This window comes from Polyodon spathula, chromosome 48 (assembly GCF_017654505.1).
Source record: "Polyodon spathula isolate WHYD16114869_AA chromosome 48, ASM1765450v1, whole genome shotgun sequence".
Classification (NCBI taxonomy): domain Eukaryota; kingdom Metazoa; phylum Chordata; class Actinopteri; order Acipenseriformes; family Polyodontidae; genus Polyodon; species Polyodon spathula.
In genome coordinates, this window is record NC_054581.1 from 1,309,164 (window position 1) to 1,371,663 (window position 62,500).

Genomic DNA, 62,500 nt, shown 5'->3' on the forward strand with positions numbered 1-62,500 from the left:
ACTAGATCTAAACTGGGTGGGTGGGGGGGGACGGGGGACGACCCCCAAGGCCCTGGCTGTAGCTCCATTCACACCTCTGCAAAGTTAATATTGAATATAAAACCAGCCCGTTTCCTCGTAACAGGACCGTTAAGAGATCGGTCACACCTAGCAGGTAACAGATTTAGCAGAATATTTCGTTAGCTCACACTTGAAGGTCAAACTGCTTCCTACCTGAAGGTCAAAAGTCACGGGGTGGTTCCAGGAAGCCCGCTCCTCCTTCGCTGCAGGGGGTGATGGGTAATAGTGATCTCCTGACACGGGGGAGAGGGGGTGGAACCCACCTGTCCCAGAATCCTCTGCATGGACATGTGGCGACGGCATTCCACCTGGAATGGGAGAATCTCGCTTCAGAACAAGGTGAGGAGAGACAAAAAGCTTAAAATATACACTGCCCAGCCACTTCATTAGGACCTGTGTGTGTCTCCCCTCTCCGATCGGGTTGGGCGTGGCCCTGGTGGGGGGGCATGCTCTCCTGGTATACCCCCGGGGGGGCCCTTGATAACTCCGAATCAGTAGTTGACTGAAGCATCAAGTCTGCCCAGCAATGCTGAGCCCTGACGGCTGCTTTCAATAATGCAGCCTCCACTGAGCCAGAATGGAGTGAGGAGCAGGGCAGAGACTTCTTCCACGGAAGCCACAATGACCTCAAACCAAAAATCGAGCAGGGTTAGTCTCCGCGCCTCAAGCCTGCCCTGGAGGCGACGGGTTAGTGTACTAATCCACACCCAGGCTTGTTTTACCTGTAGGCCCTGTTGCCTGGTATCTGGTTGCCATGCCAACGCCAGGTCCCCCGTTCTGGTCGTAGGCCCCGTACTTCTTGGGAGGTTTGTAGGCGGGTGGGCCAGAGGCGGAGACTGAGACACCTGACCGTTCAGGACTACCCAGAGTCCTCGGAGGCAACCAGGTGGGACCAGACATCTTTCAGAACTAAAATTCATAAAAAAAAAAAAATAAACAAACGACACGGTGAGTGCTATCAATCAGAGCGGCTCTGGTTTCTGTGGCTCTCACACAGAGTTATTGTTCCCTACATCTTAGGTAACCAGCTCAGCTGTGTCTTATTAAACTCCTAGTGAAACCAGGAATGGATCGAACTGCTCTGCCAAGGGAGCCTTATTCCCCACCCCTGTAACCCTGCCCTTGACTTTGTTAATTTCGACAGCAACGAACAGGTTAAAAACTCGATTCTTTGCCTTTTGGTTGCTTGGGAACTGTTCACTTTGGGTTTCCCGTGGCAACAGGACCAGCAAACAATGAGTAGTTATAAAAGCAGGAAGGTAATTTCTCATGGGGGCTTCACAATAAAACAGGAATTTTGCATGTGGGTTAACATTATCTCTCTACACAGCTGCAGGTTCAGCAAAGCTCCGTTAACCCTGGAAATGCCTAAATATCCAGCCACATTTCTAACTGCACCTGACCACGGCTTTTAAAAACGTGTGTGTCCAACCCGGCCTTCGCTCAAAACGGTTGGTCTCTTTAGCACTCGCTTTTTTTCAACATCGTGCTTCCGCGCAGCACAGTTTTGGCCCTGTTGGGTAGGGGATACCACACTGTACAGTCCGAGGCGCTGCTGAGGCATAGCGTCGGTTGAAACACCCTCCAGCAACACCGTGCCCAGAACGGCCAGCTCAGCTATACCCCGGGGACCAGACGGTGGAAACCAGGCGTTGAAGAAGTTCTGACCCGGGCCTGGACCCTGCTGCTTCGACTACCTGTGATCACATCCCGGCACGAACAGGAAATACAGCCGGTACACCACAGTCCCCCAAAACACTCTACCCACATTGTGAGGGAACACGAAGCCACTTTTTTCAGGAGCAGCGGCTTGAAACCTGGTTCCAGGAGACCTAGTTTGAGGTTTGCTGTATCAAACCCCAGACTCTCTCCCCTGGTCGTGTCCTGAAACCCAGTCTCCTGAAACCAAGTTCCAAGCTGCAAAGGGGCTCTGTGTTCCCTCAGCTTAAATGCCAGCGGCATCCACAACATTATCAGGGAACTATGTCAGCCAGCTTCTTTTATTTCTGGAATTACACTGCTGTTAACTAGACGGACTAGCTTCATCTTTTAACTACAGTTCGACCGTCCTTTGAACATTTATATGTATGTCCCGCAGGCAGCTAAAACTAGACTTAGCAAACAACTGAAAGCACAGGGTTTGTGTCACGGGGTAAACAGAACTATTGTGTTTTAAAGAAAGCGCTTGGGAAAAAAAAAAAAAAAGGTGGGTCGTGTTTCAAAGCCATATTACCATTCAAACTGGGTCGTTGTACAAATACAATCAAAATGGATCCACCAAAAAAAAAAAAAAAAAAACCAAAACGATGTCTTTGGTGGGCGTGTCGTGTCCCATTTTGGGGGACAATGTCTCTCAATCACGAAAATCCCCCCCCCCCCCCTCTAACGTAAAGCTTTCCCTTCCTCGCTTTCACCTAAACGGGCGCACCGACTGATCTACGTGTAACATCGGCCACTAAGGAATACTCGAGTCCGGGGATTACAGGGCCTCAACAATATACATGTTGTTAAAACAGACACAATGTAAAAATAAATAAATAAATAATAAATAAAATGAGTGCGTGTGTGAGTGTGACAGGAATTACGCTATACTTTTATTTGTTTTAATATTAACAGGATGGACAAACGAATTATTGTAATGCCTTTTTGCTGCATCGTTCTACGGAAAAATTTTTATGCAGATCCGTTTCAAAATCCCTTAGGCAATCTAAACATTTTTGATAGATGTTTAAACTAGTAAAAAATTGCCTTTTTTCACGCAAAATTACACTTTTCGTATTTTAAAGGTTGAATTTTTGCTTAAAATATATATATATATATATATATATAATATATATATATATATATAATATACATTTTGTATTATTAATTATTATTATACTTATGAAGCCAACAATATATCCAATGGTATAATAGGTTTTTTGTTCCAAAAACAAAATAAAATTTTAAATGCTTACCTTGGCTTCGGTGTTCCTTCTCGTCTTTTTTTTTTTTTCCGTGCAGGTTTTTTTAATTATTTTGTAAATTATATAATGATTTCCAACGATAGTTTTCTCCGCCTAATTTTTGGATTAACAATTATGCGTGTGTTTAAACAACGTATCCCCCCATTACTAAAAAAAAAAAAAATTATATATATATTGCACTATAAATTTTAGAAAAAAGTCAGCGAACCGTGGTGAGATTTTTTCATATGATCCTAATTCACGGAATTATGTGTAATCAAGACAAATGAATCACGGCAGCTGCGAGTTGAAACTCATTCTAAAACTTTTTTTTTTTTTTTTTTTTTTTTTTTTTTTCTCCTTAAAAAAAAGTTTTTCGCTTGTTATTAACACGTCTTTCCCCCCTGTTGGGGTACCTAGCGCTTGCATGCCACCGCTTTCACACGGGGGTTTTTTTTTTTTTTTTGGTTTTGTTTTTTTTCAAATAACTAACAACAAAAAGGTTTTGTTTTACTTTCACCCGAAGTTATAAAAAAACATACATTAAAAACTTCAAGTTTTTTTTTTTTTTTTTTTTCCCGTCGTCACCACATTCCCAAAGGAATGACGACGAAGGGGGGGGGGGGAGGGTTAAGGTTTTTCCTCAGTAAAGGATCAGATCAGATGATAACAAACTATTTTGTACAGCAGCATATAATTCTCATCAAAGCCAGTCTGTATCTTAGACCTGAAAGATTTCACGCGTGTTTACAGTATAATCGTAAATCTCGAAAAACTACTCACTTCTAAATCTTTTGTGGTCATTTTTGTATTACTTTAGTATAAATACATGTTAATTTGGATTCATATGTTGTTGTTTTTTTTCTGACTTTATGTGAACGAAAAGACACACATTTGCTCGTTTTCCCATTGGAAATAGTGATATTTTGAAATATCACTGTCCTGGTCACAAAAGCAAAGTTTGTGGGGAATAATAGCCATTTTCTATACTTTTGAGGCATAAGCAATTAGGAAATAACACTTACTACCCAGGAACATAAATTGTGTTACACAGTGTTATTGATTCAGAGTTCAGCCTAATTAGCTTTGAAGGCTAGGGGTCTGTCTGTGTGGAGTTTGCATGTTCTCCCATGGTTTGACATGCTGTTACACATTCTCATTGATGCCTTGGAAAGAGTAGAGCTGTGGAAATAGACACTGTACCATCTGTGGCTATAGCTTGAGAACTTGGCTATAGCTTGAGAACTTGCCCATAGCCTGCCCTGGACTGGAGGGGAGCACCCAAAACGGTACAACACACAGTAACAGTATTATGAATGCGTTTAAGGTGTGTCTGAAAGAAGAGACTGCAATTTCCCATTTCAGCATGTTAGGTTTGCACGGTATTCATGGAAACTATATGCTGAAACGTAAAAGACAACAACCGAGTTTTCCCTGAAGCAAACTCCCGCACCCTGCTAACAGTGAAACCTGCTTCACCAGGCCAGCGACTTCAACATGAAAGAAAGCGAGGCAGACAGAATACAAGCCATTGCATAAGCAGAAGACACTCCCTCCCCCCGTCCCCGTCCCCCTCCCCCGGGCAGAGATTTCTCAGAAACGGATCTGTCATCGTATTTACATAAAACATGTGACTTTCATATGACCGATCAAACCAAACTAAAGGGGGGGTAGATTTCATATTGGACCCCCCACCTAAAAAAACAAACGCAACGTTGGGTATGGGTTCCCAGACGCGCCTGTGTTCTTCTTGCGCGCACCAGCAGCACCGGTGTCTAAACGCGCCCCCCCGTCCCCCCCAGCCCGGGTTTGGCTGTCTTCCTCCCAGCTTGTGTTGATGGTCCAAGCCACCGCCTGGCTTCCCAGAATTGGGTGCCAGGCTTCACGGAATTTTGTTTCCTTGAACGCCGCGGACGGAGCTGTTTCTAGGAAAGTCCGGCGCACTGTCAGGTGACTATCTCTTGTGTGTGTGCAAAACCTCCTGAGCGCACTGCTGTCTGCAAGCAAGGACTGCTAACAGCTACATTTTATGTTATTTTACAGCTGTATTACTTGTATATATGCGTAATATCATTATAGAAATGTATAAGTTGACTGTTTATTTGCTTGTTACAATGTATTTCATTTATTAATGCGAAATCTTGTCATTTTAAATATGATGCACTGTACGTGCTTTCTACTTATGAAGCGATATAAGGAACCTAAAATATGAATTATAATTAATATCCTGTCAAGATAATTATTTGCCTGTAAACTGTACTATTACAGAAAGTGTCTTTTTTGTAATGGATTACCGATAGGTAACGTAGCATTTGTAAAAAAGTCATACTACTATTATAATTATTCAACCGGATCTCGTTTATTATTATTATTATTATTATTATTATTATTATTATTATTATTATTAGGTTATTCGTGTTTTTATTAAGGGTACTATTATGATCAACCATATGAAATTAGTTTTGGCCGCTTCAAAAACTTTCAAATCCAAGACGTGCTGAGAACGAAGCTCTACAGCCCCGTCGCTCCTGTGGGTCTGTCAGCGGCGCCTTTGTTTTACGTTAGATTGCATAGTGCGCACTTTGTCTGTCTCTATCCACAGAATAAGGTAAAAATACAGAAGTAGGCTCCTTTTTTAAATTATTTTTTTTAAGAGGAAATGAATGAATACTTGTCTCCGTGTATATCGATCGATCTCTCAACCTTTCTATATGAATTCAGCCTTGGCCACGTTTAGCTGCTCAGTATGAATGGGGAAGTCTTCCTTTTTCTGTCTCTTCCTCTTCTCTTTGAAACAATGCTTTCTCCTTCCCTGTTTCTCTCTCTCTCTCTCTCTCTCTCTCTCTCTCTCTCTCTCTCTCTCTCTCTCTCTCTCTCTCTCTACTTCTCTACCTCCACTCTGTCACTTTTTCTACTCTTCTCTTTCTCCCTCTCTCTCTCTCTCTCTCTCTCCCCCTCTCCTGCTCTGTCCCTTCCTCCCCCTGTCTGGGATGCTTTCAGGCTGGTTTGGGAAAGTGCCTGTCCTAATTTGCATTGGCTCCTATAAATGCTTTTCTGGGTGTCTGCCAAGGAGGCCAGTTCCACATAGCCTTATCAAAGACTGGCATTTGCATAGAGATAAATGTACACAGCAGTCCAGTATCTGTTCATTAGCCATTGAGCAAAGTTCCACCCAGCGCTTTCTTTCTTTCTTTCTTTCTTTCTGTACCTCCTCAGCTCTAACCACTAGAGCCACACTGCTTCCCTCCCTCCCAGTCCCTCCTCAGCTCCGCTAGAGCCACACTGCTTCCCTCCCTCCCAGTCCCTCCTCAGCTCCACTAGAGCCACACTGCCTCCCTCCCTCCCAGTCCCTCCTCAGCTCCACTAGAGCCACACTGCCTCCCTCCCTCCCAGTCCCTCCTCAGCTCCACTAGAGCCACACTGCTTCCCTCCCTCCCAGTCCCTCCTCAGCTCCACTAGAGCCACACTGCTTCCCTCCCTCCCAGTCCCTCCTCAGCTCCACTAGAGCCACACTGCTTCCCTCCCTCCCAGTCCCTCCTCAGCTCCACTAGAGCCACACTGCTTCCCTCTCCAGTCCCTCCTCAGCTCCACTAGAGCCACACTGCTTCCCTCCCTCCCAGTCCCTCCTCAGCTCCACTAGAGCCACACTGCTTCCCTCCCTCCCAGTCCCTCCTCAGCTCCACTAGAGCCACGCTGCTTCCCTCCCTCCCAGTCCCTCCTCAGCTCCACTAGATCCACACTGCTTCCCTCCCTCCCAGTCCCTCCTCAGCTCTAACCACTAGAGCCACACTGCTTCCCTCCCTCCCAGTCCCTCCTCAGTTCTAACCACTAGAGCCACACTGTTTCCCTCCCTCCCAGACTTTTCTGTGTGTTCTTCGTCTGCTTTCAGAACCCTATCCCTCCCTCCCTATGTGACGTCTAGCCCTGACTCAGTGACACGCAAATAAAAGCCGAACAGAGACCCCTCTTCCTTCCTGCTGGCTTCCCGGTGTTGCTGCTCCATCACAAAGCCCGGGAATCAATAAGGAGTTGGCAGGGCTGCTTCAAAACACCGCTCCGCTGTGCAGACACAGGCTTCCTGTTTGCTCACACAGCGACCACGCTGCCCGGCATCCGAAACCTACACTCGTTCTGCTGCACCCAGTCCAGGGGATCACAGCTATTGAGGGTCATCACTGACCAGGTACCAAAGCAATCCGGCCTCTGGTCAATCTGAACTGACCACACTTCTCATCACAGCACGAATACCTCTCATAGTCTTGTATCTTGGGGGGGGGGGGGGGGGTCACAATTTCCGGTTCGGAAAATGATCTGGAGCCAGGATGTTAAATAAAGCGTTCCTCCCTTCTAGCTGCATGAGCAACTCTTATTAGTTGCCCTGCAGACTGAGAAATGTGATTTGTTAATTCAAACTCCTGGCACCTGAACCAGGGCAGTTATGAACCCCAGGACTGGGTGGAGCAGCAGCAGCAGCAGGGCTAGTGTGAGTTTGTAACCCTGCTCAAACTCCTGGCTCCTGATCATTTCAATATTAATAATAATAACAGACTTCATTGAGGGGAGCTCTGAACCCCAGGACTGGGTGCAGCAGCAGCAGCAGGGCTAGTGTGAGTTTGTAACCCTGCTCAAACTCCTGGCTCCTGATCATTTCAATATTAATAATAATAGACTTCATTGAGGGGAGCTCTGAACCCCAGGACTGGGTGCAGCAGCAGCAGGGCTAGTGTGAGTTTGTAACCCTGCTCAAACTCCTGGCTCCTGATCATTGCAATATTAATAATAATAACAGACTTCATTGAGGGGAGCTCTGAACCCCAGGACTGGGTGCAGCAGCAGCAGGGCTAGTGTGAGTTTGTAACCCTGCTCAAACTCCTGGCTCCTGATCATTGCAATATTAATAATAATAACAGACTTCATTGAGGGGAGCTCTGAACCCCAGGACTGGGTGCAGCAGCAGCAGGGCTAGTGTGAGTTTGTAACCCTGCTCAAACTCCTGGCTCCTGATCATTGCAATATTAATAATAACTAGACTTCATTGAGGGGAGCTCTGAACCCCAGGACTGGGTGCAGCAGCAGCAGGGCTAGTGTGAGTTTGTAACCCTGCTCAAACTCCTGGCTCCTGATCATTGCAATATTAATAATAATAACAGACTTCATTGAGGGATCATTTCAATATTAATAATAATAACAGACTTCATTGAGGGGAGCTCTGAGCCCCAGGACTGGGTGCAGCAGCAGCAGGGCTAGTGTGAGTTTGTAACCCTGCTCAAACTCCTGGCTCCTGATCATTGCAATATTAATAATAATATCAGACTTCACTGATGGGAAGATGTAATGATTCAGTAAATGGTTATTGATGATGACGACGCATTGGTTATTTCCACTTGTGATCTATAACAATGTGTTCCCGTTACAGATCATTTGGGAAGGGTATAGCATACTCTGGTTCCATTCTACCAATGGTGCCCCATTGGTGCTTCTCTATACTTGTGCTACCATTGCCCCTTGGTATAATACAGAATCCTTGCAGTGCCACTGTCTAGCTGCACTGCCATGGAAAATCCTCAGTGTGATACAGTGCCAATGCCTTGGTTGGAAGGGATTCTGTGTCCTGCTGTCAGGTCAGGTGTTCAGACTCTTGGCTTGCGTTCTGTTTTCAGATCCCTGATTTTTCTTGGCCGGGTTTATTTCCTGGCGTGAGCGAAGCGCCGGGATATTTTTCGAAAGAAAAACACGAACGCTTTCCTGCCATTACTAAAAATACAGGCCGTTTCCCCTGGCGTTCCTGGCTGCTTCCTGTCCCTACAGGGGCCCGAAACAGGAAGCCAGCGTTCTGGAACCGTCTCGCTCTTCCCGTGCGACGTTATAAAGGGTCCCTCCCTGGCCGGGGAGCGGGGAGAAGGCAGAGGGACGGACGGTCGAGGCAGGCACTCGATCCCACAGTCCGTGGGAATAATATTCCTAAGCGCTGGTTCGCTCCATCCTGGAAAAAAAAAATTGAAAAAAAAAAAAAATTAAATTGTCATCCCTGCAGGTCAGGGTAAGTGAGTTTATAATTTATTTATTGATCTGTTTATTTATTTATTAAATTCAGACATTGTTTTTGGAATACAACTAGTACCCTGTCTAAAGGAGTTATCAGTTCTGAATGAGAGAACTGAATGTATTTAGCCTGGAACAAAGAAAATCTAATCTTGATTGACGTTGTTAAAATTTTAAAATAAGTTGACAGACATAACCTGAACTAGTAGGGTACAGTGCAGCACAGAAACCAGGACCAGAGGACACAGCTAGAAAGTGGAGGTAGACTCAGGACAGAGGGAAGGAGACCCTTCTTCACACAGAGAGTGGTGAGGGGATGGAATGGGTTACCTAGTCATGTTGCTGAAGGAGACTCTTCTTCACACAGAGAGTGGTGAGGGGATGGAATGGGTTACCTAGTCATGTTGCTGAAGGAGACTCTTCTTCACACAGAGAGTGGGGAGGGGATGGAATGGGTTACCTAGTCATGTTGCTGAAGGAGACTCTTCTTCACACAGAGAGTGGTGAGGGGATGGAATGGGTTACCTAGTCATGTTGTTGAAGGAGACTCTTCTTCACACAGAGAGTGGTGAGGGGGTGGAATGGGTTGCCTAGTCATGTTGCTGAAGGAGACTCTTCTTCACACAGAGAGTGGTGAGGGGATGGAATGGGTTACCTAGTCATGTTGCTGAAGGAGACTCTTCTTCACACAGAGAGTGGTGAGGGGATGGAATGGGTTACCTAGTCATGTTGCTGAAGGAGACTCTTCTTCACACAGAGAGTGGTGAGGGGATGGAATGGGTTACCTAGTCATGTTGTTGAAGGAGACTCTTCTTCACACAGAGAGTGGTGAGGGGGTGGAATGGGTTGCCTAGTCATGTTGTTGAAGGAGACTCTTCTTCACACAGAGAGTGGTGAGGGGATGGAATGGGTTCCCTAGTCATGTTGCTGAAGGAGACTCTTCTTCACACAGAGAGTGGTGAGGGGATGGAATGGGTTCCCTAGTCATGTTGTTGAAGGAGACTCTTCTTCACACAGAGAGTGGTGAGGGGATGGAATGGGTTCCCTAGTCATGTTGCTGATGCTGAATCACTGGGATCCTTTAAGACCCGAATTGACAAAGTTCTGAGATCAATCAGCTGCTCGGAACCGGACCAGCGCTGACGGGCTGAACTGCTTCCTCTCATTCATAAATGCCCTAAATAATTCACTGTTTTAATCCTGTAGAACAGGGCTTCTCAAACCCGGTCCTGGGGACCCCCTGCGTCTGCTGGTTTTCATTTCAAACCGAGCTCTCAGTTACTGAACTAGATTCTTCATTGAACTGATTGTTTGCTTAATTAGGCCTTTTTACTTGCTTTCAGCTCTTAAACAGCTGCAGATTTCAAGCTAGCTGTAACATTTTATAAGTAACTTGAACTCTACAACCATTTAAGAGCTGAAAACAAGTAAAACCAGAGGAGGTACTGCTAGGCTTTTGATGCCGTGGTAACCACACTCGCTTCTATTGAAATGTGTTAATGTGTTTGTGATTTGCTGCCTAGTTAACGATTTATCAAACTGCCGCGGCTTTCTGTTTAAACCCACAGGCATCGTGGTGCCGAGTCTGCTGGTCCATTGAGATTCGCCTGTATTGCACATTGTCGCTGAATTGATTCTAAAGCAAAGTGGAGGTCGTTCATCTTTGCGTTGAACTCTTGGTTCGTTTCTTATCTGACAGGCGATTCTGTATTCTTACACAGAACGCTCTACCCGTCTCGCCTGCACGTGGCATTCGATCTGCTCAATTTCCACAAACAAGGCTGTCAGTTTTGCATGGCATGTTTCTGAAGAGTCAATATTTCTTTTCTGTGTTTGCGAGTTATCGTTTCCAAATCTATGTATGTATGTATTGCTGCTATCTGCCCTTGATATTTAAGGGCGCTGCAGTAAGAGACTCTTGGTGGGTGGCATGGAACACCTTCGTTATGAAAATTACCTCGTTAGCAAGGCTGGGTATTCACACTGGCACATTTCTGACTGCAATGATGCAATCAGTTTGACCTCAATTTTGTTTCTACCGTTGGCGAAGACTCTGGACTGTCTCTCATGGTTATTATTATTAATAATAATAATAATAAATAATAATAATAATAATAATAATAATAATAATAACACAGAAGAGGTATTTTGAAGACTCCTGGACTGTCTCTCACTGTCTTTTGGTCGCTATGAAGGTATGGATTGTGAGCTGGCCTTGTCTCACGGATGTGTTGGTAGCCCCGCCTACTCCAGCGCTGTCATCACAGGAAGGAACCACAACTCTAGGTGAGAGAGCGACTTCCTGTCTGAGGGCTGAGCCGCCATTCATTGCCTCCCGCCCTTTCATAGCCTGAGAAACCCCCCGGTACTCGTCCTGAACTGTATACAACACATGCTGTTCCCACAGTCTGCCATGCAGTGCCATGCTTTACCACACCTCTCTGTGCTTTACCATGCTTTCCTATGCTTTACCAGACCTCTCAGTGCTTTACAATGCTTCCCTATGCTTTACCAGACCTCTCTGTGCTTTACAATGCTTCCCTATGCTTTACCAGACCTCTCTGTGCTTTACAATGCTTCCCTGTGCTTTACCAGACCTCTCTGTGCTTTACAATGCTTCCCTGTGCTTTACCAGTCCTCTCTGTGCTTTACAATGCTTCCCTATGCTTTACCAGACCTCTCTGTGCTTTACAATGCTTCCCTGTGCTTTACCAGACCTCTCTGTGCTTTACAATGCTTCCCTATGTCTTTCTTTCAATTTCAATTCAGTGACAATTTGACAGCCTTGCCTTTGTCAACATCATCCATGAAGAGAAAGACTTCTAGTTGAAACGTTTCTCAGTGAATTTTATGATTTTATATATATTATTATTATTATTTTTTTTTTTTTTTACTTAAAACACCACCATTGAGAATTGTTATAGTTCCGGTTCATTTTCAGTTTAAAATAAGCTTTTATTTCAGGCATTGCTTTCCTGTGCATCTTTTTGTCTTTACAAATTCTGCTGTAGGAATGAATATGACCATGCATTTGAAACGACACAGAGGAATATTTCTAGCTACTAACCATCTCTCTCTCTCTGCTCTCTCTCTCTCTCTGTCTCTCTCTCACTATCTCTCTGTCTTTCTCTCGATATCTCTCTCTCTCGCTCTCTCTCTGTCTCTCTCTCTGCTCTCTCTCTCTCTCTCTCTCTCTCTCTCTCTCTCTCTCTCTCTCTCTCTCTCTCTCTCTCTCTCTCTCTCTCTCTCTCTCTCTCTCAGATTCGTCATGGGTTCGTCCTGCCCTGCAGGGGCGGAGGGATACGGGAAGGAGTTCCATGTCAGCGCGAGCATAGTGCCGGCAGAGGGATACGTGAAGGAGTTCACCCGACACTCGAGCGCCGTGCTTAGGAACCTGAACGAATTGCGACTCCGCGAGATCCTGACCGACGCCACGCTGCTGGTGCGGGGAGCGAGACTGCGCGCCCACCGGGCCGTGCTCATCGCCTGCAGGTACAGAGCCTGGCGAGACTGCGCGCTCACCGGGCCGAGCTCATCACCTGCAGGTACAGAGCCTGCCCAGAATCACTGTACCAGCCAGCCCAGAATCACTGTACCAGTCAGCCCAGAATCACTGTACCAGCCAGCCCAGAATCACTGTACCAGTCAGCCCAGAACCACTGTACCAGCCAGCCCAGAATATCATTGAACCAGCCAGCCCAGAATCACTGCACCAGCCCAGCCAGCCATTTTGAATTTAGTATGTTGTGCTTTGTTAATACACAATACTTAAAGTTGCTGCGGCTATCCTGTGTGCCCCTGACTCCCTCTCTCTCCGCCTCCCCCTAGTGGCTTCTTCTACTCCCTGTTCTCTCGCTGTGGCCCCGGGGCCCTGGGTGTCCTCTCTTTGCCGGAGCCCCTGGACCCCGAGGGGGTGTCCCTGCTGCTGGACTTCATGTACTCGTCCCGCCTGCCCCTGTCCCCGCGCAGCGTGGGCGGGGTGCTCGCTGCCGCCACCTACCTCCAGATGGAGCATGTCGCAGACGCCTGCCGCTCCTTCATCCAGGGCAGGTACGCCTCCTGCACAAACAGAGCCTGCATGTTGTCTAGCACCTGCATTACAACTACAGCTACGGACAAAAAAAAGTTTTGCATCGCCCTAAGTATATTATTATATGTTGGATTTGCTTTATAGTGGCAATGAGAACCGCTTTGAACACATGCAGATAGCAACTGATGTCCAGATTTTGTTTTCTGCAGTGGGGAGCGAGCAACCTTTCACCCCGGACCAGGCGTGGATTTCCCCTCTGCTGGGGTCTCTCTACCGCCCCCTGCAGTCCTGCTGAGCGGAGGAGTGCTCCCCCTGATCCCTGCTCTCACCCCGCAGCCTGGCAGTGCTGGAGCTGTACCTGTCAATGTGCTCCGCGCTCCGGTAGCACGCACGGCTGTCTCCATACCACACGGGGGCGCTGTCCAGGACTCCCACAGATCGCAGGGAGAAATGACCAGGTGAGAAGGGCTCAGGGAGATGACTGATGGAATAGAGACTTCATCAGCGTTCTTGAAACTAAACTGAGTCAAGCAGAGCAGCGTTTGGGCTCTACAGCCTTCTTCAGTGTTACTGAAACTAAACTGAGTCAAGCAGCCCAGCGTTTGGGCTCTAGTGCCTTCATCAGTGTTACTGAAACTAAACTGAGTCAAGCAGAGCAGCGTTTGGGCTCTAGTGCCTTCATCAGTGTTACTGAAACTAAACTGAGTCAAGCAGACCAGCGTTTGGGTTCTAGTGCCTTCATCAGTGTTATTGAAACTAAACTGAGTCAAGCAGAGCAGCGTTTGGGCTCTAGTGCCTTCATCAGTGTTACTGAAACTAAACTGAGTCAAGCAGAGCAGCGTTTGGGCTCTAGTGCCTTCATCAGTGTTACTGAAACTAAACTGAGTCAAGCAGAGCAGCGTTTGGGCTCTAGTGCCTTCATCAGTGTTACTGAAACTAAACTGAGTCAAGCAGACCAGCGTTTGGGCTCTAGTGCCTTCATCAGTGTTACTGAAACTAAACTGAGTCAAGCAGACCAGCGTTTGGGCTCTAGTGCCTTGCTGAGTTAACTTCATCGCTGTTAATAATCTGTCCAGCGTCTCTTTTGTGACTCACTCACCTCCTCTCCCCCCCCCCCAGCTTCGGATTCTGTAGCCTGGGGCTAGATTTGGAGGCTGACCCACCGGGAGCAGCTCAGGATGGGGTGAAGATGGAGGTGGATGAGAAGGGCCAGGGGCAGCTTTCGATGGCAAGGCAGCGCGCTGTGTCCCCCCTCCCTACCCCAGACAGCCCCTCCCGCTCCAGCTGTCACCCCAACTCCCCCTCGGAGGCCAGCGGCTGCGGGAACCAGCCGCCCCACGACCCCACAAGCACTGTGAGTCCGACAGCCTTCTGTAACTGTGTAGAAACAAATAATAATATATACAGCTCTGGCCAAAAGTGTTGCACCCCCACTATAGAATTAACTAATCCTGCTTCATAATGTCGAATGAAACCTGCTAAATAATGTTATGTTAACATATTGAATTACATACATAATTCTAGGTGATACAGTCATTGTGAGCAGGGTTAGCTGTATAGTCCAGTCACAGTGAGCAGGGTTAGCTGTATAGTGCAGCAGTATTAATATGTTAAACCCTCCTTGCTTCCCCTTGGATAGACTGTCACTGAGCCCAGTCTGAATCGAGACCCTAAGGCTTGCAATTGGAAGAAGTACAAATACATTGTCCTGAACCCGCTGTGCAGAAGAGCTTCCATAAAAGGAGAGGAAGGGGAGGGGCTGGAGGAGGGGCCAGAACCCTGCAACCACACCCCCACTGACATGGACAGGAGGGGCTCCCCTGCCAGCCCCGCCCAGGAGGCGGAGCATGAGGCAGAGAGGGGCCAATCGAACAGGTGAGTGGACCAACTGGCATTTGTGAAGTACAAAAAACCACTAAAGCCACACTGCTTCCCTCCCTCCCCGCCAGTCCCTCCTCAGCTCCACTAGAGCCACACTGCTTCCCTCCCTCCCAGTCCCTCCTCAGCTCCACTAGAGCCACACTGCTTCCCTCCCTCCCAGTCCCTCCTCAGCTCCACTAGAGCCACACTGCTTCCCTCCCTCCCAGTCCCTCCTCAGCTCCACTAGAGCCACACTGCTTCCCTCCCTTCCAGTCCCTCCTCAGCTCCACTAGAGCCACACTGCTTCCCTCTCTCCCAGTCCCTCCTCAGCTCCACTAGAACAACTCTGCCTCCCTGGTTGATGTGAGTCTCTCTCTCTCTCTCTCTCTCTCTCTCTCTCTCTCTCTCTCTCTCTCTCTCTCTCTCTCTCTCTCTCTCAGGTGCTTTCACTGTCAGGTCTGTCAGCAGAGTTTTCAGCAGGTCTCTGAACTCTGTCATCACATCCTGGTCACGCATCCCGGTGAAGACCTCCCACAATTCCCCTCTCCTGTTCTAGACTGCGCTGCAGGTAACCAGCATCCTTCTGAGGTCACTTCCTTCAGTTCAGTCCCTCAATTTAAATATTGTAAAGCACAGAGAGGTCTGGTAAAGCATAGGGAAGCATTGTAAAGCACAGAGAGGTCTGGTAAAGCATAGGGAAGCATTGTAAAGCACAGAGAGGTCTGGTAAAACATAGGGAAGCAATGTAAAGCACAGAGAGGTCTGGTAAAGCATAGGGAAGCATTGTAAAGCACAGAGAGGTCTGGTAAAGCACAGGGAAGCATTGCAAAGCACAGAGAGGTCTGGTAAAGCATAGGGAAGCATTGTAAAGCACAGAGAGGTCTGGTAAAGCATAGGGAAGCATTGTAAAGCACAGAGAGGTCTGGTAAAGCATAGGGAAGCATTGTAAAGCACAGAGAAGTCTGGTAAAGCATATTTAAACCATGGTAAACTATGGTTTTAGTTACTATGGCAAAATTACAATGGGAAACTTTTATAAGGGGTTGATTCAACAAGTCCCATCTAGCGAGCCATGAATCCTTTTGCATTATTGACAATAGTAGGTGCCCTTTACATGGGTCTGGAGCGAATATCCAACCAGTGTTAGATAACCCTCACTTTAACACAGCCTATAAAAAAAAAAAGAAAATTAAACTTTCTCTCGTGCCCCGCCCAGTGGGAGGAGCCTATACCTGCTCGCTGTGTCAGCGCCACCTCACCAAGGAGGAAGTCCAGCAGCACCACTTCCTGCGTCGCCGCGGCGACGGAGACTGCGACCACGATCCCAGCCAAACCGTCAAGTGTGACAGCTGCTGCTCGGAGTACCGTTACCGCGGCAACCTGACCAGCAACAAGCCCGCCCGCAGAGGTAATTACAAATCATAAATCAGCCAATCACAGTGAAGTATTTGCCAGAATTCCGGTACTGACCACGGCTGCACCACGACACAGCACCTGAGTCCGACATTGATATTTCGGGACTAAACCATTTCACGACCAGGGGCGGGGGTAATAAAAGTGACATTTAACCAAAAATAAAGTAAAAAATCATTTTAAAGCTGTTCCTGAGCTCAGTCGTCATTTGCGCGGTCTATAATGCGTTGACCCGTCTTGTGTAGGGTGTATCTTATTGTATCGGAGATGTCGTTTCAATCTCTCACACCCCCCTCTCTCAGGTGAGAAGCCCTATCGCTGCAGCGTGTGTGGGGCGCAGTTCAACCGTCCCGCCAACCTCAAGACTCACTGCCGAATCCACTCTGGAGAAAAGCCCTACCCCTGCGAGGCCTGCGGGGCACGCTTCGTACAGGTAGGGGGCACCAGAGCACTGCAGGGAAGGGGCTGGGGGGAGGACGTGCAGGGAGGCCTTCGAACAAGGTAAACAGAGTGGGCTCTGTAGGCAGGAGTGTGGATCGAGGGCGGTTCTGATGAGGGGGTGTTTAGTTTCTGCTCCCTGGTGTCCTCTCTGTGTATAACTGCTCTCTCTCTCTCTCTCGCTCTCTCTCTCTCTCTCTCTCTCTCTCTCTCTCTCTCTCTCTCTCTCAGGTGGCTCACCTGCGTGCTCACGTTCTCATCCACACCGGAGAGAAGCCGTACCCGTGTGAGACGTGCGGCACCCGATTCCGACACCTGCAGACGCTCAAGAGCCACGTGCGCATCCACACGGGGGAGAAGCCGTACCACGTGAGTGCCAAACACGCTTAACACGGCCGTGTGAGCGCCCGAGACGCAGAGCAGCGCTGCCGTTGTGTTCCATTGCAAGTTCCAGTTGCACTCACCCTGCAGTGCTTGCAATTCTGGCTACAGTTACCCTGAAAGGGTACCGCGTGGGCCTCCTCAGAACTACATTTCCCATCATCCTCCTGCTCACATATGGAACTGAGATGTGTGTACCGGTGAGCAGGGGGACGATGGGAAATGTAGTTCTGAAAGGTCCAATATGGTTACATGGGAAGCCATCTTGAGTGAGGGAATGCAATTTAAAAGTTTCAAAAAGTGGTCAAAATGTAAAAAAAAACAAAAAAAAACACACACCTTACGTAAACAGTTGTAGTAACACATGGGAACACGTAACACAATACAATAAAACAGCCCTAACGTACCCTTTAAAATGTACCCACATTAACCCTGTTTATTATAAATACCCAAGCAGTGATCACGGGCACAAGTGGGGTGATGTGGCATCATTACAATTACAAACGCGATTCACCTACAGCGCACGGTGCCCGTGGCGGCTGACCCCAGCTCTGCTCCTCACTCCTCTCTTCCCTCTCCTGTTCCGCAGTGCGAGAAGTGCGACCTTCACTTCAGACACAAGAGTCAGCTAAGACTGCACTTGAGACAGAAGCACGGAGCGGTCACCAACACCAAGATCCGGTACAAGGTTCTGTCGGACCCCTATAGAGCGCCCGTCAGCTCCTGCTAGACCCCCTTCCTCTGCGCCCACGCACCCCGTCAGATTGGCTCCGCAGCATGGAGAGCCGACCCAAAGACTGGGCCCACGTCAGCTCCGGCCTAAGGTTTTGCATCCCCTGGAATTTTAGGATCGAGACATAATTTAAAAAAAAAAAACAACTATGTGAACACAATTTCGATCTTTTATTTAACATCATACAATCAAACGAAACTACAAAGCGATCTCGCAAACAAGTCTGCCGGAAGCCATCATAGTATTTCATGTTAGATTTTCGAAATGTCGCCTGTTTCAATTAGTAAACTAAGAACTAACGTGTAATTGAGTATGTTGAATAGTATTCCGCAGGTTTCGTTTCGGCATCACGAAGCTAAATGTGTTCACTCTATAAGGGGGTGCAAAACGTTTGTCCAGAGTTTATTTCAGTTTATTCCAGCATAAGACTTTGTCACTGAATTTACAGAGTCTCTTTGAGTGTTTCTGAATTTCGCACGGTTGACTGTTCAGCAGCTCTGGAGGAATCCAAAGTGAATGCTGAGGAAAAGCCGAAGAATGCATTTGGAATGCAAAACAGAATCAACGGGATTCATGTTTTTGAATTTGCTTGGAAAAAAAAAAAAAAAAAGATTATTTAGTTGTGTAGATATGAAAAATAGATATTTTTAGTACAGGTATTTTTAATAGCTGGGTTTTGGATAGTGGGATGATTTTGAGATATTTTTAGCAAGGAGCGAGGGGGAGGGGTCGATGGGGCGTGACATCACACTCCGCAGGCGGAGTCAACCCCATACCCAGCCCTTAACCCCGCCCCCCACACTGGAACAGCCCAATGGGCTTAAATAGAGCCCTCGCAAAACACATGTTGCTTGCTTAACAAATAGCAGTGCAGACCTCATCTAAATAGAGTGTCTGGATCCATCTGTAAAGATTTAGACAGGGACACACAACCTGCGGCATAGAGTCTCACTATCCCTCGAACAAGGCTAGCCAAATAACCTGGTGTAAACGAATATCGGTCCCCCCGAATATTGGTTCCCACCAGCGAACTTCTGTTCCCCCCTGCATGCATGTTAATTAATTCTCCTATTGCGATGTTAGTTCTGCAGGTTCTGGTGAATGGGAGCTGTGTTTGCAGACTGTTCTCATGGATTATTGTAGGTGAGACTGGACCTGTCAGAGGGGACTGGATGGGGCAGGGGTAGGGTTAGGGTTAGGGGTAGGGAAAGAGGTCTTAAATTAAGGTTTTAGTTGAAAGTGCATGGATATATACTTGCACGCAAAAACCGGTGACTTTTGTTACAAAAAATAAAGGGGTACAAATATTCAGAAGGGGAACCAACATCCCTGAATATTGGTGCCTGAGGGAAGAAATATTCTGTGACACTTAAACAAGAATTCTGATACAAATTTCCATCATATTTGTAGACCGAACTCCTAGTAATACCTCCGAGAGGTCACACATTGCTCTCATTTCTACACAGTCGAAGACGATAGACTCTTAATTGAGCTGATCATTAGCTTAATTAGACCTTTTAAATTGTTCTCAGCTCCTAAAAAGTCACAGAGTTCAAGTTACTTATAAAATGTTATTGCTAGCTTGAACGCTGCACTGTTCACCTTTTAAAAAGCACAGGTGACCGATGTGCCTAGGTCAGGGCTATTGCATTGATTGCAATGGAGCTGCATTGTAGCAGACAGTCTATTGCACTGAACACAGTTTAGTAATTAACAGCACTGCTGTAAACAGTATATTTGTATGTAATGTTATAATGTTTATATCATGTCTTATCAGTCTTGAAGCAGAATGACAGGGAGCTGTGAGTAACTCATTGCCTCCTCTTTAAATATTATAAGACGCTGTTGATGCTTTGAGAGCAGTTAACTGCAGTATCTATATAACAGAGTATTGAAAAAAATTTAATTAAATTATTTTGCTGGCCAAAGATATCTGCTAAGAAAAACCAAATTTGTGTATGTATGCTATAACACCTGTTGCGACAAAGATAGATTTGAAATGTCTGCTAATGGACTGGTTTAGAGAAAGTTCTACGTTTTTTTTGTTCCTTATTGCCTCAGCAGTGTTTCCTGGGTCAGGTTACTGGCTGGAAGCGTGTCAGTCAGTAGGGGAAGCAGCTGATTGGTTCATGACAGGAAGTGCAACATTATCTGAAAACGGGGCTTGCAAATAGATTTCTTTAACCAAGCACCACCAGATGCTTACACAACAGCTGTATAACAGGTCAATTATATGCCATTATTTTGTTAGACACCCCCAGCTTTTCATATAGGGGGGTGTTAGTGGTGTATTTGTGTATTTTGGAAGCGCCTTGTGTTGATTTGTTTCATACAGCGATCGCTTCTAGTTTTGGAACTTAAACAAAGCGATTCCTTCTTTTGCCAGTCTCTCTGATTCCAAACTGGTGTCTGCTGGTTCCCAGTTCCTCAGCGTTACTGGGGCTTAGACAGAAGCGGAGCGCCTGTGCAGGAGTTGTCTGTTTTGTAAAAAAAATATATTTTAATTTTTAAGTGGTTCCCATGCATAGGAACAATGTTACTCCCAGTGTAGAATGGCTGTGTGAGGCAATCATTCTTCATTTTAACCCAAATCACATCTCTGCAATGTTGACCAAATTCAGTGTGGTGTTGTTTTGCACAGCACGTTTGATCGAAGTGATAAACGATGTCGTTTCCATGGCAGCGACGTTCCCTTTATTTCGATTGTATTGTAATGTCCGGGTTATTTGCAAAGCTGGCTTTGTTGTCTGTTACTGTCCCCTTTGTCTGCTTGTTCAATAAAGCTCTGATATCTTCTCAACATTTGTGAGTATATTTTTTTGCTTTCACGCCATCTAGTGGACAAGTTTTGTATTACTGGCAATACACTGCTTCTCTAAAGACATTGGCATATTACACAAGTCTATATGGCTATATTACACTAGTCTATATTGTTATATTACACTAGTCTATATTGTTATATTACACCAGTCTATATTGCTATATTACACTAGTCTATATTGTTATATTACACTTGTCTATATTGTTATATTACACTAGTCTATATTGCTATATTACACTAGTCTATATTGTTATATTACACTAGTCTATATAGCTATGCTATATTACACTAGTCTATATTGTTATATTACACTAGTCTATATTGCTATATTACACTAGTCTATATTGTTATATTACACTAGTCTATATTGCTATATTACACTAGTCTATATTGTTATATTACACTAGTCTATATGGCTATATTACACTAGTCGATATTGTTATTTGGGCTCTAGTGCCTTCATCAGTGTTACTGAAACTAAACTGAGTCAAGCAGACCAGCGTTTGGGCTCTAGTGCCTTCATCAGTGTTATTGAAACTAAACTGAGTCAAGCAGACCAGCGTTTGGGCTCTAGTGCCTTCATCAGTGTTACTGAAACTAAACTGAGTCAAGCAGAGCAGCGTTTGGGCTCTAGTGCCTTCATCAGTGTTACTGAAACTAAACTGAGTCAAGCAGACCAGCGTTTGGACTCTAGTGCCTTCATCAGTGTTACTGAAACTAAACTGAGTCAAGCAGAGCAGCGTTTGGGCTCTAGTGTCTTCATCAGTGTTATTGAAACTAAACTGAGTCAAGCAGAAGCGTTTGGGCTCTAGTGCCTTCATCAGTGTTACTGAAACTAAACTGAGTCAAGCAGAGCAGCGTTTGGGCTCTAGTGCCTTCATCAGTGTTACTGAAACTAAACTGAGTCAAGCAGAGCATGAAACTAAACTGAGTCAAGCAGACCAGCGTTTGGGCTCTAGTGCCTTCATCAGTGTTACTGAAACTAAACTGAGTCAAGCAGACCAGCGTTTGGGCTCTAGTGCCTTCATCAGTGTTACTGAAACTAAACTGAGTCAAGCAGAGCAGCGTTTGGGCTCTAGTGCCTTCATCAGTGTTACTGAAACTAAACCGAGTCAAGCAGACCAGCGTTTGGGCTCTAGAGCCTTCATCAGTGTTACTGAAACTAAACTGAGTCAAGCAGACCAGCGTTTAAACTTCATCAGTGTCAGTGCCTTCATCAGTTACTGAAACTAAACTGAGAGACCAGCGTTTGGGCTCTAGTGCCTTCATCAGTGTTACTGAAACTGAGTCAAGCAAACTGAGTCAAGCAGAGCGGCGTTTGGGCTCTAGTGCCTTCATCAGTGTTACTGAAACTAAACCGAGTCAAGCAGACCAGCGTTTGGGCTCTAGTGCCTTCATCAGTGTTACTGAAACTAAACCGAGTCAAGCAGACCAGCGTTTGGGCTCTAGAGCCTTCATCAGTGTTACTGAAACTAAACCGAGTCAAGCAGACCAGCGTTTGGGCTCTAGAGCCTTCATCAGTGTACTCTTGATCAGAGCCCCAGTTCTGTGAAGCGTTGTCTAGCCTGGTCTTTGTTTTGTTGAGTACAGCTGCTCCGTGTTTAGATTTGTTTCCATCACATATTTCCGCTCGTGATCAGTGGGGATTTCCACAGCTTCAGCGGCAGAGGAAGTGTGATCTGTAATGGGCTTCTGTTTGCTGTGCAGGAAAGGAACATCACTGTGTTTATGCATTAACACCTAATAGAGAGACTGCACCCACCCTGTAAATCTGTACAGCAAAGGATCCCTGTGTGTTATGTTACGTGTTTAACACAGTTTACCCTGGTTCGTCATGTTTATTAATATGCTTTACCAGACCTCTCTGTGTTTTACAATGCTTCCCTATGCTTTACCAGACCTCTCTGTGCTTTACAATGCTTCCCTATGCTTTACCAGACCTCTCTGTGCTTTACAATGCTTCCCTATGCTTTACCAGACCTCTCTGTGCTTTACAATGCTTCCCTATGCTTTACCATACCTCTCTGTGCTTTGCAATGCTTCCCTATGCTTCCCCATCCCTCTCTGTGCTTTACAATGCTTCCCTATGCTTTCCCATCCCTCTCTGTGCTTTGCAATGCTTCCCTATGCTTTACCAATGCTTCCCTATGCTTTCCCATCCCTCTCTGTGCTTTGCAATGCTTCCCTATGCTTTCCCATCCCTCTCTGTGCTTTACAATGCTTCCCTATGCTTTCCCATCCCTCTCTGTGCTCTGCAATGCTCATCTCTTCTTCACCGTGCTTTCACAAGGCTTTATTACACTTTATGGTTTTACTATGGGACACAGTGAGCTACTGCCCCCTGGAAGACAAAGACCAGCACTGCAGGTTAATCTCCCTGAGCACCGCAGAAGCTCCAAAGCCAATGCAGGGCTTCCTACACAACCCCCAGCTAGCCATATACGTTTAAAAAGTATTTAAAAAAAAGTGGGGTTTAGTCTATGCTATTCAGTGCACAGGGTCTGTTTTCTGGTCTATAGTCTATGGTATATGCTGTCCAGCATATGGTCTGTGGTGTATAATCTAGTCTATGGTACCGAGGCCAGCAGAGTTTTTGTACAGCCAAGATACAGCCCTGATCACGTGACCGTCGTGCAGCTAAGAAATCAAACTGTCACATGATTTGAATGAAAGAGGAAGGCTGTGACAGGCTCTAAGCAGCTCAAAACCAGGGAAAAGCAGATTTAGAGAAGCCTGCAGTGTTAATCAAACACCATTAGTGATTCTGCAGTGATAAACCCCAGTCTGAGTTTAGCCAATTTTGTTTATAGCGGCACCAATCCAATACTGTGTCACTGCTACGCTTTGCATGTATTCGATAAATCCTTGAACTTCAGGGAACTAACAAGTGAACTCCCCCGCTACACAGGATTGAAGTAATGCTTGTACTGAATCGTGTTGTTTACAGCCCTTCCTTCCTCTCTCATTAAACGGTCCAGTCCGCCTGCAGTGAGTCAGCATCCTGTCCGAGGTGTGGCCGAAGAACAATGTAGCTCCGGACACCTGCTTCTGCCAGGGCCCGAATCCGCGGCGCGCGCAACTCCCCTCCCAGCGTGTCATTTCCTGGTAGAGGATACAACCTGGCAGTAAACAGGCAGGCCAGCGTAACCAGTGCTGTCGTTTACAAGGAACTTGTACAAAACTGGTAGTAGTTACAGTAAGTGTTTACTTTGAAAAAGCAGTTACAGTTACAAATAGTTACTTTGCAGTTTACATTTTACCGAGAGATTGTTTTTTTTTGGGTGGGGGTGGGTTCGGTTTGGTCGGGCTGCTGCAGCTGTTTTTATTTTTTCTTTCATTGATTTGAAATGTAATTTGAATCATTTAGGTCAGATTACTTGAAGTTCAAAATGTCTTCGATGAGTGGTAAAGCATATTTTAAAAAGAAAACAACAATTTTTACAGGGGTGGGGCTGAAACCACTTTTGTAGACCTCACATCTTTACGTGGCTGGCACCCTTTATTTTTGTCTGTTGTGGTCCAGTTTGCTCAGGGGCTGAATTACAGCGCTGGCTGTCGTCCTGGTAACCTCGCTCCCGCTCACATCTGCATCCTGCGCGGACAGGAAGTGCTCTCCTCCCAGAATGCCCTGCACAGGATGTCCTGGACTGGGTGGTCTTGCCTTATCTGGAAAGCTCCCTCAGGAGCGCCTTCTCAATCCTGTTTTTCTCCGCGCAGGAAAGTCCTCTGTTTCTTTATATGGCAATGCTGAGGCGTCCTGCGCTGTCCTGCACCCTTCAACCCCCTCAGACTGCGAGATTCGAGATTCTGTAGGGCACTTTTACTCCTTCCCTAAATGGGTCTGAAATGTGCAGTTTAAAAAGACACACATAACAAACCCAACACTGAAAATGTTTGATAAATTCAATGCTGTTTCAATTTGTTTGACACTGCACCAGCTCAATAATATGACCCAAACCATAATAGCATGGTAACTGGATCTCTTTCATTGTGCTGTTCGGTGACTTCACAGTGCTTAGTCTTTGGCACAATCTAGTGGACAAAACGTTACAGTTAGTATTTGGTAAACTTGTCGTTGGCAAAAAAAAAAAAAAAAAATCCTTTTGTTTCAAAGACGAATTACTTTTAAGTTTGTAAGGGACTGTTTTGGATTTCCAGTGGAGCTCAATACCGTATTTATCTCATGCGCGGTCACTCGCAGTATTCTGCTGTGCCGGCGTGCCTGCTGTTGTCCTCTAATCCAGCAGGTGTCGCCATTTCTTCACTCCACAAAAGGCGTTCTGAATGGTTCATTGATTGCAATGTAATTTTTTTTATTTTTATTGTTTTTTTTTACCGGTAGCATTGTTTGCTGTTATCAGAGTTGCCGGGTCCGCGGTTTTACCCGCGGTATTTGGGCTACTTCAAAAAACGCCAGCCGCGGGAAGTGTTAAAGGAGCCGCGGGTTGATAATGCAATTAGATTAGTGGTATAACATTAAAAGATCGAAACTGTTTTCGTGTTTGCAATACTGTTTGGGATACAGAAGCCAGCGTTTTGAGATGTTGTAGTTTAAAAATGTAGAGTTTTGGTACAATATTGCCAGTGGATCATGTTAAAATCTTGTACTTTGTTCTTTTTTGTTATGTATTTATCTAAAATAGAGTTAAAGTTACACTGTAATTAAGTAATATGCTTTTACTTATTTGTAAAATGTACTGGCTTCCAGGGAGCTCTGAGATTGGAGGAGTGGATATCTGAATGAGCCAATGGGGAGAGAGGATGAACAGAGGGTGATAGCAAGGAACTATGGGAATTTGAGTTTTAACCTGGCCAGGTTCCTGCTCCTAATGAAAGGGACAGGTGGGTGAAACTTACACCCACTTTATGGAGCATGTGAATTGCTACAACACTGCTAGAATACAATGAGAACTGGGATGCAGCAAGTTTGGATCACAGCGAGTTATCTCTACAGTGACAGATTAGCAGTGCAAGGGTAGCGCATCAGCTGAGGATCCAGTAACGTGGTGCTGAGGTCAGGCAAGTCCAGCGCAGAGCTGGAGGGGGTGGATCCCCCCCCCACCCAAGGCTGGGTAGTGGTTTATTCTCTTAAGTTGCAGTTCCAGTTCCAGGTATTGCCAAAGATTGCTAGCTTCATAGAGCTGTGCTGGTGAACTCTGAGCTCTCTCTCTCTCTCTCTCTCTCTCTGTCTCTCTCCTCCCTCGTTCCTCTGGTATATTGACCCCAGCTTGTGCTGTGCTGTGCCGCAGGGCTGCATGGCGGTGCCACGGTACTCTTCCCCCCCGGACGGGGGCTGGGGCTGGGTCATCGTGTTCTCTCTCTTCCTGGAGTCAGCGCTGGTGTTCGGGCTGATCCGCTCCTTCGGCGTGTTCTTCGTGGAGTTCGTGGAATACTTCGAGGAGCCGGCCGTAGCTGTGTCCTGGATAACTTCCATCGGGGTCGCAGTGCAGCAGTTTGCAAGTCAGCCACTCTCCCTGGTTCTTCGGGTCTCTGATCCCCCTCTTCTCTCCTCTCTCCCTGGTTATTTATGTCTTTGATCCTCCTCTACTCTCTCCCTGGTTATTCGTGTCTTTGATCCTCCTCTCCTCTCCTCCCTGGTTATTCGTGTCTCTGATCCCCCTCTTCTCTCCTCTCTCCCTGGTTATTTATGTCTTCGATCCTCCTCTCCTCTCTCCCTGGTTATTCGTGTCTCTGATCCCCCTCTCCTCTCTCTCCCTGGTTATTCGTGTCTCTGATCCCCCTCTCCTCTCCTCCCTGGTTATTCGTGTCTCTGATCTCCCTCTCCTCTCCTCTCCTCTCTCCCTGGTTATTCGTGTCTCTGATCACCCTCTCCTCTCCTCTCTCCCTGGTTATTCGTGTCTCTGATCTCCCTCTCCTCTCCTCTCTCCCTGGTTATTCGTGTCCTCTCCTCTCCTCTCCTCCCTGGTTATTCGTGTCTCTGATCCCCCTCTCCTCTCCTCTCTCCCTGGTTCTTCGTGTCTCTGATCCCCCTCTCCCTGGTTCTTCGGGTCTCTGATCCCCCTCTCCTCTCCTCTCTCCCTGGTTATTCGTGTCTCTGATCCCCCTCTCCTCACCTCTCTCCCTGGTTCTTCGTGTCTCTGATCCCCCTCTCCTCTCCTCAGGTCCGCTCGCGAGTGCGCTCAGCAGTGCGTGGGGGGCACGGTCGGTGGTAATGGTGGGTGGAGTCCTGGCCAGTTTGGGGATGATCCTGGGCTCTCTGGCCAGCAGCCTGACTCACCTGTACCTGTCCATCGGGCTCATCTCAGGTGAGAGACCCTCACACCTGCGTAGCACTCCCCACTTCACAGGGGCTGCACTGAAAAGCGTGTCAGAGTTTCTGCACGCTGTTAGACCTCGAACAACAGTAAAGGAAGAATCCTTCGTGTCATGATCCAGGGAACTTGTTTTTGTTGTACTTTCTGGATTATAAAACCAAAGCAAGGGAATTGCCAGGCAGAAAAGCAGGTTTAGAGAACATGTTTTACTGCAGATTCACACTGTACAGCCAGAGAACGAGGTCAGCATGACCTCTGGTTTAAATAAATCATTCATAGAAAAGCAATGGATCAGCCATCTCTCTCTCTCTCTCTCAGGTCTGGGCTGGGCGCTGGTCTTCACCCCCTCCGTTGCCATGGTAACGCGCTATTTCCACCAGCGACGCACTCTGGCCATGGGGGTGGGCGTGGCCTCCTTTGCCTTCTCGCCGCTCTTCCAGTTCCTGGTGGATCACTACGCCTGGCGGGGGGCCCTGCTCATCCTGGGGGGGCTGACCCTGAACCTCGTGGTGTGCGGGGCTCTGCTCCAACCCCTGAGGCTGCTGCAGGACCAGAGCATCACAACCAGCCCGCAGGTAGATCACAACCAGCCCACAGGTAGAGAGAGAGGGGGGGGGGGAGAGGAGAGAGGAGGAGAGGAGAGAGAGAGAGAGAGAGAGAGAGAGAGAGAGAGAGAGGAGAGAGAGAGAGAGAGAGAGGAGAGAGAGAGAGAGAGAGGAGGGGGGCAGGGGGCAGGGGCGGGGGGTTAGAGAGAGAGAAAAATAAGGGCCAGCACAGTTGTTCAGGGAAACAGACTTTATTTGACATTAAGTTTTGATTCACTTTTTTTCCAGTGCTGATGTGACTGCTGCAGAGTCTATGTCTAATATTGGGCTTCTGGTTTTCAATTAGCTCTCAGTTACTAAACTAACAAACTCTTAACTTTTTCCCAGCTCTAAACGGTTAAGCAAATAATTATTTCAGTTAAGGGTTGAGCAACTGAGCGCTCAATTGGAACGAAAACCAGAAAACTCTGCTTTTGAGAAGCCCTGATCTGATGCAAAGCTTTGTAAGTCTTTCTTGTCCATTGTGTTCCCAGAACTCCAGCTCCTCCTCCTCCTCCCCGCTCCTCTCCAGGCTGTGGTCCCTGTTCGACCTCTCCTTGCTCAAACACTGGCCCTTCCTTACCTACACAGCCGCTGTCACCCTCTTCAACGCCGGCTACTTTATCCCATACATCCACATGGTGGCCCATATCCAGCAGAAGGGCTTCTCCGAGTACCAGGCTGCCCTCGTCATGTCTCTTGACCGGACTCATGAGTCCGGTGGTCGACGGGGCAGTCAGAGATTGGCTGGCCTCACATCCTGGGGCTCTGTGCCCCGGAGCAGGCCGGCCCACAGTCCATACGCGTCCCACTCCACCGACGTAGTGTAGGCCGAGGCACCTGCGACCTCCCGTGTCCTTTCGGGCGGAGGGTACTGACCTATAGCGGGTGCTGCGTTGGAGCCACCGAGTATGGGCCGAGGACTGGAGCGGACCCCATGAGGTGGTGGCATTCGTCTTCCTGGGGACGATAACTCGGGTACTGTGGTCACACCATTTTTTTTTTGGTTGGTAAAAGCAACGCTAGAGTTTCTATAGCACCCTTCCACCCCGTTAAAAATTTTACCAATTAAAAACCACATCGACGTCTACTGGCTCTGGCTGCAGATGATCGAGAGCGTGGGGGGGCTGTTGGGGTCCCCGCTGTCAGGTGAGGGGGTGGGGGGGCTTTGGGTGTGTGTCCAGAGCTTTTGTTCAACTTTTTTTTTTTTAATTGTTCTATTTCTACAAGCTAGATTTTATATCTTTTTAGTTTTTAAAATTTTACAATTAAAACCACATTTTTCTTTTTTTTTATTTCTGTGTGATCAAATTCTGGATTACACTGTTATTAATTTAATGCTGTGTCTCTTGTAGAACTCACAGTACTGTGTGTGAATGCTGTGTCTCTCCTCAGGCTGGCTCAAGGACCTCACTGGGGATTTCACTGCCTCGTTCCTGGTCGCTGGGGCATTCCTCCTGGCCGGGACTCTGGTTCTGTTCGCTCTGCCCCGCTTCTTCTCCTGTTCGGGCCCTCAGAACCAACGCTCCGAGTCTGAATCGATATCCAACGGAACCAGGCCCCCTAGCAGCAGCCACCCAGAACCCCAGAACTCCACGGAGACCCAAGCAGCCCTGCTGACCGGACCGAGTGAGACTGACCTTTGCCGGGTTGGGTCAGAACCACAGTACTATGCAGGTTGAGGACACAAACTGCTGATGGACTCATCTACCTCTGTGAGCCAATCAGAACAGAACAGGGACCAAATAGCGCTCCACACTGGCCTCTGCATTGAGGCACGAGGGCTGCAGGGTCTGGAAGAGGCAAGAATGGAAAAAAAACAAGTGTGTGTAGCTGGGGTTGTGCGTCTCTGTCTGTGTGTAGATGTGTGTGTGTGTGTCTGTGTGTAGGTGGGAATGTGTGTCTGTGTATAGGTGTGTATCTGCCTGTCTGTTTCTGTATATAAACATGAAACCTGCTTAACCCTCAACAGAGAGAAGTTTAACATTAAGAATTATTCCTGAATGACTTTTCTATACACACACACACACACAAACACACGTACGTACGTTTTTGCAGCTTGTAGTCACTCGTGGAATTCTGCATGTTTTTTTTTTATTGCAAATCACACACAAGGGCTTCGCAGGCTACAAGGAAAATATTTACTTAGTTTATTAAAAAAAATCTTTTTATGATGAAGAAGGAAAAAAAAAACATAACAAAAAAAAGCAAATCAATTAAGACACTAATAGACACAGGATCTATACAGCAGACTCACAGCAGGGCTGCAATTAACTTTTACAGCAGACCACGCTAGGCATTTTGGCTCACACATGGAGAAGGACTGAACTAAATAGAGGAGCTGGCCGAGCCTCATCTTGATAACCATTAGCCAGTGACATTGCCTGACCCCAACAGATCTCCGAAATTGAGACAAGCTGTACCTACAGCCCAAGACTAGGCTACCAGGAAACAGCAGCGTCTTGCTTTATAATCTGCAGTGCTGATCTGAAAAATCAGCTTTTTTTAAAAAACAGCTTAATATGCAAATATGCAAAAAATGTGTGCAGTAAGTAGATCAAACTAATTTAAAGACCGCACCAGCGATAGTGTTTATCAAGCTAATAAGAGGTAAGAGAATGGATTTGAAAGATGGCCTGCACTCCTTTAAAAGGGGTAACAGTAACACTATTAATAAAGCTAACAAGAGGTAAGAGAATGGATTTGAAAGCATTGATTTCTGGGGGTCAAGCAGCATCACTGATCTTTTAAGCAAGACACACACATGGCTCTGAAAACACGCAAACTCATACAAACGTCATGTTCCCCTATTTTTACACTTTTAAACAACTAGAGGGGGCAAAATAACATTTTCTGATGGTTTTTTTTTTTTTTTTTTTGCTTTGCTGTAAACTGCTGTTTTTGATCAATGTTACCTTAGCACACAGTGCCACCACCTGGTCAAAAGGTGTAACTGCAGCTTAATTTATTTATTTATTTATTTATTTTAAAAGTCATTTGAATGGGAATTGGCTCAGTCTGGCAATGGGAAGCGATTGTTGCTATGCAGTTCTGTATTTGCATTAGAAAACCTTGAATAAGCATTTGAATCAAAAACTACAAATTCATAATTGGCTAGAATAACGAGTAAACGGCTTCTAATTAAGTGATGCTCATTGTCCTTTTGCCTTTTTAACATGCTTGCAAATCAGAATACTGAGAAGCCTGGATCGAGAGAGAGAGAGAGAGAGAGAGAGAGAGAGAGAATGGAAGACTAGCAAGCAAATGCATGGTGACCTATGATGATGCCAGTGTTTCCCCATATAAAGCAATGGAAAAAAACTCAGGTTGACATAATGCAGGCAGTCAAAGGGTATTTATATTAGTACACGTCAGCACCATCTAGTGCACAGCTACTGTACTGCAGGCAAAACAAAAATAAATCCCTAAAATTGGTTTGGTAGTTTACAGTACCTAAGTCTAATTAGGGGAGGTCTGATAAGCTTGGGGCTGAAAATACTGAATACAGCCTTAATTAAATAGAGATATAATATTGGCTTTGCCTTGCTGTGAATAGGAGTCAACAGGACTGTCCAAATGCAGAGGTGGTTTTTTGCCGAGATGGCTGAAGTAGGGTTATAACGTACAGACTAATTACCGGCCTAACGAACGGACATTTTAAATTGGCAGGTTCCAGATTGACAATGCAAAGTTTGTTTACAACCAGGTAGCAACAATCGCTAAGGGAAACGGTGACCACATATTTACTGAAGATCTTAAAACACTTCGGGAGGTCTTCATTAGTCATTCAGGAATGTTTTGCTGTAGATAACCTATTTCACCCGAAACCAAAAGGCTAAAGGGCTCTGAAGTAATATACATATATTGTGAATAACAAATGGCAGCATTTCACAGTTTCAAAAACAATCTTCCCCTCCTAACGTTTACCAGGCCGACCGCAGGCTAAAATCACCGTGACAACCTCCCCAGCAACAACAGGCAGCGGCACATTGTCGCCCCCTACAGTGTGGAGGTCTTAAGGTCGGCACTCCTGCGATTCAGCTTCTCCGGGTTATTGGAGGCCATCTGAGAGAAGTCTCTGAAGATATCCTGGTACGTCTCGTCACCTGCAACACGAGAGCGGGTTTGAAAGAGCGAAACACACACACATACATACACACACCTCCTGGGTCAGTTCACTTCCTTCCTGTCTAACAGTTAAAAGGACCCCACCTGCGCGTCGCACTTGCGTTCTATGGTTCCCTTTGGAAACTAATATGAAGGCAGGGTTCCTATTTCGTGTAACGCAGGAAAGGAGTTGTTTTATAGTGACTAAAACTGATACAGCACAGCACTGAACTAGACAAGACTGGAATCTAGAGAACTGTCTAAGCCTCTGTCTCTCCAGCTACAGAAGCACTGGCTGAACTGTCCTGTACTGTATGGGACTGTACCTGGCAAACTATACAGTATAATACACAGTATTAACATACTGTAGCCCTCTCTACAGCTGTAGAAGCAAGCAACTGTAATACAGGGATGAGACTCCTACTGCACAGCATTGTGATCCGTTCCTGGCTTTACTAGGAGTTTAATCAGACACACCTGAGCTTGTTGCCTAGACACACTGGGGGCTGATCAAGCCGGTAGTAAAACCTGGACTGGGTGACACTGCTGTGCAACAGGAGTCTTATTACCATCCCTGTAAAAATATCTATTGCTCTACACTGCAGTAATGAATTTCACCGACACTGTGCTGAAATACTGTCTTTGAAAAATATACTGTTTTTGAAAAATATACAACATCTTAATATTATTAATTCCTGTGCAACAACTAAATGGGCTTTTAAAAATTGGTCAAGCAGAGCGTGCAAACGAGATCGTGTCACGTTGTAGAGAGAGAGACCCATCTTATATTGAAGCTAGAATAAAGATTAAAGCGTTTGACGTGGGGCACGCTTTCTCACAGTCGTTCTGCAGCGTGACTGGATTTACACCAAAGAGGAGTCGCTTCTGCTTGGAAATGAGTCACATTTGCCATTTTTAAAAGCCCACTTAGTCGCAGAAATGAATGCGATCAATTTTGCGACAAACGTGTCTTTCAGCGTGTGATTGAGATGTATGAATGGCTGTACTGGGATCAACTTAAAAGGAAAGCAGAAAATTACAGCACAGTGCTGCTATAATTCCTCTCTATAGACAAACTATTTGAAGTGCCTGGAGCCCACATCACCGTTCCAGAAATCTGACCCATATTGCACGTCCATTAACTACATAGGTCTTGCATGTGCAGTTTGGAAAGAAACACATACCACAGCGAACAGGGCAACACTTTACATAGTAGTTACACAGCAAATGCACGCGTGCTTACACATCACCCCAATGTTGTTATGCAGTTACAATGTACTTCACGTGGAATGTCTGTTTGCACGATAAATGTTAGCACACACCTGTATCAGGAAATAGTGATAGTGTGATATTGTGCAAATTAGTTTCGACCATGCTTAGGTAATGATGTGCAAGCACACGTGTATTTGCAAAGTAACTACTATGTAAATACACAGCAATTGTACGCTTTGTGAAAAGTGTTACCCCCTTTTTAAAACATCTGGGTATTCGTTCAATCGCTTCTTTGCCTGGAAATTTCCTCCAGCGCACGGCAGTTAGGTTTTTCAAACGTCAAAAGGCGTTTAAGGCTGCATATGGAAGTGCGGGGAGCCGGGTAAGATTTTCGGCAAGGTAAACAGTATCGCCAGAAAAATACTGGTACAGTAGTTTCATAAAAGCCAAGCAGTTTACCTGTTTGAATGCAGAAGGCTGGTGACAATACAAAGCTTGCAAACACTGCAGCTGCTCCCCCCTGGCGACTGGGGAGCGGAGAGAGAGAGAGAGGGAGAGGAGAGAGAGAGAGAGATGAAAGGCACTTCACAAACAGGGCCACGCGACAGGACACACGGACTGAAAGTGTTACAGCAAGGGGTTCACAGAAACACAGGGTGACGTTATGAATTTTAAAACACTACAGGACTGTATTACATTGCTGGATTCCCCCCCCCCCACACTGTAAAAGACAGCTTATTTTACTGCAATTTCTAGCTATTTCACAGTTAATACTCATTCAAGCAGAAACGAAATAGCTTGTCACATTTAAAATTGTTTCTACTGTGCAGAACAAGTTCCTAATTACATAAATTGAAAACCAGTAAATTCTATATTGTCGAATATTTTTATTTTATGTTCACCTTTAAAAAGGCTTTAGCAGAAATATTGCCAGTCTTTGATGCTGCTGGTGTCTTTTTTGGTTGAAGACATTTTTAAAGAAATGGTGTGGCTCTACATAGCGTGCGTTCGGTCCTTTACTGGAAGGAAACAAACTGAACCAGCCGCCAGGTTCCTGGATGCAGTGGAGCAGCCAGCGCCTCGATCAGGTAAACGCAAAATACAGACCTGGTCAACTGGTTTTGAAAACGGGGTGTCACTTTAACACCAAAATAATCAAGAACCCCTATCTGTACTGCATCCCAGTCCAGATTACATCAAAACAAGGGCACAGTGAATTTAAGGAGTGGATTCAATCAATACAGCATTTTTTTTAAAGCGCCATTCAATCAGACTTAACACAGGCTGAAAAGTTTATGGCGCCGCTATAGCTATACAAGGGCAATTCTGATTGAATCCTGACAGTAGTTGTCACTGTAGCACTGTAAAAGAAATCTGGAAACAGCAGGCATTCGCAGAAGAGTCAATAACTTGAATACACAGAGTGTGGGATCACAGAATTGTGCGTCACCAACAGGGGATAAAGCAGGCGCTGCATGTTTTGATTGAATACAGCCCTAAAAGTGTCCCAGTGTGGCGCGGGTGCGGCGTTTTTGAAACGCATTGCCGACTCTCATGAAAACGTTTAAAAAATCTCACATCAGGCAACACATTTTAACATCTTTCTCCTGAATCCAAATCTCAAAGCAATCACGGCAAACAATATTTCTGCTTGAACAGCAACACAGGCAATGCGTTTCTTGTACACACTGCAGGGGGCGCTCTGGAACACTTTCACAACTTTATTGCATACTGTAAAACAGGATTTTTGTGAAAAAAACATTTTCTTGTGGCTTAATTTCGCCAATGGCTTTCAAGGTCCATTTTTTGCTGTAATAAACGTTGGCGCTTCCCTATCTTTGAATGCACGCCACATGTACAAATAATTTCACAGCACATTAGTTTTGCAGGTTTTTAATAAAAGTGAAATTAGCAAACGTTTCCAGCTGGCGAAATCTTCCTGTTTTACAGTACTTGATTTGGTTTGCCATCACATTGATAAGATCGTGACAATATTGAAACTCAAAGGCTTCAGTACAGAGAAACAGTGACAGACACGCATTGACACAGCTGCATCTCCACAGAAAGGGAACACGCACTTACTGGCAAACACAGAACAGTGTTCTTTAAACATGGATTTACACATTCGTTGGGTTAAATACAGAATAGTGTTTTCATTCCCCTAGATAAGCAGGTTAATTTATTTATTCTTTTCAGATTAATTGGTTAAATATAGATCAGTGTTTATATTTACCCAAAGAAACTGATGAATATATATAGTGTTTTTATTCACCCAGTATACTGGTAAAAAAATATATATATATATAATTTTTCTTGTTAATGTGTGCAGTTGTTAATCTAACTTTTTAGTGTCATTGTAATTCTGATTGTAATTAATGCAGCTTCATTGTAATTGTAATTTAATTAAACAGCATTGTAATTGTAATGCAAATTATATGCTGCTGTAATTGCAATTCTAACTGAACCTGGGTCTCCTGAGTATCAGTGCAGTGTGGTTCTGTTTGTATGGGGGGGGCAGTGTTTACTCTGAGGCCCCCCCCTCACCCCCTATTCGGTGTCCCACCCGGTCGCCCATCCTGCCAGCTGATTCATTCGAGCCTGCAGGCTCTTCCTGTGGCCCCGCCCCCCCTCCTGCTCCCCGCATTGACCTGATTGGCCGTAGGACCCTTCCATCTCACGCATCATTTCCTCCTTCATCTTGGCCAGCCGTAGTCTACAGGGGGCGACACAGAGAGAGAGAGAGTGAGTCAGGGGCATGCCAGCTTTCATTAGCCTAGTATATGTGAGAGAAGCATGTGGTCTATTTTATAGATCATTCACAACTATGAATCTTCTCATGCATGACATTGAAGGTAGCTTCGCCAGGCCCCTCCCTCTTCCCTGCTCTACCTGGCTCCTCCCCCCTTCACCTGGCTCCTCCCTCTTCCCCTGGTCTACCAGGCTCCTCCCTCCTTCACCAAGCCCCTCCCTCTTCCCTGCTCTACCAGGCTCCTCCCTCTTCTACCAGGCTCCTCCCTCTACCAGACCCCTCCCTCTTCCCTGCTCTACCAGGCTCCTCCCTGCTCTACCAGGCTCCTCCCTCTTCCCTGCTCTACTCACAGCGTGACTATGTCTGCATTGGCGTTGTCGATGGCGATGGTGAGGGGGTCTTTGCCGTCCCCGTCCCGGGCGCTCTGATCCGCTCCCCTCTTCAGGAACAAACACACCAGCCTGCCGACAACACAGCACACCGCTCAGCACTCCCCGCACAGCAGGGGCGTCCAATCCCGGTCCAGGAGGGTTATTCCACTCCGGGTTTAACAGCTAACATGCGTTCATTACCTACTCCAGGGTCCGGACTGGTTCAGATCGAACAGTTTAGAACAGGGCTGGAACAAAGACCAGGAGCGAAAGGGCCAGCGTTGGCCACCCCTGCCCTACAGGCTCCTCAGCTTTCCTGCCGTCTGTACTGTTGCCAGTTAATTCAATATTGCAAGAGCTGCCAAGGAGATGCTCTGCTGTAAAACCCTAATAGACCTGGTCCTGCGCAGCACCCCCTGCAGCAGACACAGAGCTACTGCTGCCCTGATAACAATATTTGTGATTCATACTATTAAAAACACAAGTATGGGTGTACTCTCAGTGCTGGGTGCAAGGTGGTATATTCTCACCCTGTGTGCCCCAGGGTCGTGGCGTGGTGGATGGGGCCCCGCCCCCGAGCATCGGTCTGATTGACGTTCGCTCCGTTCTGAAGCAGGAACTCGCAGGCCACCAGGGAATTCTGGAATAGAGGAGGAGAGAGAGAGAGAGAGACAGAGAGAGGTCAGCGCACTCGTGGCCTGTATAAGCAGGGTCCAGGTCAGGGAGGGCGAGCGATGAGGGGAGAGGGTCCACTCTCTCGTACCGCGCTCACGGCCTGGATCAGCGGGCTGCTGTTCTCCTCAGCGGCGTTGACCCAGTTGACGTCGGCCCCGTGTGCCAGCGCGTCCGCCATCACGGGGAAGTTCTGAAGCGCCGCGGCCCGGAAGAGCAGAGCCCCGGGGTGGAGCGCGCTCAGATCATCCTCTCGGTCCGCCCTGTCTTCAACCGGGTCCTCCTCCCCATCTGCAAGACACACAGACTGAAATCACCCTCCCACAGCACCGCCCTTCACAGGAGAGCGAACCACGACCACCAGGTGGCAGCAGACCGCAGCAGCAGTAGTTAATGATGCAGAGTTCACCCTTCTAGTCTCTGTAAGTCGCTTTGGATAAAAGCATCGACTCATTTCTACAGCGCCTTTCCTCGAAAAATCGAAAACATTTATACAATTGGAAGTAATAAAAAAATTAAAAAGAAATCAATTTTATGAATTAAAAAGTCGTCCCATTTGAGCCACTCCGAGGCCTCTGAAGGGTCTCTTACCTCTGGGAGAAGCTGGACTGCTGCGGCTCAAACTCAGGCTGCTGGCCGAGCTACTGCTGGGTAACCCTGAGAGAAACACACTGGATCAGTTGCTGCCCTCCCTGCTTCGCCTGTCCGCCCCCCTTCTCTCCCAACCTCGCTTCCCCTCTGCTTCGCACCCTCCACTGGCTCCCTATCTCAGCTCGCATTCATTTCAAGACCCTTGTTCTTGTCTAAAGTTCATATTCTAGTTCATATTCTAGCAGTGACATTATTTGCACTGACTGTAAACTGCGTTTAAATACGAAGCCTGCATTGTAGCCCTGTGCTGCCCTGTAACACCTGTGGAGAAAGGCGTCTGCCAAATACATCAATAATAATGATACAAATAACAGATCAGATCTACAGGGCAATGCTGCCCTCTCTTGGTTTCCCTTTGCCATTGTGGATGTGCTCCGAGGACTCTATACAGTCTGTATTCAACATCTACAAAATCACCCTTATTCTTCACTTCAGAAGCATTAGGACAGCCAGCGTGTGGCGCACCTGGGAGTCGATTTTTTGCAAAATAAATCACTGCGAGTGTTTGTGGTACCTGCGAGTCGGGGCAGGGTGGCACGGCCCGGTTTGGGTTTCAGGGGAGGTCTGGCGCTGGGACGCTCCTGGGTGTTGGCCCGGTTCCGACGGGCACTGGACCGGCGCAGGGGGCGTCCCGTCTCTGGAAGCTTCTGGATGAATTTTTTCTCGACGTACTTGGAGCGGATCCAGGCTTCCTTCTCCTGCCTGAGAAACGCAGAGAGAGAGAGAGCGAGAGAGAGAGAGAGAGAGAGGGAGGAGTCCTCACTGTGACCTGGTCACTCTCTCCTCTCTGTCGGTCTTCTCTGGCCGCAAAGTCAGTCACGTGGAGATCAGTGTTACTGAAACTAAACTGAGTCAAGCAGAGCAGCGTTTGGGCTCTAGTGCCTTCATCAGTGTTACTGAAACTAAACTGAGTCAAGCAGAGCAGCGTTTGGGCTCTAGTGCCTTCATCAGTGTTACTGAAACTAAACTGAGTCAAGCAGAGCAGCGTTTGGGCTCTAGTGCCTTCATCAGTGTTATTGAAACTAAACTGAGTCAAGCAGACCAGCGTTTGGGCTCTAGTGCCTTCATCAGTGTTACTGAAACTAAACTGAGTCAAGCAGAGCAGCGTTTGGGCTCTAGTGCCTTCATCAGTGTTATTGAAACTAAACTGAGTCAAGCAGACCAGCGTTTGGGCTCTAGTGCCTTCATCAGTGTTACTGAAACTAAACTGAGTCAAGCAGAGCAGCGTTTGGGCTCTAGTGCCTTCATCAGTGTTACTGAAACTAAACTGAGTCAAGCAGAGCAGCGTTTGGGCTCTAGTGCCTTCATCAGTGTTACTGAAACTAAACTGAGTCAAGCAGAGCAGCGTTTGGGCTCTAGTGCCTTCATCAGTGTTACTGAAACTAAACTGAGTCAAGCAGAGCAGCGTTTGGGCTCTAGTGCCTTCATCAGTGTTACTGAAACTAAACTGAGTCAAGCAGAGCAGCGTTTGGGCTCTAGTGTCTTCATCAGTGTTATTGAAACTAAACTGAGTCGAGCAGAGCAGCGTTTGGGCTCCAGTGCTTCATCAGTGTTACTGAAGCTTGCAGACAGTAGGAAGTTTCTGAAGCCCAGGTCACTGTGCAGAGTTCCTACCTGGGGCTCCCAGAATGTGGTTTCTTGATGGTCATCTCATCGATACGGGCCTCATAGATACCGTTCATGGTGCTGTTTCCCAGCTCGCACATTAACTGAGACACAGAGAGAGAGGGTGGGGGAGGGGGGGGGGGGGGGGGTTAGGGTTATCAGAGGGGTGGGGTGTCGAGCGGGGTTGGGGGGGTTTAGGGTTACAGATAACATTCACAAGCCAATTAGGGATCTGCCACTTTGGATCAATTAATTTGCTTGATAACTGATATCTCCGTGCTTTACAATGCTTCCCTGCGCTTTCCCAGACCTGTCTGTGCTTTACCATGCTGTCACTGTGCTGTATTACACTTCGCTGTGCTGTTACTGTGGGAACATTTTATAAGGGCAGCTGTCTTCCTAATCTGAAAAGGGGGTTTTCACCTTCATCAGTTCCGGCTCCCAGGAATCGAGGGTCAGCGATCGCACTTTGGAGAAATGAACCCCCAGACTCCTGCAGCGAGTCACACAAAAAGAGAGTCAGTCAAACCACAACCTCAACAGGGTAGTGCTGCCGGGCCACTTTATTAGGAATGGAGCCTACGATCAGGTCAGCGCCTGCCATGGACACGGTCCAGACTCCACGAGGTGATGGAAGGTGTCTAGACCCCTTCACTCATTATCATTGCAAATTTCAGCAAGTGTATTTTCCCCTCTGCTTTGCGTCTCTCTTGGCTGATGCATCCTGGGACTCTTGGAGCAGCCAGACCAACAGGACTGTGCTTCATACTGTGGAAGCAGATCCCTTTACAATCACGCCTCCTTCCAGCTCTGGGTACAGAGTTTGCATCAACCTATAGAACGAACTAATGTTGCTTCCTAAAGTCCAATGAAAGCTGCTGGATAATGTTATGTTAACATCATGAACGCTTTGTAGTTTTCCAGACACCTGCAATGTCGTTTTTGTAGTTGCAACATCATTTTTGTAGTTTCTTTGATTACATGATTATTAAATTATGTTCATATATTTTTTATTTTTTTTTTAAATCTCAATCCTAAAATTCTAGGTGATGCCACACCTGTAGATTTTAACCCATTCCTGGTAGACTGTTTGCAGTTGTGCTACGCCCACCGCTTCATAGAGCTGCAAGGATGTCACATCACATGGTCAACCTAATTTCCATATTTAATTCTGTCCGACTTCAAATTCCATCGGCATAGACTGTTCCTAATAAAGTGGACAGGCAATGTATACTGCATACAACATGCACTGTATTTATATTGTGTTTCTGTGACCATGACGACAGCCAGGCCAGGTTAGGTTGAACCATATATATATTAATAACAACAGATATGCTATTAGCCACACAGGACAAAATTACCCTGCATATTTTCAGGAAAAAAAAAAAAAAAAAAAGATCACACATGGATCCAAGCAGTACAGGTTAGTGTAGCAGTGGGGAAATAATTAACAGCTGCACGCCGTACATGGGAAGCTTCCTGGCAGAGGAGAGAGAGAGAGAGATCAGGCATCTCAAACAGCTTCTAAAAAGTCTCCTGCATCTTATCACTTGTGGCTGTGTGTTCCTTTTCTCATTCAAGATTCAGTTCCAGTGGTTTGATTTCGTACGCACAGCAAATCAAAACTCCAGAAGCAATGGGGTACTCCGATAAGGAATGGAAGAAGGAGACAAAGCTTGTCTTAATTTGTTAGCTCGACTCTGAGTGAGACTCGCTCTGCCCAGCGGGAAGGTGTCTCTGTTCCTGTCAGGGAGGACGCAGCCTCCAGTACCTGTGTATCCCGGAGCAGACGATGCACAGAGTGATTCCCAGGTTAATGCTGGCCCAGTCCGGGTTGGGCTCCCCGCAGTCACAGCACTGGTCGTTGCCACGGATACGCTGCACCTGCTCCAGGGCCTGCTTGTCGACGCTCTCCCGAGTCTGGCCGGGGAATTCCAGCCCTGCTCCGCCCCCTCCTGAAACCGAGGCTGTTCGCTCCAGACGCTGTCAATCACAAAAGAAATAAATAAATAAGGCAACACATGCTGGCCAGCCTGCAGTTCACCGCCACAGCCAGCAGAGGGCAGTAAAATGACAACGCTTTAATACATAAAAAGACTGTATGAAAAAAGATGGAAAGGAAATCAAAGCATGCACGCTGTAAATAAAACCCATTCTATGAAATAAATGTAAAAAAAAATTCTAAGATTTAGCACACCCAATTATCCCCTCCTCTCTCCCTCCTCTCACTGCAGCAATTCCCCCCCAGCAGCTAGAGTGTTTCTAATGTGATCAAGCCCGCTATTGTGCCGGTGCCTCGTAGTTTTAAGGCTCGGCTCACCGATCCTGTGCTGTCCTCTCTGTGCTCTTGGAAGGCCGTAGCGATGCTGTTCTGAACCGCCAGGATCCAGGCCTGCTGCTGTCTCTCCGAGTCAGCCTGCAGGAGACAGCTCCTGAAACACAGCGAGACAAGAGACAGCTCCTGAAACACAGCGATAGAGACAGCTCCTGAAACACAGCGAGACAAGAGACAGCTCCTGAAACACAGCGAGACAAGAGACAGCTCCTGAAACACAGCGAGACAAGAGACAGCTCCTGAAACACAGCGATAGAGACAGCTCCTGAAACACAGCGAGACAAGAGACAGCTCCTGAAACACAGCGAGACAAGAGACAGCTCCTGAAACACAGCGATAGAGACAGCTCCTGAAACAGTCAGCGACACAAGAGACACCTCCTGAAACACAGCGATAGAGACAGCTCCTGAAACACAGCGATAGAGACAGCTCCTGAAACACAGCGAGACAAGAGACAGCTCCTGAAACACAGCGAGACAAGAGACAGCTCCTGAAACACAGCGAGACAAGAGACAGCTCCTGAAACACAGCGAGACAAGAGACAGCTCCTGAAACACAGCGATAGAGACAGCTCCTGAAACACAGCGAGACAAGAGACAGCTCCTGAAACACAGCGAGACAAGAGACAGCTCCTGAAACACAGCGATAGAGACAGCTCCTGAAACATAGTCACACAAGAGACACCTCCTGAAACACAGCGATAGAGACAGCTCCTGAAACACAGCGATAGAGACAGCTCCTGAAACACAGCGAGACAAGAGACAGCTCCTGAAACACAGCGAGACAAGAGACAGCTCCTGAAACACAGCGAGACAAGAGACAGCTCCTGAAACACAGCGAGACAAGAGACAGCTCCTGAAACACAGCGAGACAAGAGACAGCTCCTGAAACACAGCGAGACAAGAGACAGCTCCTGAAACACAGCGAGACAAGAGACAGCTCCTGAAACACAGCGAGACAAGAGACAGCTCCTGAAACACAGCGAGACAAGAGACAGCTCCTGAAACACAGCGAGACAAGAGACAGCTCCTGAAACACAGCGATAGAGACAGCTCCTGAAACACAGCGATAGAGACAGCTCCTGAAACACAGCGAGACAAGAGACAGCTCCTGAAACACAGCGATAGAGACAGCTCCTGAAACACAGCGAGACAAGAGACAGCTCCTGAAACACAGCGATAGAGACAGCTCCTGAAACACAGCGATAGAGACAGCTCCTGAAACACAGCGAGACAAGAGACAGCTCCTGAAACACAGCGATAGAGACAGCTCCTGAAACACAGCGAGACAAGAGACAGCTCCTGAAACACAGCGAGACAAGAGACAGCTCCTGAAACACAGCGACAAGAGACACCTCCTGAAACACAGCGATAGAGACAGCTCCTGAAACACAGCGAGACAAGAGACAGCTCCTGAAACACAGCGACAAAAGAGACAGCTACTATTCACACAGCAGTCACTATACACACAGAGCACAGTCTCTATACGCACAGCTAGTGTATTGCCAGCAAAACTAAATAAAACTTGATCAATGCAACTGAGCGACTTCTGATTATTATTATTATTATTATTATTATTATTATTATTATTATTATTATTTATAAGCAATAAGAACCACGCAGTTCATTTTTGAAGCTACCCTTGGAAAGAAATTTGAAGCTAATTTACTCAACTGAAAGAGTTAAAAATATAGTTTGCAGTTCTCTGGCTGGCCACAAGGGGGTGCAAAAGTGCACGAACGGTTCTACTCACTTGGAAGGCGACACGACCTCAAAGCAGAAGCGCCTCTCGTTGTCCGGGCATTGCTTCACTGTGCAGAGCCTGACATCTTCCACAACCACTGTCACTGCATCCTGGAATCACACACACACACCACCCCATGAACAAAGCCTGGCGCACGCCACTGAGAAGATCACATTCGAGGGACAGATTCAGACTTGGTCCAGTGGTTAAAGAAAGGGGCTTGATACCAGGAGAATCCCGGCTCAGCCGCTGACTCCCTGTGTGTGGGACCCCGAGCGAGTCACTGAACCTCCTTGTGCTCCGTCCTTCGGACGAGACGCAAAACAAACGAGCTCCTATTGGAAGAGACTCTGCAGCAGCAGCAGCAGTTGTTGATGATGCAGAGTTCACCCCCCCTAGTCTCTGGAAGTCGCTTTGGATAAAAGCGTCTGCTAAATGACTCATTAACAAGATATTCTAATTCTAATATGTATACTTTATCTTCGAACACCACGTTACAGAAATCTGAGTACTAAACCTGCAGACAGTGCTGCTCTTCCTTGGGTCGCCTGGAGAGTGAAACTGTCCCCCCACTGATTCAGCGGCTTCCTGTCCTTAACCAGCCAGATCTCCTCTCCACTGCTGACCAAGGAAGTGCAAGCATAACCGACTTCCTGAGGATAAGCCATGGAAACTGAAAACTTCCTTTAGCCCTACCACTACGTTTTCACAATGAAACATTTTCAAACTGCCCATGTGAGACCCGTGTAGCTCATAAGAAAGTTTACAAACGAGAGGAGGCCATTCGGCCCATCTTGCTCGTTTGGTTGTTAGTAGCTTATTGATCCCAGAATCTCATCAAGCAGCTTCCTGAAGGATCCCAGGGTGTCGGCTTCAACAACATTACTGGGGAGTTGATTCCAGACCCTCACGATTCTCTGTGTAAAAAAGTGCCTCCTATTTTCTGCTCTGAATGCCCCTTTGTCTAATCTCCGTTTGTGATCCCTGGTCCTTGTTTCTTTTTTCAGATCGAGCGCCCCTGGGTCGACATCGTCAATACCTTTTAGGATTCTGAATGCTTGATTCAGATCGTCTTCTTTGTTCAAGACTGAACAGATTCAATTCTTTTAGCCTGTCTGCATATGACACGTCTTTTAAGCCCGGAATAATTCCGGTCGCTCTTCTTTGCGCTCTTTCTAGAGCAGCAGTATCCTTTTTGTAGTGAGGTGACCACAACTGAAACCTTCCTGTGTTACACAGAATAAGGTCCCCCGCCCCACACTTAAAAAATAAATAAATAAAAATTCACCTTAAGTTTCTTCTGGTAAACCAGCTGGTTGTTTTGGATTGAAAACCAGCGTCTAGGAAAGAAAAGGGAAAACAAAATTTATCAAAGTTGAACCACTAACTCCTCTAAACCACTAAAAGTGAGAACATTTCCACCGTCGTCTCTGTGGTGCACCAGGGCTACGAGATACACCCTTTTTTCCCTTTTGGACTCGGCCATTGAAAGGTTTTGTCGGCTTTTTCCTGAGGAAAAAACGACTACAGACCTGGGCTTGACGTCTTTCTGATGACGTGGGACAGGGTCCAGACATCGGACTGGAAAGGGAAAACTGTAACGTCGGACCTTTAACAGGGGGTTAAAGGCAATTACTGGGAAACAAAACGAGTACCGTCTGGGCATGGTTGGCGAGTTGGTGATGAAATCTCGCCCTCTCTCCTGTACTGACCTGCTCCAGGTTTTGAAGGCGTTGCTGGCTCGTTTGTAGAGGTATCCTTCCATGGCGACGCTGTTTCGAGCATCAGGGTTGAACTCAGTCATCGAGTCGTCATAGGAAATATCCTGCAGTAGAACAGCACAGATCAAATCCAAAATCACAGCGGCGCCGTCCTTACAGCGCCTTTATAGTCGGCAGCAAAACACAAATCTAGAATCGCTAAGGCTGTATGCAACGGATCATTTAGTAACTGTCAGCTTTTATACGAGAAACACGCGCATAATGGCAAAAGGTCATCTCAGTCTGGTTTCGGAAACCTCACCTTGCTCAATACAAAACGACGAAGGGACAATAACGAGATCACAAACAGATAACAATCGAAACAGCTTGCAAATTGGCTTCCGAGGAAACCGTTCTCACCAAGCTGCGGAAACCAACAGCATTTTGGCCATCTTGCATTAGCGCAGGGGAAACTGCAGGAAAATATCTCAGACAACCAACTGCTTAAAAAGCTAAAAATCAGCTATGGGCTACTGGGAGGTCACGTGATCTGTCACGTGATTTGAAGGGAACGAGCGAGGCTGTCTAGTCCCTTTGTAACCCAATATCGGTCCCCATACCCCCAGGGGAAGGAACTTCTGTTCCCCCCTGCATGCATGTTAATTAATTCTCCTATTGCGATGTTAGTTCTGAAGATTCTGGTGAATGGGAGCTGTGTTTACAGGCTGTTCTCATGCAGTATTGTAAGTGAGACTGGACCTGTCAGAGGAGATTCGATGGTACAAGGTTCGGGTTAGGGGTAGGGGGTAGGGAAAGTGGTCTTAATTAAGGTTTTAGTTGAAGATGCTGGTAACTCAGGGTCAATTCCTACTTTTTAAAAAAGGTTAAGTCCTACTTGTTTAAATCCAATTCCCTTAAAAAAATCAATTCCCAATTCCCCATTCCCACGCAATCAAGCGTTCTGTTAAAATTTAAGTCGCGATTGGCAGCGTTAAAATTTTTTTCCCAATTATTATTATTATTATTATTATTATTATTATTATTATTATTATTATTATTATTTATTGTCTCTAAAATGTCGATTCTGATTCTTTTGAAGGAAGTGGAACTGATTTTAAACAGGAACTGGAATGATGGTTCTGCTGGCTGGGGGTTCATGCTGGGATCGCAATGGACGGTCTACCTTCTGCTTGACCGTGACGTGCCTCTGTTCCATGTCTCTCTTATCTCGCGCACAGTTAAGTACCAGGTGATGGAGCTGGGAAGAAAAAAAAAAAAAAAATTATATTATTAAAATGTGTAGCCAACCGCGAGATTTTAAGATGTAGTGGGGTGGGGAAGCATTTTAGCGGCGCACTGGGTACCACAGGCGATGGATGACTCTCGGACGTTATTTTATACGCACTGGAAAAGTCGAAGCTGTACACGCACTGATAACCCGAACGTCGCTGTGTCAGGGTCAACGGTCAAATCGCAAACAGGAAACAGGAAGGGCTCACCTTCCTGTCTCACTTTTCACAAACAGGCATTTGTGTGTGTGTGTGTGTGTCAGAGAGCCCTCCCTGTTAGTTTTCAACCCAAGAAATAGCAATCGAGGTTACAAAATTCTGAGATCGAAATTGGTGTCTCTCTTAAATGAAAGGCATCACGGGCAGGAGCTGAAGCTCCTGAACTTATCGTCCTAGTTAGGGATGTATTTTTCTCAGGGTAAATAAATAAACAGCGTTGTCTCTTTCGAAATGAAACGTGTTCTCTAGCTATTAAACAGCAGATGTTTCTAAATATTGAATATATTGAAAACCTGGCAAATGAAACAGAGCACTACTACAAAAAATATGCCCATTTGTGCTGGAGAACTGATACAAAAACTACTGCATTGATTACACTGGGAGGCGGTAGGGCTTTTAACCTCATCTCGCCAACAGGGGGCAGAGTCCTCAACGGCAGCTCATCACAAAACACATTTCACCAGGAAGTGGCTGAGCTGAGGACTGTAAGCACAGAGCAGCCCTTCCTGCCTGCAGCACAGACAACGCTGCGGGACAAGCCCAGGCAGCCCCAAGCACAACATGTGTGAGAGAAGAGAGTTGCCATCACAGCCAGTCTAGTGTAGAGAAGAGAGTTTCTCTGTTGTCTTTAACAGGTGATGGGTTACCAGTCCAGACCTGGGTCAATGAACTACACTTACAATTATCTGCTGAAATTCAGATTCTATCTACTATCTTCAATTCCAATTACACGAAAACCCTAACAATTACCCACATTAACAAGTTCACTCGATTTATTTATCTTAACTAACTCTGCAGCGATCACACGTACAAACACAGCAACTCTCTACACAACTGGCATCTTGCTTTACAAACAAACAGGGGTCATTAAAACTGGTAGAAAATACAATAACGATCAAATGAATGAATAAGTGAACGGTAATTGATCAATTACACAGTGTAATTACAAATATGCAGACGTGCCAAGGTTCCACTGCAATCACCTTGCAATTGAAACACATCACAAATTACACAATTTCAATTGAAACACATTACAAATTACACAATTTCAATTGAATTGACACAATTACACAAACTGAAATACATTACAAATTACAACTGTAATTGCAATTACAATTATATTGTAATTGAAATGCACTACAAATGACACAGTTACAATTCTAATTGACTTGACTGTGCTACCCTATGTGTTTGGATTTCGTGTTCACGTTGCACAAGTCAGCTTCCGGTGCTTTACCAACGATTATCACACATCTGAAGAGGATTTCTTCACTTACCTAAAACATTGTGAATAACTCTGTCCCCTTTGGGAACAGGCCAGCTATCCTGCTCCAGTCTCCGCTAATAAACAGGGGCACTGAAACTAGGGTGACACTTTCCACTGTGTGTTTCCACGGTAGCTACACAGCGAACACACGCGTGCTCACACAACGTTACAACACGGAAATCCTTTTGCATGATATATGCAAGTACACAATTGTGGCAGAAAAAGGTTAGGGTTATATTACGCAAAAAAACGAACATGATTATGCGTACCGAACATGACGAACTTAACCCTTTGGGGTCTGTTGTCGGACCAGGTCTGACATTACAGTTTTCCCTTTGCAGCCCGACATCATCAAAAAGACGTCAAGCACAGGTCTCGAGTTGCCCCATGCACCACAGAGACAACGCGGACACAAACAAGAGACAGCTGCTTCTGCATCCAGCGCTCAGAGAATATCACAGACATCTGCAGAGCTTTGAGATGATACAGTAATAAAATAATGACTTGGATCGCATTGTTGAAGAGTCTGGTGATAAAACGAGTGATCAGGAGAGGATTTATCAGTATGCACGTCTGTAAAGAGGTATGTGAACAGCGAGCAAGGGGTGGGGCTTGTCTGGAGATGCAGTACTGAGTGTCCTTTTGTGATTCAATGCCTTTTAAAACCTGTTTTACTCTGACAAAAAAACATTTTAAACAGCGCGTGTGAAAATAAACTGGACCCGACACGCCTGACAAACGCTGAATAACCGGACTGCAAAGGGTTACATGTATCCCTGTGTCTGTGGCTGACCGTCGCTTGGCGCGGAGCTGTCTTTACAATGCAAAGTCTTACCTGCCCTGCGAGATCTTTCCGGTACTCCTCCAGTTCTTTGAAGCAATCGTATCCCTGAGCGAAGAACGTGGCTTGAGCCTCAACCAGGGACAACATCTGCAAGACACAGGATCTCATTACAGTGCAAACCTGCTACAGGACTATTATTAATATTAATGAGTCATTCAGCAGAGGCTTTTATCCAAAACGACTTACAGAGACTAGAGGGGTGAACTCTGCATCATCAACAACTGCTGCTGCTGCTGCAGAGTCTCTTCCAATAGGACCTCGTTTGTTTTGCGTCTCAAGGACGGAGCACAAGGAGGTTCAGTGACTCGCTCAGGGTCCCGCACACAGGGAGTCAGCGGCTGAGCCGGGATTTGAACCTCCTGGTATCAAACCCCTTTCTCTAACCGCTGGACCACCGAGCCTCCTCTAGAGGCCAGGCCAAAACGAACGGCATTAAATAAACCAAAACACAGCTATGTATCAGTGTGCTGGTTTCAAAACGAGAAACGCTGTCCTTCCCTCACCTTTACAACCGAGTACCGCTCAATGGCGGTTCGCTTCCGTGTTTTGGAAGCCGATCGGAAACTCATTTTCCTCTCATCCGGGGTGCTGACATTTTTGGCCGCAGACCGACAATGTAGCAAAACTGACAAAACGCATCAGTTTCTGTGACCTTTCCTTAACCCTAACCCGAGCTAGCGCTGAGGAAACTGGGAGGTGTAGTTCTTTGATGACTTTAAATCAGAGCTAACACTCCCTGCCCAGGACTACAATCCCACAATGCACTGCAGAGACGATGCATTTCTAAAGGAAACAAAGACACTTGAGAAAGTTTTAAGATCAATCGCCTAGGACAGGCCACAGTTGGCCGAATGGCCGTCTCTCGCTCGTCAGTTTCCTCGTGGTCTTATGGTAAATAAAACGTGTGTGTCTTTCACAACTGCACGTACGAGACCGATACAGCAAACGGAAGCACAGGTCACAGGGTTATTTTGTTGGCTTCGGGGTGTCTGTTATTGACAGGGGCTTGTTTATAGAAATGCGTTGAAGAATTTACTCACAGACGATAAAACTTCAGTCTTTTTCTTTGATTCAATGACGGTGATCTAGAAAAATAAAATTAAAAAAATGTTTTAAAAAAACACACACACACACACGAAAACTGTTCACTTACCAAAAAAATACTACTTTACACCATTTCTGTAAATAATGCATTCGTATTTAGTGCATTACGAGTCAGTTTAATGTTCTGGCATATGAAAGTGTAATAAAGCACAGTGAAAGCATGGTGAAGCATAGGGAAGCATCGTAAAGCATAGAGAGGTCTGGTAAAGCATAGGGAAGCATCGTAAAGCACAGAGAGGTCTGGTAAAGCATAGGGAAGCATCGTAAAGCACAGAGAGGTCTGGTAAAGCATAGGGAAGCATTGTAAAGCACAGAGAGGTCTGGTAAAGCATAGGGAAGCATTGTAAAGCACAGAGAGGTCTGGTAAAGCATAGGGAAGCATCGTAAAGCACAGAGAGGTCTGGTAAAGCATAGGGAAGCATCGTAAAGCACAGAGAGGTCTGGTAAAGCATAGGGAAGCATTGTAAAGCACAGAGAGGTCTGGTAAAGCACAGGGAAGCATTGTAAAGCACAGAGAGGTCTGGTAAAGCATAGGGAAGCATTGTAAAGCACAGAGAGGTCTGGTAAAGCACAGGGAAGCATTGTAAAGCACAGAGAGGTCTGGTAAAGCACAGGGAAGCATTGTAAAGCACAGAGAGGTCTGGTAAAGCACAGGGAAGCATTGTAAAGCACAGAGAGGTCTGGTAAAGCATATCAATAAACAAACCATGATAAACTAACCCTTATAAAAGTTTCTCATAGTAAAAGCATAGCAAAGAGCTTACATGGAGACCAACAGACTGCAGTGACTAGCATTCAGTCACAGCGTTCACAACTGTACCAACTTTTTTACCTACGTATCTATTTTATAATGCTTTTTTTCAAAATTATTTCAGGGCAAACCATTTTAAAAATTTTAAAAAATCCATAGTTGAGAAGCCCTTGTGCAATGCAGTCTTTCCGGGCCCTAGGTGGCGCTGTGCTGCTCACCTGCAGCACGTAGTCGAGCGCCTCGTTGCGGAAGGCCCTCCTGGCTGTGAGCAGGGCGCTGCTGGCCTCGTCCACCTCGTGCTGCTTGTTGCGCGGAGCCTGTGCGTTGCGGATCAGCGAGTTCTCCAGATTCTCGCTGCTCTTGTCAAACTCCTTCTTGGTGTCTTTGAATCGCTTCACATCCCTGAAAACCCAGACAAAAGAAACTCAGCCGAGATCTCCACTCAAAGACAGGACAGCCTCCGCCAGCCTCCATGCCCTCAATATTAATGAACGATTTAGTCAGCTAGAACTGCTTTTTAAAAGAAACCGATTTGAAATACTCACTCTTTGACAAAATTCTGGATCTGCTGCTTGACGGATTTCTGGGTCGTTTCAATGAGCTCCTAAAACACAAACCTCACAATGTAAATCGACAGACTTTCAACTTTGAATACAGGAATGCAAATAAGACTCCCGTTCCACAGCGGTTTGATCCATTCCTGGTTTTACTATGAGCTTAATAATATGACACGCCAGAGCGTGTTACCTAGACACACCCTGGCTAATCAAACACATATTAAAACTTGGAATGAAACTGCTATGCAATAGGAGTCTTATTACCATCAGCCTAGTCCAGGTGTCTCCAGCCCTGGCCCTGCAGCGCCCCAGTCCTGCAGGATTTCAAGGTGTCTCTTCATTATAAAGATCTGGAACACGTGTTAATCTGGACTGATTAAGCCAGTAATTGGTGCAGTGAAGTAGACCGTTTGAAACGAAAACCAGTAGCTCTACAGGATCAGAGTTGGAGGCTGAACTACAGCACTGCATAATCTTAGCCTCCCTTCACAGCCCTACTCACCCCTTGGGCCTCAATCATCACATTCAGCTTGCTGGAAAACTTATCCAGGCATTCCTGTGAAACAAAAGCAACGTGTTTGGTTTTTTTTTTTTTAAGACTTAGGACAGGAGTGCGGAAGAGCATACTTTCAGCCAGCGAGGTGACCCAGGTAAAGCAAAACAGGAACATCCCTGGAAAGCAAGGCAAGCAAACCGAGAACTGTCTTTAACCTCGTGTGGCGCCAGATGTGGGTTTTACAATGAAAACGTTTGCCGTAACACGCACTTCTTTCAAAACTGCACGCTGGAGCCCTACACAGCTAATGGCAGCGCAGCTTCTGTAATATAGGGCTGGGAATAAGACTCCCGTTGCACAGCGGTTTGACTTTGAGTTTAATAATAAGACACACCTGAGCTTTTTACCTACGGGGGCTGATCAAGTTGGTAGTAAAATCCGGACTGGGGTGAAACTGCTGTGCAATAGGAGTCTTATTTCCATACCAGTCCTAATGTACACAGCTGTATTTTACGATTCTCTCAATGCAGATCCATTACAGGTATCAAAAACTGCTATGCAACAGAAGCATCCCTGTTTTGTTAACTACAATAACTAACACTGTTGAAATGAGCTGCACTGGACAGATCTCCTGATCCGCCCCTCCTGCTCTGCCCTGGACTCGCCTGACCTCAGCACCACGTTACTGGATCCTCAGCTGATGCGCTACCCTTGCACTGCTAATCTGTCACTGTAGAGATAACTCGCTGTGATACTAACTTGTTGCATCCCAGTTCATATTGTATTCTAACAGTGTTATTATTTGCACTGACTGTAAACTCCACTGTATTTGCACTGTAACCTTGTACTGGTAAAGGTGTCTGCCAAATAAACCAATAATAATAATAATAATAATAATAATAATAATAATAATGACAGGTGCAGGATCTCACCCTCATCATGTCGTCCCCTCTGGAGTGCTGTCCAAGCTCTCGAACCCCAGCCACAAACTGACGGCTGTTTTGGCAATACACACGTCCCGACTCCAGCATGGTGTTGCACTGCTTCACAAGCTGGGCACACACACACAGGTTACATTATTCAGCAGAACTATCACATCACAGGAATCCAGCCATATATTCTCTGTAACTTGTATTTGATTTTACTCTTAAAAGGTATGTGTATTAACCTATTTTTTGTAATTGTTCTTTGAAGTTACAAATTGATTGCAGCTGCTCTTAATGGAATTTGCTCTCATAAAGAAACATTTTAAGATGAACTGCTCTTAGTCACAATCTCTCTTTAATTACTGTATTTATTTTCTTTCATTTAAATTTGCTCTTACCACTGATTTTATTGAATTATCTGCAGTGTGATCTTTTGTAACAACTGTAAGTCGTTAAGGACTTCTAAGAAATAATAATATCTATTTTTATATAGCGCCTTTCATAGTGGACCTCCATCACACAGCGCTTTCCAGAGGCAGGCTGTGAACTGCGCATTAGATGCAGAGTCACTTCCAATAGTGCGTTGATTTAACATCTCATCTGCAGAGCGCAAGGAGGTGAAGCGACTCTCTCAGGGTCACACACTGCCAGTCAATGGCAGAGGTGGGCTTTGAACCCGTGACCTTCTAGTGACAAGCCCTGGTCTTTAGCCACAGGACCACACCGCCCCAGTAATACAGGGAGGTGTCTGTCCATTTGTCCATCTGTATGTGAGACGTCACTGCTTTGCATGTTGAGAACCTCTGACTCGATTGTGATTAGAGATGCATTGCTAATTCTTATCTGAAACTGTTCTGTACATGTTGACAGTTTTGAATTGACAGCCCTGGGAATGGAAGATGGCAGTTACTCAACTACGTCTTTCAAAAGCTAGCGGAAAAACAGATCATTTATATGTCAACAGTTTGCACTTCAATTATGTACAGCTGAATACAGTTCAAATACTGGCACTGCCAGTCTGCTAATAGTGTGAACCTCAAACTCCAAAAACTGCGGATTTGAGCTTGTCTGAAGAACCCTAAATGCCAGGGAGACACACAGCCTTCCATTTAAGTCATGTGACTCTGCTAGCCCCGCCTACTCCCCCCCATCTATACAGACCGAGAGAGTAGAAGGGCTGAAAGGCCACACAGTCACATGATTTGGAACAGATCGAGTCAGCTCCAAACCGGAGCAACAGAACCAAGAAGATATTCATTCAATATTCAGGGAAACGGGGGAAAAAAGGGATCACCGACGTTTCTCACCTTGTCCAGTTTGGCCTCCAGTTCTGTTACATCGCTCTCCACAGTCTCGATGGCTGCCCTGAACACATGCAAGCAGGAGGGTTAGGGTCATTCAACTGGCAGTTTTAATCTACTGTTCATTTCTTTTAGATGCACACAGAGCTCCCTGTCAATCAAACATGTGTCAGCATTACTTCCACGATCCACTGTGCTCCAATACGAGAGAGACACACACACAGTCGAGCGTGCATTTCCAAGCCTTGTTCTTGACTGCTCCAGTTCCATGACGTGAACACTTTATTTACAATGCTTCCCTATGCTTTACCACACCTCTCTGTGCTTTACAATGCTTCCCTATGCTTTATCAGACCTCTCTATGCTTTGCAATGCTTCCCTATGCTTTACCACACCTATCTGTGCTTTACAATGCTTCCCTATGCTTTACCACACCTCTCTGTGCTTTGCAATGCTTCCCTATGCTTTACCAGACCTCTCTGTGCTTTGCAATGCTTCCCTATGCTTTACCAGACCTCTCTGTGCTTTGCAATGCTTCCCTATGCTTTACCAGACCTCTCTGTGCTTTACAATGCTTCCCTATGCTTTACCACACCTGTCTGTGCTTTGCAATGCTTCCCTATGCTTTATCAGACCTCTCTGTGCTTTGCAATGCTTCCCTATGCTTTACCACAAGTTAATTCTATAGGGCAATGCAAAACTTTTGGTCAGAGCTGTGGAAGAAATGATTCAAAAACGCACAGGTTTTCCATGAGGGCCTAAAAAAAAAAAAAAAAAAAGAACCACACTCTCTCTTTTTGAAGCTGCTTCTGTCATTCAAAGCGAGTTCTGATTGGTTGCGCCACCCCAGCACCGCTATTTCTGTGGTTAAATGCTCTTCCTGTCAGTATCAGCAGCGCTGTTTTTACAGACAAGAGAACTGCAGCAACGTTTCACACTCCAACGAGCTTCTCATATTTCAAATCAACTTCTTTACCGTTGTTTGGGTTTTTTGTTTTTTTTTTTTTTTTTTTTTTTTTTTAGCTAGTTCCTAGAAAATTTCAATATGAAAGAAAAAACTGGCTTGACATCTTTTTAAGGGCTCCTGTTGCTGCGGTAACCCTGACTTCCTGTCTTTATCACCCCACTGCATCGGCATTGCTAACTTCCTGCTAGCTCGCCTCAGGTTGCCTAGCAACGGGAGGTTGTAAGAGGCCTGTATGAACTAGCAGGCTGTGGTAGACCATTTCTGCCCACACTGCTAGGTTGTAAATATATAACCTTAAAATATAAAAGATAATACTTCTGTATAAGAGACAAGGAAATACAAAGATAGACATATTAAAAATAACCCTTTCTATGGCTTTAGACCTAATAAATGCTAAAATAAACGAAATGACAAAAATTTGCACCAAATGTCTCTTTCATCGTCTTCCATGTTGAGTTTTGATTCCTATATGGTAAAGTGTGAGGGATTTCGCTATGGTATTAGATACTGCTGTAACTTTAGAGGTTTTTTTTCTCTTTAAAAGCTGCCTTTAACTGGTTTGGAGCTTGTCTGGAGAATGCAATGCTTCCCTGTGCTTTACAATGCTTTCCTATGCTTTACCAGACCTCTCTGTGCTTTACAATGCTTCCCTATGCTTTACCACACCTCTCTGTGCTTTACAATGCTTCCCTGTGCTTTACCAGACGTCTCTGTGCTTTACAATGCTTCCCTATGTTTTACCAGACCTCTCTGTGCTTTACAATGCTTCCCTATGCTTTACCACACCTCTCTGTGCTTTACAATGCTTCCCTGTGCTTTACCAGACCTCTCTGTGCTTTACATTGCTTCCCTATGCTTTACCACACCTCTCTGTGCTTTACAATGCTTCCCTGTGCTTTACCACACCTCTCTGTGCTTTACAATGCTTCCCTGTGCTTTACCACACCTCTCTGTGCTTTACAATGCTTCCCTGTGCTTTACCAGACCTCTCTGTGCTTTTAGTACAAAGGTACTGCTAAACATTTTAGCTAGTACTACTGATTGGGCGGCCATGCACAGAAAGGCACGGAGCAGACAGACAGCAGGACAGTAGCTCAACACTGATGTCATGCATCATGAGGCACTCCCTCCTGCTGTACATGTCTTTACAGGGGAATGGAAATATCAATGCAATCCGGAAGTGTGCATTCGGCAACGTGCAGTGTGATCATCACAGTGTCTCTTACAGCCCAGGCAGGAAACACTGCTTCCTTCTGAGAGACAGACAGAGAGAGAAAGAGAGAGAACGAACAAAAAGAAATGAGAGAAATTAGAAGATAGAAAATGAGATAGAAAGAAAAAGACAGAGAAACAAAAATAAGATACAGATAGGAAGAAAGAAAAAATACCAATAAGAAAACATGACCAAACTGCCTGCAGTCTGTGTTTAAGTGGTGAGAATTTCCCAGCATTCCTGCACTGGCAGGCTAGCTATTTATTTATCAAGTAAATGTTACTTCTGTAGCTGCAGGAAGAATGCCAAGGGCAAGCAGGTTCAGGTTTTAAGGTGGAAGGATCAAGATATCTCAATAACACCTTATTATCAAAACCTCAGCAGCACTGAAGGAAAAGATAACTCCACTCTCCACACTGCAGAGCGCTCTAGCGGTACAGGAAAGAGAACTCCACTCTCCACACTGCAGAGCTCTCTAGCGGCACAGGAAAGAGAGCTCCACTCTCCACACTACAGAGTGCTCTAGCAGTATAGGAAAGAGAGCTCCACTCTCCACACTGCAGAGCGCTCTAGCGGCACAGGAAAGAGAACTCCACTCTCCACGCTGCAGAGCGCTCTAGCGGTACAGGAAAGAGAGCTCCACTCTCCACACTGCAGAGCGCTCTAGCAGCACAGGAAAGAGAACTCCACTCTCCACACTGCAGAGCGCTCTAGCAGCATAGGAAAGAGAACTCCACTCTCCACACTGCAGAGCGCTCTAGCGGTATAGGAAAGAGAACTCCACTCTCCACACTGCAGAGCGCTCTAGCGGTATAGGAAAGAGAGCTCCACTCTCCACACTGCAGAGCGCTCTAGCGGCACAGGAAAGAGAACTCCACTCTCCACACTGCAGAGCGCTCTAGCAGTATAGGAAAGAGAACTCCACTCTCCACGCTGCAGAGCGCTCTAGCGGTATAGGAAAGAGAACTCCACTCTCCACACTGCAGAGCGCTCTAGCAGTATAGGAAAGAGAACTCCACTCTCCACACTGCAGAGCGCTCTAGCGGTATAGGAAAGAGAACTCCACTCTCCACACTGCAGAGCGCTCTAGCAGTACAGGAAAGAGAACTCCACTCTCCACACTGCAGAGCGCTCTAGCAGTATAGGAAAGAGAACTCCACTCTCCACACTGCAGAGCGCTCTAGCGGTACAGGAAAGAGAACTCCACTCTCCACACTGCAGAGCGCTCTAGCGGTATAGGAAAGAGAGCTCCACTCTCCACGCTGCAGAGCGCTCTAGCAGTACAGGAAAGAGAACTCCACTCTCCACGCTGCAGAGCGCTCTAGCGGTATAGGAAAGAGAACTCCACTCTCCACGCTGCAGAGCGCTCTAGCAGTATAGGAAAGAGAACTCCACTCTCCACACTGCAGAGCGCTCTAGCAGTATAGGAAAGAGAGCTCCACTCTCCACACTGCAGAGCGCTCTAGCAGTATAGGAAAGAGAACTCCACTCTCCACACTGCAGAGCGCTCTAGCAGTATAGGAAAGAGAACTCCACTCTCCACGCTGCAGAGCGCTCTAGCAGTATAGGAAAGAGAACTCCACTCTCCACACTGCAGAGCGCTCTAGCGGTATAGGAAAGAGAACTCCACTCTCCACACTGCAGAGCGCTCTAGCAGTATAGGAAAGAGAGCTCCACTCTCCACACTGCAGAGCGCTCTAGCAGTATAGGAAAGAGAACTCCACTCTCCACACTGCAGAGCGCTCTAGCAGTATAGGAAAGAGAGCTCCACTCTCCACACTGCAGAGCGCTCTAGCGGTATAGGAAAGAGAACTCCACTCTCCACGCTGCAGAGCGCTCTAGCGGTATAGGAAAGAGAGCTCCACTCTCCACACTGCAGAGCGCTCTAGCAGTATAGGAAAGAGAACTCCACTCTCCACACTGCAGAGCGCTCTAGCGGTATAGGAAAGAGAACTCCACTCTCCACACTGCAGAGCGCTCTAGCAGTATAGGAAAGAGAACTCCACTCTCCACACTGCAGAGCGCTCTAGCAGTATAGGAAAGAGAACTCCACTCTCCACACTGCAGAGCGCTCTAGCAGTATAGGAAAGAGAACTCCACTCTCCACACTGCAGAGCGCTCTAGCGGTATAGGAAAGAGAACTCCACTCTCCACACTGCAGAGCGCTCTAGCAGTATAGGAAAGAGAACTCCACTCTCCACACTGCAGAGCGCTCTAGCAGTATAGGAAAGAGAGCTCCACTCTCCACACTGCAGAGCGCTCTAGCAGTATAGGAAAGAGAGCTCCACTCTCCACGCTGCAGAGCGCTCTAGCAGTATAGGAAAGAGAGCTCCACTCTCCACGCTGTAGAGCGCTCTAGCAGCATAGGAAAGAGAGCTCAGATTACACTAACTATCTTAACATTATCAATCAGTACAAATACTGCACTGAGGCAAATTTTATGATTCACTTAAAATGTGGTTTTACCTGAAGCGTGGGGAGTCTTTTAAGCATTCTTCAAAATCCAGTTTCACCGTCATACTTCCAAAGGCTAATAAATATTATGAAATAAAGAAAAAAAAGTCGGCGGTCGAGCACAGACAAGTTTACAGCAAGGTGCAGAACCCAACGCGAAGACCACAGCGACTCCCCTAGAATCAGAAGCAAACACATGAGAATTTATTATTATTATTATTATTATTTCCCGTCAGGGGGCAGTCTTTTTTTTAATTTGTTTAGTTTTGAATTTATGACGTTGAGCCTATATTGGTGATGGACCTTTTTGTAAAAGTCATTAATTTACAAAAACCAAAACGCCTTGCGGAGATGGAACAAGGAAGCCTGGCCTGCGACAGGATGTCCTCCCCCTGTCCCCCCCCCCTGGGGGACCCCCCCCTGCTTTCGACCCCCCTGAGGAGAGTCCCGGGCATCGTATCAATCTGAACTTGAGCTATGCTAAACAGTTTTTTGTGTGTTGTTTTTGTGTGTTTGTTTTGTGTTTTGTGCGAATGAGTATTTATGTTTATAGGAGAACAAATTCAGACCTTTGAGGATTTCTGGAAATGTTATTGGATAAAACGCATTACCAATTGGGCAACGATTAAAGACCCACACAATTTCTGGGTTGTTCAAAAAAAAAAATTTAGATTATAGATTATATATATATATATATATAACAAACAAAACAAAACAAAAGGACGATTCACATTCGACGTTTTCCGACGACGTATACGCTGCTGGCTGCTGCTGCTGCTGCTGCGGGAGGCGGAGAACTCGGCTGCCGGTCGAGAGAGCTGCTGGGGCGGCCGCGGTGCTGCCAGAGCCCCGCCCCGGAATCCGGTTTCGAGAGAGCTAGGGAAACCGCATATACAACAAAAAACGAAAAAAAAAAAAAAAAAAAAAAAACAGCTTACTGCGCTGCTTAAAATAGTCAGCCGCTCCAGTGGACAGTATATATCCGTGCAACTTTTAAATTTATTTGCGTTACTATATGCTAGGTGGGAAACATATACTATACCAAAACATGTGTACAATTATATTATGCTAATAGCGTAACCATAGGACACACACACACATGGTATGTGATAGATATATATAGTAAATAGATAGTATATATATATATATATATATATATATAGATAGATAGATAGATATATAGATGGGATCAGTGAGTAGAATAAATAATTCCATCTAGGGTTTCTGTGACGTCATAAACTACGAGAGCGAAGGTGGAGTTTCTAAACTCATAGACAAAGAGAAAGGGAAGCGAGGCCTTTTATTGGACTAACTAAATAATAATTCTATTATTTTTTTTTGTGAATAATTATTATTTAGTCAGTCCAATAAAAGGTATCGCTTCTCCTTCTCTGTCATCTCCCGAACAAGAGAGCTACCATTTCATCTGTCTAAACTGTCTCAGAGACCCGAGATGGGGATTGTTTTCCTGTATCTCTCTGAAGAGGCCCCTCTGTTATTTTTTTTTTTTAAGAGTCGTGTTTCAGGGCTGTACAAACGTTCCGTCTCGTTATCCGTTAGCGCGTCACCTTTATCTGGATGATTCGCCTTTACCTTGTTTTCATGTTCATTTACAAACGTACTGGCTTGACATCAGTATATTCTCCTCTAGGGCAGTGGTTCCCAAACTGTGGTACGCGTAACCCCAGGGGTACGCCAGAGTTATCTGGGGGGTACGTGGAAGAAATTGTGTAATGGCCGATTATATGATTTTGGGTTGTTTTTTTTTGTATTTTCTTAACAGGCTTCTAAGATGAAGCTTCTAAACTGTGTCTGGTTTGTTAAACGAGGTAGTTAATTTAATTCAAGATGTACCAATGAGAACACAAAGACGTGCATGACGTGGCGAGCCCTCTCTCCGTCAATCATCGCACTGCGCGGTTTCAGTTGCCCAGCAACAGTCCAATCTGGTAGCCAATTTCAGAACCATACACTTCACATGATAATAGCAATATCTACCAGTGAAAATGGACAGGTGCTTAAAGACAGGCGCAGTAAAACAAAAGGAGAGCAATGCGCGAACGAACGAACGCTGTGTTGCCAGTACCAGCGCACTTCCTCAAATCACTGCCCAGACCACTACTGACTCGACAAGCGACTTTCAGCCTGTGAAGCGAAACCTTGACACCAGGGACAAAACAGAAACCATAGCAAAATAAACATGACGAAAGATACATAGAAATATACTTGGACTGGAGCCGGTGAATACCCTCAGCCACAGTGTGTTTTATGTGGCGAAGTCCAATCAAATAACACCATGTCTTCAATGCAGACACCTGGAAAGAAAACCTGAACACAAAGACAAACCACTCGATTCGCGCTGCTAATGGCTTGCTAGAAAGTTTTATGTTCTTCTGCTGCTGCAGATGACAATATTAAGGTCCTTGAAGCGTCACACTTACTAGGCTACAGAGTTGCAAAGTCAGGAAAACCCTCACACGATAGCAGAGGAACTAATACCACCTGTGGCTGCAGACATGGTCAGCACTATACTTAGGGAGAAGGCCCAAAAAGTGATTCAGTTAGTGCCATGGCTTTCACCGGGGGAAGGCACTGGCGCGTTTCTTTGAACTTCACTCTGAGGTCAAGCTGTTTTTTAACAGATCGTCCCATTCCCACTCTCTCACTGTTCGCATGACATGGACTCTGCAATACCCACGCCGCAAGACTTGTCAATAAGAACAAGACATCCTCCAGGACATCTCAACTAGCGTGGGACTCAAGACTGAGGTCCAACAAAAACAGCTGGCCGAGTTTTGGATCCAAATGCGAGCAGAGTTCCCCCAATTGTCGGACAATTATTATTATTATTATTATTATTATTATTATTATTATTATTATTATTATTATTAAAGTCCTATATTATGTGTGTTCATGTGTATTATAATGTGTACATGTTATAAAGTGCTTTGGTTTTAAAGGGGTTAAAATGAATCCAGTCTACTGGTAGGGTACGTGGACCGGGGGTAAATCTGGAAGGGGGTACGAACAGGCTTGGGAACCACGGCTCTAGGGGAACTGTTGCTCTGTGACGTCACTACTGTGATATTAAGCCTTTTTTTTTTTTTTGGAATGACTCAGGATGCAAATACAGCCTTCATCCACACATGCATATAATTTAAAGCATTTACTTTATAACCTATATTGACATGCAATGTGTATGAAAATGCACGGGGAGCAATTATAGGTGATATCTGTGTGTATGTATTTGTACAGGGAGTGTAATTAATGCAATGTGCTGTTAATTGATTGCTCTTGTGTAGTGCGTTGCCATGGCAGCCGGGTTTGCTTGCGGCGGGCTCCCTCTAGCGGTATATGTGGGTAACGACTGGGTACCATTCTAACAATACTGTGGTGACTTATCAAAGCCCCCTCTTAAAGCGTTTTAAACATCCTCAGTGGTTATGTTTTACATATTTTAAGATGGTTAATTTAGAATAAGTATTTCAGAAGCTGAAGGGAACACAGAGTCACTTTGCAGTTTGGAATTTGGGTTCAGGAGACGAGGTCTCAGGAAGCTGCACGGCACACCGGGGGAGACTTTGGGGTTTGATACAGCAAACCTGAAACTAGGTCTCCTGGAAGCAAGTTTCAAGCCGCTGCTCCTGAAAGAGGTTTCGTATTTCTGATGAAATCTTAAATGGAGTTGAAAGTTAATTTGGAAATTAGAGACAGACTCAGGACTGAGGGGAAGGAATGGGTTACCTAGTCATGTTGCTGAAGGAGACTCTTCTTCACACAGAGAGTGGTGAGGGGATGGAATGGGTTACCTAGTCATGTTTTTGAAGGAGACTCTTCTTCACACAGAGAGTGGTGAGGGGATGGAACGGGTTCCCTAGTCATGTTGTTGAAGGAGACTCTTCTTCACACAGAGAGTGGTGAGGGGATGGAATGGGTTACCTAGTCATGTTGCTGAAGGAGACTCTTCTTCACACAGAGAGTGGTGAGGGGATGGAATGGGTGCGGAATTCCTGGGATCCTTTGAGACCCGACTTGACGAAGTTCTGAGCTCAATCAGCTGCTGGGGAACCGGACCAGCGCTGACGGGCTTTTAAACCGCCAGTTCCTTGTTTTATGTGAATCAAATAATTGTTTTATTAAACGTCTTTGTTTGTGTTAAGTGTTAAGGGTACTGCGTTTATGATATCGCTATTTAGCTATACATGAAATCATACGTGTGCCACACGTAAATGTCCGTCTGTCAGTATGTCCACCTGTCTGTATGCCAAAACCCGGTCCTGGGGACCCCCTGTGGCTGCTGGTTTTCATTCCAACAGAGTTCTCAATTACTGAACCAGACCCTTCATTGAACTGATAATTTGCTCAATTAGACCTTTCTACTTGTT

General features: G+C 46.0%; 3 protein-coding genes across 7 annotated transcripts; 2 read left to right on the forward strand and 1 right to left on the reverse strand.

Moving 5' to 3' along the window:
* The first annotated feature begins 4,685 nt into the window (after positions 1-4,685).
* On the forward strand, positions 4,686-20,702 carry LOC121306494 (B-cell lymphoma 6 protein-like). Of its 3 annotated transcripts, none has more exons than XM_041238228.1 (12): positions 4,686-4,955; positions 11,243-11,333; positions 12,309-12,539; positions 12,876-13,097; positions 13,287-13,535; positions 14,197-14,431; positions 14,717-14,952; positions 15,378-15,505; positions 16,154-16,345; positions 16,653-16,783; positions 17,020-17,157; positions 17,759-20,702. In XM_041238228.1, exons 2-12 carry the CDS (start codon positions 11,245-11,247, stop codon positions 17,897-17,899), a joined length of 1,992 nt encoding a protein of 663 aa, XP_041094162.1. In that variant the 5' UTR covers positions 4,686-4,955; positions 11,243-11,244; the 3' UTR covers positions 17,900-20,702. The 3 variants fall into 3 exon arrangements, with proteins under 3 accessions (XP_041094162.1, XP_041094161.1, XP_041094164.1); XM_041238227.1 differs by lacking the exon at positions 4,686-4,955 and adding an exon at positions 8,823-9,045; XM_041238230.1 differs by lacking the exon at positions 4,686-4,955 and adding an exon at positions 10,472-10,726.
* A 2,199-nt stretch (positions 20,703-22,901) lies between these two features.
* LOC121306476 (monocarboxylate transporter 13-like) lies at positions 22,902-29,264 on the forward strand. The gene is made up of 7 exons (XM_041238197.1): positions 22,902-23,919; positions 25,951-26,183; positions 26,846-26,989; positions 27,317-27,573; positions 28,077-28,403; positions 28,620-28,731; positions 28,978-29,264. The coding sequence occupies exons 2-7, from the start codon at positions 25,979-25,981 to the stop codon at positions 29,262-29,264; spliced, it is 1,332 nt and encodes a 443-aa protein (XP_041094131.1). The 5' UTR covers positions 22,902-23,919; positions 25,951-25,978.
* Positions 29,265-31,581: 2,317 nt separating this feature from the next.
* acap1 (ArfGAP with coiled-coil, ankyrin repeat and PH domains 1) lies at positions 31,582-58,287 on the reverse strand. Of its 3 annotated transcripts, XM_041238223.1 has the most exons (24): positions 58,128-58,287; positions 53,488-53,545; positions 52,187-52,306; positions 51,261-51,314; positions 50,747-50,805; positions 50,420-50,603; positions 49,387-49,431; positions 48,338-48,433; positions 45,911-45,985; positions 44,740-44,852; positions 44,316-44,367; positions 43,037-43,137; positions 41,270-41,381; positions 40,721-40,932; positions 39,373-39,442; positions 38,959-39,053; positions 37,859-38,046; positions 37,285-37,350; positions 36,785-36,984; positions 36,552-36,661; positions 36,001-36,111; positions 35,550-35,614; positions 33,361-33,428; positions 31,582-31,688 (listed from the first exon to the last, which is right to left on the reverse strand). In XM_041238223.1, exons 1-24 carry the CDS (start codon positions 58,178-58,180, stop codon positions 31,620-31,622), a joined length of 2,376 nt encoding a protein of 791 aa, XP_041094157.1. In that variant the 5' UTR covers positions 58,181-58,287; the 3' UTR covers positions 31,582-31,619. The 3 variants fall into 3 exon arrangements, with proteins under 3 accessions (XP_041094157.1, XP_041094160.1, XP_041094159.1); XM_041238226.1 differs by lacking the exon at positions 37,285-37,350; XM_041238225.1 differs by lacking the exon at positions 33,361-33,428.
* Positions 58,288-62,500: the final 4,213 nt, after the last annotated feature.

Bases quoted from the DNA above. Each gene is read 5' to 3' on its own strand.
- LOC121306494 (XM_041238228.1), top strand. From the start codon at position 11,245: ATGGATTGTGAGCTGGCCTTGTCTCACGGATGTGTTGGTAGCCCCGCC. The intron at 12,540-12,875 runs GTACAGAGCCTG...GCCTCCCCCTAG, and splicing joins GCCGTGCTCATCGCCTGCAG to TGGCTTCTTCTACTCCCTGT. The intron at 14,953-15,377 runs GTGAGTGGACCA...TCTCTCTCTCAG, and splicing joins GAGAGGGGCCAATCGAACAG to GTGCTTTCACTGTCAGGTCT.
- LOC121306476 (XM_041238197.1), top strand. From the start codon at position 25,979: ATGGCGGTGCCACGGTACTCTTCCCCCCCGGACGGGGGCTGGGGCTGG. The intron at 26,990-27,316 runs GTGAGAGACCCT...TCTCTCTCTCAG, and splicing joins GTCCATCGGGCTCATCTCAG to GTCTGGGCTGGGCGCTGGTC. The intron at 28,404-28,619 runs GTAGTGTAGGCC...GAGTTTCTATAG, and splicing joins ACGCGTCCCACTCCACCGAC to CACCCTTCCACCCCGTTAAA.
- acap1 (XM_041238223.1), bottom strand. From the start codon at position 58,180: ATGACGGTGAAACTGGATTTTGAAGAATGCTTAAAAGACTCCCCACGC. The intron at 51,315-52,186 runs GTGAGATCCTGC...TTTGTTTCACAG, and splicing joins GAGGGGACGACATGATGAGG to GAATGCCTGGATAAGTTTTC. The intron at 36,662-36,784 runs GTACGAGAGAGT...CCTCTATTCCAG, and splicing joins TGATCCAGGCCGTGAGCGCG to AATTCCCTGGTGGCCTGCGA.